Here is a 72,089-nt window from a genome sequence, read left to right on the forward strand (position 1 = left end):
GTACAACATGATAAGTATATCCTAGTAATTAATTATTTGACAAAGAAAAGAATGATATGGTAAGGAACTTACCCGATGCCAGGAGGAAAAGAGAAAGAAACACACATGAGATAAAACCACTCGGACTCCGTCAAGTCCTCCGGTGACAAAGCTGCCGACGGCCTTCTCGCTGGCTGATTTGACTCGCCGGCGGAAAGTGATTCGTAAAGTTCTCTAAGCTGTTGGCTTCTGTGAAGAGAAGCTTCCTCAGCGCTAACTTCCATTGGCTGCACTGTCTTTCTAGTCTTTATAGCCCCATTGTAATATCCATCTCTCCACACTAACGCCCTATGAAACAGTAAAATACATTTCCATATAATATATTGTATTAAGTACTTATCATGTTTTGAAATTGAAAGTGCAATAAAAATTTAGACTAGGGAAATAATCTGTATTCAATGATAGTGGCCGATTCCACCTTGAGTTCTCGAGTTCCCAATGTAAAATAAAAATAGAGTTAGATATATATTTTATCACAATCAACTGTCCTTCCTTAAAAAAATCTAAATTCCGAATCCTCCTTTTTGTTCATTAAGATGATTTTTGATATGAAAGAAAGACATACCCTTGTAAGGACTTAATTTGTTTTCCACCCGTATATTGAAAATGAAAAGTACGTGCGATACAAGTTAGACAAAAGGAACATCTTTTTATTTAATGACAGTGGCGGATTCAATCATGAGTTCAGTAGAATTTAGGTAAAAAATAAATATAAACAGAATTAGATATACATATTTCAAAATTCAGTATTCAACTCAGTATTTTCGATATCGCCACTATTCAACAAAATGATCGGAAGAAAAACGTACCCTTGTTGGGGACATAATTGCCAGAAAAGAGTATATGTCCATTGAACCGATTGCACTGCCTTCTGCAACATGGTTTTCATCTGGCTGTTAGGCGGTATCTCCGTCATTGTATATGCAAAGGATGTACACCATAGACAAAAAAATAGCTGACCAAAAAATTATCAGAGAGAAAGAGATAAAGATAATTTTTTGGAATTTGTAAAGAAGAAATGATTACTTGTTTGTTTGAAGAGGAGTAAGGGTTTGACGGTGGTTGATTTTGACTGGTTGGTGACTACCAGATGGTTAAGGGCTTAAAGTTCTGTGAATCATGACATGTTTTGTAATTAAGCATATATATATATTGCTATTTACTACTATTAGATTTTGTAACCATTGTAAGGTACGTTCCCTAGCGAGTCAGATTTAGTAAGAGACGAGACGAGACGAGACGAGGGTAGGAGGAATGAATGGGCGTTGGATTTTGAAGTGGTCCATTGGTTATTATACTATTATTAGAATGATATATTAAACTACTAGTAATTCTTTTTTACCCTAAGTTGCTTACTATATATAGCCTGTGTCAACATCTGCGCTGGGAAACTCACTTAATGTGAAGAGTAATCTTTCCTAAATCATTAAATACTTTCTTTTAAAAGGAATGAAGGAGATGTTGCGGAAGCCAAATGTATAGAGTGTGAATAAGTCACAATTACTATACCAAAATTTATGACAGCCACCAAATAATAAATAAGACAACAAAGCAACAATAAAGGGAACACCAGAATTTACGAGGTTCGGCTAATTTTGCCTACTCCTCGGACACAACCAATATTTTATTCCACTCCAAAAATACAAGTGAAATAATACTAAAGAGAGAAGATACAAATGCCTTAAACAGATGAGAAGGCAAATGAGAGGTGCGTTTAAAACCTAAACATTAAGCCTTCTTTTATAGGGGGAAAATCCCCCCAACTTTTGTTTTCCCACCGATGTGGGACAAACATTTTGTCAAATTCAACAAATCTCCACCTTGGCAAAATTCCACATCTTCAATTTTCTCTCAATAACAAATTTTGGTTGTGTCTTCATCTTCAATCTTCAGTGTTCAACAATGTTGATCAAATCCAAACAATGTTGAAACTTGATCGCAGTCACCACCTTTGTCAGCATATCAGCAGGATTCTCCGTAGTATGAATTTTCTTCACTGTGACTCCACCTTCTTCTATGATTTCTCGTACAAAATGATATCGAACATCAATATGCTTCGTCCTTGCATGATAAACTTGGTTCTTCGCTAATTGAATAGCACTTTGACTATCACAAAAAATTGTGATACCTTTTTGTTCAACACCAAGCTCCTTTAGCAATCCTTGAAGCCAAATTGCCTCTTTCACAGCCTCTGTAATAGCCATGTACTCTGCCTCTGTTGTAGACAAAGCAACTGTTGACTGCAAAGTAGACTTCCAACTAACTGGTGCCTTTGCAAAAGTAAACACATAACCAGTAGTTGATCTTCGTTTGTCCAGATCACCCGCAAAATCTGAGTCACAATATCCAACTACAGACTGATTGTCTTCCTGCTCAAAAACTAACCCGACATCTACAGTATTATGAACATACCGTAGAATCCACTTCACAGCTTGCCAATTCTCCTTCCCTGGATTGTGTATATATCTGCTAATAACTCCAACAGCTTGTGAAATGTCAGGCCTTGTGCAAACCATTGCATACATCAAGCTACCAACAGCATTTGCGTATGGTACCTTTGACATATACTTTCGTTCAACTTCATCCATTGGCGACATAGTAGTACTTAGCTTAAAATGGGAAGCAAGTGGAGTACTAACTGGCTTAGTCTTGTCATCTATGCCAAAACGTTGAAGTACTCTCTTCAAATATTCCTTTTGAGATAAACAGAGTTTCTTTGAACGTCTATCTCTAATTATCTCCATGCCAAGAATTTTCTTTGCCTCACCCAAATCCTTCATCTCGAACTCCTTCTTCAGTTGAATCTTCAACTTATCAATTTCTTCCAAATTTTTGGAAGCTATCAACATATCATCAACATATAGGAGAAGATATACAAATGAACCATCTTTAAGCTTGTGCAAATACACACAATGATCGTATTTGCTTCTCTTGTACCCTGCCGCAACATAAACTCGTCAAATCGCTTGTACCATTGTCTAGAAGATTGTTTCAATCCGTACAACGATTTTTCAAGTTTGCACACCATATTTTCTTTTCCAGCAACTTTGAATCCTTCTGGCTGAGTCATGTAGATTTCCTCCTCCAAGTTTCCATGTAAAAACGCAGTTTTTACATCCATCTGAACTAGTTCCAAATCCAATTGTGCTACTAAAGCCAACATAATTCTAATGGAGGAATGTTTTACAACTGGAGAAAACACTTCATTGTAATCAATTCCCTCCTTTTGAGCATATCCTTTGGCCACCAATCTTGCTTTGTAGTGAACATCTACTTGGTTAGGAAATCCTTCCTTCTTTGCAAATACCCATTTGCACCCAATTGCTTTCTTTCCCTTCGGGAGATTGGCCATTCTCCATGTATGATTCTGATGAAGGGACTGTATTTCATCATTCATGGCAATCCTCCACTTATCTTCTTCTGAACTTTGGACAACGTCTTTATAAGTAGTAGGAACATCATCAGCTACAATTGAGGTTGCACAAGCAACCGTCTCTATGAGACGAACATGTTTCGTTATTGTTCTTTTTGGCCTGCTGGTTGCTATTGATTCAAGTTGTTGTTGAGGTTCCTGAGTTGGAATCTCCTCTACTGGCTCTCCTTCTAGAGGATAATCTTCATTTGTTTCCTCCTCTGCTTCTTGTGTAGGAAAAATAAATTTTCCCTCAAACTCCACCTGCTTAGAAGCACCTTTATTTTGTTTGGTATCTTCTGTTACCTTATTTACCATAGCAGATTCATCAAAGGTAACATCCCTGCTGAATATTACTTTCTTTGTCATAGGACACCATAAGCGATATCCTTTGACTCCAGAAGTAATTCCCATAAAAATAGCCTTCTTTGCCCTTGGATCCAATTTTGACTCCGTCACATGATAATATGCAGTTGAGCCAAACACGTGCAAAGAGTTATAATCTACAGCAGGTTTTCCATACCATTTTTCAAATGGTGTCTTGCCATTAATAGCAGCAGATGGTAAGCGATTAATGAGGTGGCATGCATATGTAATTGCCTCAGCCCAAAATTCTTTGCCCAAGCCAGCATTGGACAACATACACCGTACCTTCTCCAGCAAGGTCCGGTTCATACGTTCTGCCACTCCATTTTGTTGTGGTGTATGTCTAACAGTGAAGTGTCGGACGATGCCATCATTTTCACATACCTTATTGAAATGATCATTTTTGTATTCACCTCCATTGTCTGTGCGAATACACTTGATCCTCCTGCCTGTCTGATTCTCCACCATCGTCTTCCATTTGAGAAAAATTCCCAACACTTCATCTTTGCTCTTCATTGTATACACCCATACTCTTCGGGAAAAATCATCAACAAAGGTTACAAAATAGTGCTTCCCACCCAATGAAGGTGTTTTGGAAGGACCCCAAACATCAGAGTGTACATAATCCAAAATGCCTTTAGTATTATGGATCGCTGTACCAAATTTAACCCTTGTCTGTTTCCCTTTGACACAATGCTCACAAAACTCCAAGTTGCAAGCCTTTACTCCTTTTAACAATCCTTGATCTGATAGAGTTTTCAAGGATTTTCCTCCAGCATGTCCCAAGCGCATGTGCCATAGCTTGGTTGCTTCTGCCTCTTTGTCGTCACTGGATGTCACTGTCGCTGTCCCAATAACTGTACTGCCACGATAGCGATACATATTATTATTCTTCCGATTAGCCTTCATTACCACTAGTGCACCGGAGCATACTCTCATCACTCCATTTTCTGCAATGATTTTGAACCCTTTTGATTCCAGGGCTCCCACAGAGATGAGATTCTTCTTCAAATCCGGTACATATCGAACATCTATCAATGTTCTGATCATTCCATCATGGTTCCTTAATCGTATTGAACCAATGCCATATGAGGTAAGAGGGCTGTTATCCGCTGTGTGGATGACTCCATATTCTCCTTTCTTGAAATTCCACAAACCAGTCCCTGTTGGGACACATATGATGGCTACAAGCCGAGTCCATCAACCATATGTCTGATGATGTTAATGACTCTGTTGTAACTAATGAGAAGTCTGAATCATCACAATCAGCTACATTTGAATCCATAATGGCCTTTCCATTATTATATTTGGCCTTATTCTTCAACTTCGGACAGTCTTTCTTCTAGTGCCCTTTTTCTCGACAAAAGGCACATTCATCTTTGTTGGGTCTGGATCTTGACTTGGATCTTCCCTTCTTTGTCCTCGTTTGATTTTGAGGACGACCCCTCACAAATAGTGCTTCTCCTTCTCCGCCCTTCTGTTTTTCTCGCTTTCTTTGTTAATAGCTGTACAAAGCCGAACAAACTTCTCTGAGAGAAACTTCGTCATTTCCATGGAGTAGAGTAGTTTCAAGGTGCTCGTACTCATCAGGAAGTGACGCCAACAACATCAAGGCCAAGTCACCATCATCATAAGTTGTATCCATATTTTGCAAATTTGTAACCAACTTATTGAAACTGGTGATATGTTCATTCATCGTGGTACCAGGAACATAGGTGAAGTGAAACAATCTCTTCTTCATGTACAATTTATTTTGACTGTTTTTCTTCAAAAATTTATCCTCCAGTGCTTTCCATAATCTACTTGCAGAAGTTTCCTTTGTGTATGGATATTTCTGCTCTCTAGCAAGGTAGGATCGAATGATACCGCAAGCAACACGGTTGAGAATCTTCCAATCTTCTTCTCCAATAACATCTGGTTTCTTTTCTTCAATGGCCAGATCTAGCCCTTGTTGAAAAAGGACATCTAGAACCTCGCCTTGCCACATCCCAAAATGCCCGGACCCGTCAAAAATTTCTACCGCAAATTTCGCATTTGACACAATTCTTGTCATAAGCGAAGATGCCAATGATGACGTATTGTTGACACTTGATGTAGATTCTTCTTGTTTATTATCTCCCATATTTGACACAAATATTATTTAATAGCTGACGACACAAATCAAGATTATTTCCTTTCTGATGTAGAAGATCAGACTAAGCTGCAACTACAGAGCATACTCAGACAGAACCTTGACACAGTTACCAAGATAAATCTTTTCTGATGTGGAAGATCAGACTATGCTGCAACCACAGAGCATACTTAGACAGTACCTTGGCTCTGATACCAATTGTTGCGGAAGCCAAATGTATAGAGTGTGAATAAGTCACAACTACTATACCAAAATTTATGACAACCACCAAATAATAAATAAGACAACAAAGCAACAATAAAGGGAACACCAGAATTTACGAGGTTCGGCTAATTTTGCCTACTCCTCGGACACAACCAATATTTTATTCCACTCCAAAAATACAAGTGAAATAATACTAAAGAGAGAAGATACAAATGCCTTAAACAGATGAGAAGGCAAATGAGAGGTGTGTTTAAAACCTAAACATTAAGCCTTCTTTTATAGGGGGAAAATCCCCCCAACTTTTGTTTTCCCACCGATGTGGGACAAACATTTTGTCAAATTCAACAGGACAGAACTCTCAGAGCACTTTTTTATTTTCATTTTTAATTTGGAAATCAGTTCTTTTTAAAATAAAAGTAAAAATAATTAGATACTACATAAAAATGCACTAGAAATATAGTAAAATAATTTATAATTAATAATATTTAAACATTTATACTCAAAGAAGCACTTTCGTTGTTTGATTCCACAAAATACAAAAATTTGTCATATAAAATAAAATAGATGGATGTTAAACATAAAACAACAGGTACTCCTAGTATATATATATATATATAGCGGTAAGCTTTGAGTCTTATTTTTTAAACATTAATAAGTTGCATGACTAATAATTATATAAAGATTTAATATTCAAATGAGCGAAAGTCATTTTACAGAATGTCGAATTTATGAAATTCATCTATTCACTTAGATTTAATTTACGGAAAAAGGCTAAAAATATCCGTATCTTTTGATAAATGGTTTATATTTGTCTTCCATTCATTTTTTGGTTGCATACTACGTTATCTTTTCGGTCTATAAATACCCGCACGATTAACGGAATATTATGTGACCCCTTTTTTAATATGCTGACATCATTTCATTGGAACACGTGGCGCCTTATTGTCTGTAGGGTATTTTAGCCCTTTTTCGCACTTTGTACCGAGGTGGGTAGAATTCAATCCGAATTGGGATGTCATGTGCCCCACTGAAATAATGCCAGCACATTAAAAAAGGGACCACACAATATTTTGCTAGTCGCGGAGAAATTTATAGACCGAAAGATAACGTTATATGTAATTTTGGACCAAAAGGTAGACGGAAGATAAATATAAATATTATTTTTAGACCTTTTCAGTCATACTCATCGCTCTGAAAGGTGCAAGGAAAGTATTTTTTTACCGAGGTGGGTTCCAAAGTTTCTTGGTGTAAGACTTTGGATTAGTACTAGATTTAGGTGCCTCATTATAAAGATGTTAAGATTTTCAATTTTTTTCTGCTAAATGAGAAAGAATAGTAAAAAGTAAAACAGCAAGGAGAATAATTCGTCACCAACTAAGTTGATATTGTTATGAATAGTTTGTATATTGGATACTACTTTGGATACTATATTGAATGCCCGTGAATAACTTAAAGATTAAATTTCCTACTTTATGTTCATCATCTTTACTTTTTATGTCTATAAAAGGCCATGTAATTGCAATGGAAAAATACACCAAAGTGAAAGAAGAAAACACTTCTCCCTTCTTTCTATCTCTTCTTATTTATATTTTACTGCATTACTTTTATTTTATAACACGTTATCAGCACGAAGCTCTAATTTTATTCTTAACTCCCGCTAAGTTGAGCCATATTTTATTAAGGTATGTATCATTATAATCATCTTATTTATGGCAGTACATATCATATGCTCACTGTTTGCAGATTACTTGTGTGCTTGGGCATCTTAAATAGTTTAAGTACATTGCAGTGATTAAATAACTACTTCCTTCTGTGCTCAACTCTTAGAGGACCTCAAAGTCATCAAACTAGCTATGCACTAATGTCATGGACTCCCTGGATCAAAACATATCTTTAAGGCATTTTGAAGAATTGTGAGAAATAAATTGACAAACAATCATTTTTTAATTACTTTATATTTATTGGAACATATAAATAATGTTAGTCACGTTCAATTCTATTAACACATATATATCAATAATATAAAGTGAAATGAAACAAGTATGTAATTTCTACTTTATGGCAAGAATAAAATGAAATAGTAGATTGTTAATATGATATAGCTCTATTTTCATTTCTTTTACCTTAATCGTTTTGTTTTCATTAATTGTTTATTATTATAATTATTTCTCTAACTTATTCATCTTTTATGATAGTTTTCACTATGTCAAATTTATCAAAACTTGAATTTGTGGCACTTGACATCACCGGAAGGAACTATTTATCATGGGTTCTTGATGCTGAAATTCACCTTGACGCTAAAGGTCTTGAAAATACTATTATACAAGGAAATGAAACATCAAATCAGGATAAAGCAAAGGCCATGATTTTCTTTCATCATCTACATGAAGGGTTAAAAATTGAATATTTAACCGTAAAAGATCCACTTGAATTATGGATTAATTTGAAGGATTGATATGACCACCTAAAACTTACGGTATTACCGAAAGCTCGGTATGAGTGGATACATTTAAGGTTGCAAGACTTTAAAACCGTAAGTGAGTATAATTCTGCTATCTTTAAAGTAAGTTCTCTATTAAAATTATGTGGAGATACTATCATAGATGAGGACTTATTGGAAAAAATATTTTCTACTTTTCACGCTTCAAATGTGGTGCTACAACAACAATACCGTGAAAAAGGTTTTAAGAAATATTCTGAGTTAATCACATGCCTACTTGTGGCTGAGCAGAATAATACTCTATTAATAAAAAATCATGAAGCTCCCAACTTTGATCGCTTTTTGGCTAAATAACGACCAAAATGCGACCAAAAGTGCCTGGTAGCTATATTGATGGTCTCTAAGCTAAATGGACCCATTTTTCCGGATATTGACTATAGAGACCAACTTTGGTCGCTTTATTAATTTAATAATATAAATTTGGCGACCAAAGTTGGTCTCTAAATAAAAAATACATTATTTATTTATTTATTATTAATCACTAAAAAGCGACCAACTTTGGTCTCTAAACCAAATATTATATTTTAAAATCTGGAAACTAGAGACCAATTTCGGTCGCTTTTGTATTCAATTATTTATTTATTTTATTAAACTAGCGACCAACTTTGGTCCCTAAATACATGGATTTAATTTATTTTTTAAATATTAGCGACCAACTTTGGCCGCTATATCACCAGAAATTTTATTTTTTTAATGAAATAGCGACCAAGTTTGGTCGCTTTTTGTAGAAATCTGGGTAAATAGCGACCAAAGTTGGTCGCTATTCTTCAGAAAATTATTTTTTTAAACATGAAAAGCGACCAAATAGAGACCAACTTTGGTCGCTTTTCTGTGTATTATTTTGGCAGAAACTGCCTGTTTTTGCAGCTACACCACCTGCGAGTCATACCAATTTCCTAAATAGGTATTTTATGCCAACAACAACAACAATAAAAAGCAATTAAAAGCAACAAAGAATAAAGTTCAATAGAACTAACACATTAAGCTAACAAAACTAAGTTAACGCTTATTACAAGTCCATTCGAACTAAAGAGAACTAACGCAATAGTAAATTGGTATGTAAATTAGTTCTAACACAATAGAACTAACACAATGTAAATTAGTTCTAACACAATAGAACTAACAAAATAGTATATAAAGTACTGAAGGAGTGTTCTTTCATCATCCTCGTCTGCAAGTTGGATTGCCTCGCTCGGTTCATTAGGTGGTTGACTGCGTATGAATTCCCCCACGTCAGATGTGAAGCGAATTGAACCTATATGAAAAATTATATTGAATTAGTATTTCAAAATTTATATAAAAGCAAATCAAAATATTTAATGAAAAGTAAAAAACTTACATTTATGTAGTCGAGGCTCGACCCTCCTTTCTGAATCAGTCTCTTTCTTCTTCTTTACAATACGAGTTTCATTGAATAGCTCATCTTGCTTCATTGGCATCATAAAGTTGTCTGGTGGCTTTGGTGATTATCCTCGTGGTACTATTACTCGAGATGAACTTTGATACAGAGAATAACTTGGATACGGTACATGACGGAGTGTGTCTTTGATCAATTGTTTATCTCATTAGCTACAATGATAATAAGAAGGCAACGACATGTGTTTCAAAAAAGTGATGGTGTAGGTAGGATTTAACATTTCCTAAGTAGATAAAAGAGGTTAAAACGTGGATCATAAGACTTTATGATGACAAAGATTATAGGAAGTTTTGTGCTCAACTTTCTTCCAAGTCTGATCCGTACAAGATTAATGTGATATTGGATGATATTTCTTCAGATTCAGACAATAATTTTACCGACAAAAGTATGGAAATGCTCTTAAAAAGAATTAAAGGTAAAACGTTTTTCTTGGTCGAGAAGGAAGCTGAAAAATATTTTACCTTTAATTCTTTTTAAGAGCATTTCTATACTTTTGTCAGTCAAATCATTATCTGAATCTGAACCAATATCACATTAAGCTTGTACGGATCAGACTCGAAAGAAAGTTGAGTACAAAACTTCCTATAATCTCTGTCATCATAGAGTCTTATGATCCCCATTTTATGGGAACTGCGACGACCAACGGAAAACCATCCGTCTTCATTAACCTTGTCACTCTCAATCAAACTTCTTTTCCTTACGGAAAATGAAGTACAAAATTCCTCTATAAGCTCTTCTTTTATCTACTTAGGAAATACTAAATTCCTACCTACACAATCACTATTTGAAACACATGCCATTGCCTTCTCATCATCATTGTCGCTAATGAGAATAACAATTAAAGGCACATTCTGCCAGGTACTTTATCTTAGTTATTCTTGGTGAAAGTTCCGTTGCATGTCTAATAACGTCATCAACCTCTTCTACAAAATCCTCCCGCAATCTAAAATTCCAAAACATAAACCAAAATTTCAATTCATATCCTAAAGGTTCAACTCATACCTAAAAGGTTCAATTTATATCCTAAAGGTTCAACTCATACATAAAAGCTTCAATTCATATCCACAAAAGTTCAAGTCATATCCTAAAGGTTCAACTCATACATAAAAGCTTCAATTTATATCCTAAAAGTTATATTCATATCCTACGAGTTTAAACTTAAACTAAAAGTTCAATTTATATCCTAAAAGCTTCAACTCATACCTAAAAGGTTCAATTCATATCCTAAAAATTCAACTCATATACTAAAAGGTTCAATTTATATCCACAAAAGTTCAATTCATATCCTAACAGTTCAACTCATACATAAAAGCTTCAATTTATATCCTAAAAGTTATATTCATATCCTACGAGTTTAAGCTTAAACTAAAAGTTCAATTTATATCCTAAAAGCTTCAACTCATACCTAAAAGGTTCAATTCATATCCTAAAAAATCAACTCATATCCTAAAAGGTTCAATTTATATCCACAAAAGTTCAAGTCATATCCTAGCGGTTCAACTCATACATAAAAGCTTCAATTTATATCCTAAAAGTTATATTCATATCCTACGAGTTTAAGTTCAATTTATATCCTAAAAGTTCAACTCATACCTAAAAGGTTCACTCCTAAAAATTCAACTCGTATCCTAAAAGGTTCAATTTATATCCTACAAGTTCAATTCACAAGAACAAAACCTAAAAACTATAAGTTATATTCGTATCCTACGAGTTTAAACTTAAACTAAAAGTTCAATTTATATCCTAAAAGTGGGCGACTCGTTGTACTCAAACAAGAGCCACGTAACGATTTGCTTAAGGCCTTAAACATTAACATTGTCTTGAACTTTAAGAGAAAATCCAAATATACTATCATGTGTCTATATTAAATATCTACCTATAAACTAATCAAGATTAAACTAAAAGTTAAATTTATACCCTAATATATATCTACCTATGAATCAAGTCTTTGACGTTAAATTAGTATCTATTGCTTACTAAAATATTGAATGAGAAATACTCAATAAAGCCTAGCCTAAATATTCAACCCATACCCTAAATCCTAGATTTCTATAAAATGTTAAATAATGATAAATACAATCTAAACCCTAGGTTTCTATAAAATACAATGTTAAATAATCAATTGAAACACTAATTCTAGGTTGAAACAATAAACAATTGATACACTAATTGAAACCCTAGGTTTGTAATTCTAACCTTGAATTTTTAGGAGGTGGAGAAGGAGAGACGCAACAGCGGCATAGGCGACGGCGACGGCATCAGCTGAGCGGTGGTCGTTGGTGGCGTGGGTGGGGCATGGTGGTGGGAGTTGGAAGGGGGGTGGAGTTTGAGTGTGAGAGAGAAAAGAGGGATTTTGGGAATTTTTTAGAAAGAATGGGAGGGGATCCCGGTTTTAAGAGTTATGTAATTAAAATAGCGACCAATCTAAGACTATTTTTGTCACGGCCCGGATTTCCCACCATCGGGTGTCGTGATGGCGCCTACTATCGGAGCTAGGCAAGCCAAATATTTAAAACACCTTTCCTGCTTTCTTTCAAACAATATAATAAACGAGACAAAATTTAAGCGGAAGACTTTAAATCTAAAGCAACTGAAAACCAAAAGTGCGGAAGTTTAATACACATCCCTACCCAAGGTCTGGTGTCACTAGCTCACGGACTACTACAGAATACTACAAACAATGTCTGAAAGGAAATACATCATGTTTGTCTGATACAAGATGAACAAACGAAAAACATGGAAAGGGACTTCGGCCTGCGAACGCCAGCTAGGCTACCTCGAGAGTCCCTGGACTGAAGATAGCTCCCAGAAGTCCTACTGCTGTGGTCCGTAAGCTGCTCCCTGATCTGTGCACAAAAATGCACATAGTGTAGCATCAGCACAACCGACCCCATGTGCTGGTAAGTGCCTGGCCTAACCCCGGCGAAGTAGTGACGAGGCTAGACAATACCTACCACAATTAACCTGTACAGATATATACAACAAGTGCAAGAAAATAATAACAAGATAATACAAAGTAAAACTGAGAGGGGACATGCTATCGGGGAGTAACAGATAAAAATGAAATATCGAAAATAAATGGAAGAAACTCCGGTTTCCATGATATATATATATATATATATATATATATAAGTGGACGGCGTGCCACACGATCCCATAATATCACATATAAGTGGACGGCGTGCCACACGATCCCATAATATCATATATAAGTGGACAGCGTGTCACACGATCCCAATTCATCTTTATCACAGTGCACAATATGTCACCGGCAACAGAGGCCAATAACCAAGTGGACGGCGTGCCACACGATCCATAATATCATATATAACTGGACGGCGTGCCACACGATCCCATAATATCATATATAAGTGGACGACGTGCCACACGATCCCATAATATAGTATATAAGTGGACGGCGTGCCACACGATCCCAATTCATCTTTATCACAGTGCACAATATGTCACCGGCAACAGAGGCCAATAACCAAGTGGACGGCGTGCCACACCATCCCATAATATCATATATAAGTGGACGGCGTGCCACACGATACCACAATATAGTATATAATATCTGACTTCATATAGTAGACCCCTTCAGGGGAGAATAACAACTCAATACCTTTAACCCGGCAAGGGTACATCTAACAGCCCAAAATATCCCGACAAGGGAGAATATATATATCAGTCTACGCATCCCGGCAAGGGAGTATTCACAACCCATTCTCCTTTTAAATCATTCTTCCTCAACCATTCACATTATATGAAACTTATCAAATAAACAAGGAGCTTGTGTCACATTATTCGAATTAAAAGCAATCAAGACTCACGGTCATGCTAGACTCCGGTGCATAGATAACCGTCACCATGCCTATACACCGTACTCCACATTAGCAAGTAGCAAATATCATCCTAATCCTATTCCCTCAGGCCAAAGTTAGAACAAACACTTACCTCGAATGCTCCAAGCTCAACTCACGCTTCTAGAATAGCTTTACCTCTTGATTCCACCACCAATCCGCTCAAATCTAGTCATAAGTTACTTAATCACATTAATAATTACTAAATGAATCATCCCCAATGCATGAATAGATTTTTCAAGGTTTTTCCCAAAAAGGTCAAAAATACCCCCGGACCCACGTGGTCGAAACTCGAGGTTTGGACCAAAACCCGGTTACCCATTCCCCCATGAATCCCAATATATGATTTGTTTTGAAATCGGACCCCAAATTGAGGTCCAACTTCTCAATTTGTAGAAAACCTAGGTTCTACCCAAAACACCCAATTTCACCCCTGAAAATCTTTGATTTGAGGTTGAAATTATGTTAAAAGATGTTAAGGGGTAAAGAAATTAAGTTAGAAATCACTTACCAATCATTTTGGAGAAGAAAAGTTGTTTGGAAAATCGCCTCTTAGGTTTTGGGTTTTTGAAAAGTGAAAAATGACTGAGATTTCTGAACTTGTATACCTTTCTGAGGACCTGGTACGGACCGCACAAAAATGTGTTGTGGTCGCGCCGAGTGGGAGAAAAATTGGGGCTTTTCTGAACCCTTCCAGCGCGAACCACACTGTTTTGGTGCGCGGCCGCGCTGGTTAACCTGAAACCTTAGCCCTCAGACTCAGCCACGCGGACCGCACAGAAAGGCATCGCGGCCGCGCGGCTCTAGCGCGGACCGCGCGGAAATGACCGCGGCTGCGCTGGTGTTTGCAACACCTGAACCTGCATTTTCTTAAGTCCAAGACCTCCCGGGCCCCATTCAAAACTCACCCGAGCCCTCGGGGCTCCAAACCAAACATGCACACAACCTTAAAAACATCTTACGGACTTACTCGTGCGATCAAATCGCCAAAATAACATCATATACATAGGATCAAGCCTCAAACACATGATTTTCTTTCTTCAACTTCCATAACTCAAATTCTCCATTTTTTTGTCCGAAACACGTCATATGACGTCCGTTTTTAGCCAAACTTTTCAGATAGTGCTTAACACATATTTAAGACTTGTACCGGGCGTCGGAACCAAAATACAAGCCCGATACCTATATTTTCTAACTCCTTTTCATTTCAAATTTCATATCAAATTTCAGAAAAACAATTTCTTTCAAAAATTCATTTCTCGGGCTTGGGACCCCAGAATTTGATTCCGGGCACACACCCAAGTCCCATATTTTCCTACGGTCCAAATCACAGGTCTGGGTCCGTTTACCCAAAATGTTGACTGCAGTCAACATTATGCATATTAATACCAAAATTCATCAAATTTTTCACAAAATTCACATATTCTAACATAAAAACTTTCTGGCTACGCGCCCGAACTGCGCATGCAAATCGAGGCGACTAAAAGCGAGGTTTTTTTCAAGGCCTCGAGAGCACGGAACAAGGAAGAATTACGGTGATGACCCTTGGGTCATCACATTCTCCACCTCTAAAACAACTGTTCGTCCTCGAACGGACAAAAGGAAGAAGTACCTGAGTCGGGAAGTAAATGAGGATAACGACTCCGCATATCGGACTCAGACTCCCAGGTCGCTGCCTCAGGAGGCTGACCTCTCCACTGAACAAGCACCGAAGGAAAACTCTTCGACCTCAACTGTCGAACCTGCCAGTCTAGAATAGCCACCGGCTCCTCCTCATATGACAGATCCTTTTCCAATTGGACAGTGCTGAAATCTAACACGTGCGATGGATCTCCGCGATACTTCCGGAGCATAGATACATGAAACACGGGATGCACAACTGACAAGCTAGGTGGCAAGGCAAGTCTATAAGCCACCTCTCCCACATGATCAAGAATCTCAAATGGACCGATGAACCTAGGGCTGAGCTTGCCCTTCTTCCCAAATCTCATCACGCCCTTCATAGGCGATACACGGAGCAATACCCGCTCACCAACCATGAAAGCAACATCTCTGACCTTGCGGTCTGCATAACTCTTCTGTCTGGACTGAGCTGTACGAAGTCTATCCTGAATAATCCTGACCTTGTCCAAGGCCTCCTGAACCAGATCCGTACCCAATAATCGAGCCTCTCCCGGCTCAAACCATCCAACTGGAGACCGACATCGCCTACCATACAACGCTTCATACAGAGCCATCTGAATGCTGGACTGGTAGCTGTTGTTGTAGGCGAACTCTACTAAAGGCAAAAACTGGTCCCACGAGCCTCCAAAATCAATGACACAGGCTCGGAGCATGTCCTCAAGAATCTGAATAGTTCTCTCGGACTGACCGTCCGTCTGAGGATGAAATGCTGTACTCAACTCAACCTGGGTGCCCAACTCTCGCTGAACCGCTCTCCAGAAATGCGAGGTAAACTGCGTACCTCGATCCGAAATGATAGATAGCGGCACCCCATGAAGGCGAACAATCTCCCTAATATAAATCTCGGCTAACCTTTCGGACGAATAGGTGGCTGCAACAGAAACAAAATGCACTGACTTGGTCAGCCTATCAATAATGACCCAAACTGCATCAAACTTTTTCCGAGTCATCGGAAGTCCAGTAACGAAATCCATCGTAATCCTCTCCCACTTCCACTCGGGAAGTGCAATCCTCTGAAATAGACCACTAGGTCTTTGATGCTCGTACATAACCTGCTGACAATTCAAATACCGAGCCACATGCACAACGATGTCTTTCTTCATCTTACGCCACCAATAGTGCTGCCTCAGATCCTGATACATCTTCGCGGCGCCCGGGTGAATAAAATACCGAGAACTGTGGGCCTCCCCTAAGATCAACTCTCGAATCCCATCAACATTGGGCACACAAACTCGCCCCTGCAATCTCAATACACCATCATCATCTAAGGTTACTTTCTTGGCACCTCCACGCTGCACCGTGTCTCTCAAGACACACAAATGGGAATCCTCAAACTGCCGCTCGCGGATACGCTCTAATAGTGAGGAACGAGCAACCATGCAAGCCAACACTCTGCTAGGCTCAGAAATATCCAACCTCACAAGACGATTGGCCAAGGCCTGAACATCCAAAGCAAGCGATCTCTGGTTGACTGGAATATAAGCAAGACTACCTATGTTGGCGGACTTCCTGCTCAATGCATCGGCCATTACATTGGCCTTCCCCGGGTGGTATAAGATAGTAACATCATAATCCTTTAGCAACTCTAACCACCTCCTCTGCCTCAAATTCAACTCTTTCTGCTTGAACAGATACTGAAGACTCTTGTGATCAATGTAAACCTCACACGTCACGCCATATAAGTAATGCCTCCAGATCTTCAAGGCATGAACAATGGCTGCCAACTCGAGATCATGAACTAGATAATTCTTCTCGTGGATCTTCAACTACCACATAGGCAATGACTTTGCCTTCCTCCGTCAACACTACACCAAGCCCAATACGAGACGCGTCACAATAGACCGTATATGGCCCTGAACCTGTGGGCAAAACCAATACCGGTGACATAGTCAAAGCCGTCTTGAGCTTCTGAAAGCTCGCCTCACACTCGTCTGACCACCTGAACTGGGCACCCTTCTGGGTCAATCTGGTCATAGGGGCTGCAATGGACGAAAACCCCTCTACAAACCAACGGTAGTAACCTGCTAACCCCTGGAAACTCCGAATATCCGTAGCTGAAGCTGGTCGAGGCCAGTTCTTAACTGCCTCCATCTTCTTCGGGTCTACCTGAATACCTGCTGCTGATACGACATGACCCAGGAATGCGACCGAACTCAACCAAAACTCGCACTTTAAGAACTTAGCAGACAACTGACTATCCCTCAAGGTCTGAAGAACCACGCTGAGGTGTTGCTCATGCTCCTCCTAATTGCGGGAGTATATCAAAATATCATCAATGAAGACTATCATGAACGAGTCCAAGTAAGGCCTGAACACTCGGTTCATCAAATCCATAAAGGCTGCTGGGGCATTGGTCAACCCAAATGACATAACCAAGAACTCATAATGCCCATACCGAGTACGAAATGTTGTCTTAGGGACATCAGACGCCCTAATCCTCAGCTGATGATAACCAGATCTCAAATCTATCTTCGAGAACACCCTCGCACCCTGAAGCTGGTCGAATAAATCATCAATCCTCGGCAGTGGATACTTATTCTTAATTGTAACCTTGTTCAATTGCCGGTAATCGATGCACATTCTCATCGAACCATCCTTTTTCTTAACAGACAACACCGGCGCACCGCAAGAAGAAACACTGGGTCTAATGAAACCTTTCTCAAGCAAATCCTGCAGCTGTTCCTTTAACTCTTTCAACTCCAGCGGGGCCATACGATATGGCGGGATAGAAATGGGCTGAATGCCTGGGGCCAAGTCAATACAAAAGTCGACATCCCTGTCGGGTGGCATACCCGGCAAGTCTGAAGGGAAGACCTCAGGAAACTCCCGAACAACGGGCACATAATCAATAGAAGGGGCCTCCGCGCTAGAATCGCAAACATACGCCAAGTAGGCCAAACATCCCCTCTCGACCATACGCCGAGCTTTCACATACGAGATAACACTGTGGGTACAATGACCAGAAGTCCCTCTCCACTCTAAACGGGGTAAATCCGGTAAGGATAAGGTCACGGTCTTGTCATGGCAATCCAAGATAGCATGGTACGGGGATAACCAATCCATCCCCAATATAACATCGAAGTCGACCATGTCCAAAAGCAACAAATCAACACGGGTCTCAAGACCCCCAAACACTACGATACAAGAACAATGAACTTGGTCGACCACAATAGAATCACCCACCGGTGTTGACACATAAACAGGAATACTCAACGAGTCACTAGGCATAACCAAATAGGGTGCAAAATAGGACGACACATATGAATACGTAGATCCGGGATCAAATAGCACAGAAGCATCCCTATCAAAGACCAGAATGGTACCTGTAATCACAACATCTGATGACTCAGCCTCTGGCCTGGCTGGCAAAGCATAACAACGGGGTTGGGCCCCACCTCCCTGAATCATATCCCTGGGACGATCACTGCTGGCTGACCCCTACCTCTAGCGGTCCAAGCTCCACCTCTAAGACCTCTACCTCCACCTCTATGTCCAATACTCCCGCCTCTAGCCGGCTGGGCAGGTTGTGGGGCAACTGGTGCCTGGATCATCGGGCGAGGACCTTGCTGCTGTGAGCTGCTAGAAGCTCGAGGGCAATATCTGGCAATGTGACTCACATCGCCGCAAGTATAGCAAGCCCTCGGCTACTGAGAATAACGAAGTGGTGATGCACTGATAGGTGCTGAGGGTGAACTGAAGAGCTGTTGGTCAGAATACTGCGGCCGAGAACCACGACCACCTGGTGTACCATGAGAAGCTTGGAGAGCTGACTGAAAGGGCCTCGAAGGATAGCCTCTACCATAAGAGTCCCTACCTCCAGACGAGATACCACTGAATCTAACAAAATGACGGGGCCTCTTATTAGACCCATGACCACCTCCCTGAGCAAGTGCCATCTCTATACGGCGGGCACCATCTGCCGCCTCCTGAAATGAAATCTTACTACCGGCACTCATGGCCATCTGAACACGGATCGGCTGAATCAACCCATCAACAAACCTTCGCACCCTCTCTCTTTCGGTGGGGAGTATCACAATGACATGCCGAGCGAGATCTATGAACCGGATCTCATACTGGGTAACTTACATAGAACCCTGCTGGAGACGCTCGAACTGCCTGCGAAGGGCATCCCGCTGAGTAACTGGGAGAAACTTCCCCAGAAATAACTCTGAAAACTGATCCCAGGTCAATGATGGCGACCCTGCTGGCCTGGCTAAACAGAAATCTCTCCACCAAGTCTTGGCGGATCCTGCTAGACGAAAAGTGGCGAAGTCGACCTCATTGGTCTCCAGAATACCCATAGTCCGAAGAACCTCGTGACAGCTGCATATGAAATCTTGAGCATCCTCTGAGGGAGTGCCAATATATGTGGTAGTGAAGAGATTAGTGAAACGATCAATCCTCCACAAAGCATCCGCAGACATAGCCGCACCATCTGACTGGGCTGCCACAGCTGGCTGAACTGCCACGGCTGGCTGAACTGCTGGAACCTGAGCCTGAGGAGCTACCAGCTCTGGAGTACGAGTATCGGGAGTCTGAACTCCTCCCCCAGCCTGAGATGTGGCTGGAGCTACGGGAAGCAAACCCGCTCTAGAAATGCCCTCCATAAAGCCTACTAATCGGACCAAAGCGTCCTGAAGCACTGGAGTGGCTATGAAACCTTCTGGGACATGAGCTGGGCCCACTGGAACAGCTGGGGCCGGAACCTCCTCCTCAAAATCGACCTGAGGCTCCGTCGCTGGAAATGCTGCTCGGGGCTGAGCTCTGCCCCGGCCTCGGCCTCTGGCACGGCCTCGGCCTCGCCCTCTGCCCCTAATAGGGGCTGCTGCTGGGGGCTCAGGTTGTTGCGCGGTAGAAGAGGAAGCACGTGTCCTCACCATCTGCGAAAGAACAGAGTAGAAAGGCAATCAGTACTTGAGAAACAGAATCACACAACAAGAATGAACAAGGTGAAGTTTTCCTAACTCAGTAGCCTCTGCGGGATAAATATAGACGTCTCCGTACCGATCCCTCAGACTCTACCGAGCTTGTCCGTGAGTTGTGAGACCTAAGTAACCTAGTGCTCTGATACCAACTTGTCACGACCCGGATTTCCCACCATCGGGTGTCGTGATGGCGCCTACTATCGGAGCTAGGCAAGCCAAATATTTAAAACACCTTTCCTGCTTTCTTTCAAACAATATAATAAACGAGACAAAATTTAAGCGGAAGACTTTAAATCTAAAGCAACTGAAAACCAAAAGTGCGGAAGTTTAATACACATCACTACCCAAGATCTGGTGTCACTAGCTCACGGACTACTACAGAATACTACAAACAATGTGTGAAAGGAAATACATCATGTTTGTCTGATACAAGATGAACAAACGAAAAACAGGGAAAGGGACTTCGGCATACGAACGCCAACTAGGCTACCTCGAGAGTCCCTGGACTAAAGATAGCTCCCATAAGTCCTACTGCTGCGGTCCGTAAGCTGCTCCCTGATCTGTGCACAAAAATGCACAGAGTGTAGCATCAGCACAACCGACCCCATGTGCTGGTAAGTGCATGGCCTAACTCCGGCGAAGTAGTGATGAGGCTAGATAGTACCTACCACAATTAACCTGTACAGATATATACAACAAGTGCAAGAAAACAATAACAAGATAATACAAAGTAAAACTGGGAGGGGACATGTTATCGGGGAGTAACAGATAAAAATGAAATATCGAAAATAAACATAAGAAACTCCGGTTTCCATGATATATATATATATATATATAGTGGACGGCGTGCCACACGATCCCATAATATCATATATAAGTGGACGGCGTGCCACACGATCCCATAATATCATATATAAGTGGACGGCGTGCCACACGATCCCAATTCATCTTTATCACAGTGCACAATATGTCACCGGCAACAGAGGCCAATAACCAAGTGGACGGCGTGCCACACGATCCCATAATATCATATATAAGTGGACGGCGTGCCACATGATCCTATAATATCATATATAAGTGGACGGCGTGCCACACGATCCCATAATATAGTATATAAGTGGACGGCGTGCCACACGATCCCAATTCATCTTTATCACAGTGCACAATATGTCACCGGCAACAGAGGCCAATAACCAAGTGGACGGCGTGCTACACGATCCCATAATATCATATATAAGTGGACGACGTGCCACACGATCCCACAATATAGTATATAATATCTGACTTCATATAGTAGACCCCTTCAGGGGAGAATAACAACTCAATACCTTTAACCCGACAAGGGTACAGATAACAGCCCAAAATATCCCGACAAGGGAGAATATATATATCAGTCTACGCATCCCGGCAAGGGATTATTCACAACACATTCTCCTTTTAAATCATTCTTCCTCAACCATTCACATCATATGAAACTTATCAAATAAACAAGGAGCTTGTGTCACATTATTCGAATTAAAAGCAATCAAGACTCACGGTCATCCTAGACTCCGGTGCATAGATAACCGTCACCATGCCTATACACCGTACTCCACATTAGCAAGTAGCAAATATCATCCTAATCCTATTCCCTCAGGCCAATGTTAGAACAAACACTTACCTCGAATGCTCCAAGCTCAACTCACGCTTCTAGAATAGCTTTACCTCTTGATTCCACCACCAATCCGCTCAAATCTAGTCATAAGTTACTTAATCACATTAATAATTACTAAACAAATCATCCCCAATGCATGAAAATAGATTTTTTAAGGTTTTTTCCAAAAAGGTCAAAAATACCCCCGGACCCACGTGGTCGAAAATCGAGGTTCAGACCAAAACCCGGTTACCCATTCCCCCATGAACCCAATATATGATTTGTTTTGAAATCGGACCCCAAATTGAGGTCCAACTTTTCAATTTGTAGAAAACCTAGGTTCTACCCAAAATACCCAATTTCACCCCTGAAAATCTTTGATTTGAGGTTGAAATTATGTTAAAAGATGTTAAGGGATAAAGAAATTAAGTTAGAAACCACTTACCAATCGTTTTGGAGAAGAAAAGTTGTTTGGAAAATCGCCTCTTAGGTTTTGGGTTTTTGAAAAGTGAAAAATGACTGAGATTTCCGAACTTGTATACATTTCTGAGGACCTGGCGCGGACCGCACAAAAATATGTTGCGACCGCGCCGAGTGGGAGAAAAATTGGGGCTTTTCTGAACCCTTCCAGCGCGGACCGCACTATTTTGGTGCGCGGCCATGCTGGTTAACCTGAAACCCTAGCCCTCAGACTCAGCCACGCGGACCGCAAAGAAAGGCATCGCTGCCGCGCGGCTCCAACGCAGACCGTGCGGAAATGACCGCGGCCGCGCTGGTGTCTGCAACACCTGAACCTGTAGTTTCTTAAGTCCAAGACCTCCCGGACCCCATTCAAAACTCACCCGAGCCCTCGGGGCTCCAAACCAAACATGCACACAACCTTAAAAACATCTTACGGACTTACTCGTGTGATCAAATTGCCAAAATAACATCATATACATAGGATCAAGCCTCAAACACATGATTTTCTTTCTTTAACTTCCATAACTCAAATTCTCCATTTTTTTGTCCGAAACACGTCATATGACATCCGTTTTTAGCCAAACTTTACAGATAGTGCTTAACACATATTTAAGACTTGTACCGGGCGTCAGAACCAAAATATGAGCTCGATACCTATATTTTCTAACTCCTTTTCATTTCAAATTTCATATCAAATTTCAGAAAAATAACTTTCAAAAATTCATTTCTCGGGCTTGGGACCCCAGAATTTGATTCCGGGCACACGCCCAAGTCCCATATTTTCCTACGGACCCTCCGGGACCTTCGAATCACAGGTCCGGGTCCGTTTTCCCAAAATGTTGACCGAAGTCAACATTATGCATATTAATACCAAAATTCATCAAATTTTTTCACAAAATTCACATATTCTAACATAAAAACTTTCCGGCTACGCGCCCGAACTGCGCATGCAAATCGGGGCGACTAAAAGCGAGGTTTTTTTCAAGGCCTCGTGAGCACGGAACAAGGAAGAATTGCGGTGATGACCCCTTGGGTCGTCACAACGACCAACTTTGGTCGCTATATTCTGACCGTTTGACCAAAATAGCGACCAAAGTTGGTCGCTATTTCAATATATATATATATATATATATATATATATATATATATATATATATATATATATATATATATATATATATATATATATATATATATATATATATATATATATATATATATATATATATATATATATATATATATATATATATATATATATATATATATATATATATATATATATATATATATATATATATATATATATATATATATATATATATATATATATTATACTTAGTGCATAGTATAGCGTAAGTATGTATATTATATATATATAAGCTATATTCGATACGGTATTACCTAATACACTTATACTTAGTGCATAGTATAGCGTAAGTACATATATTATATATATATATAAGCTGTATTCGATACGGTATTACCTAGTACACTTATACTTAGTGCATAATATAGCGTAAGTATATATATTGTATATATATATAAGCTGTATTCGATACGGTATTACCTCATACACTTATACTTAGTGCATAGTATAGCGTAAGTACATATATATTATATATATATATATAAGCTGTATTCGATACGGTATTACCTCATACACTTATACTTAGTGCATAGTATAGCGTAAGTACATATATTATATATATATAAGCTATATTCGATACGGTATTACCTCATACACTTATACTTAGTGCATAGTATAGCGTAAGTACATATATTGTATATATAGACACACACGCCCGCTTCGTAGTACTATTCATCCCTTGTATTACAAAATTATTAACGACTTACATTTATATTATTTACATAGTAAACACAAAAGTGATTTTTAAATTTGACCATATAGAGACCAACTTTGGTCGCTAACTTTAAATGAATTTAATTTAGCGACCAAAGTTGGTCACTAAATGTACATGAATTTAAATTAGAGACAAAATTTGGTCACTAAAATTTAATCAGATTTATTTATATTTTATATAAGCTGTATTCGATATGGTATTACTTCATACACTTATACTTAGTGCATAGTATAGCGTAAGTACATATATTGTATATATATAAGCTATATTTGATACGGTATTACCTCATACACTTATACTTAGTGCATAGTATAGCGTAAGTATATATATTGTATATATATAAGCTGTATTCGATACGGTATTACCTCATACACTTATACTTAGTGCATAGTATAGCGTAAGTACATATATTGTATATATATAAGCTATATTCGATACGGTATTACCTCATACACTTATACTTAGTGCATAGTATAGCGTAAGTACATATATTATATATATATATATATATATAAGCTATATTCGATACGGTATTACCTAATACACTTATACTTAGTGCATAGTATAGCGTAAGTATATATATTGTATATATATAAGCTGTATTCGATACGGTATTACCTAATACACTTATAGTTAGTGCATAGTATAGCGTAAGTACATATTATATATATATATAAGCTGTATTATATATAAGCTGTATTCGATACGGTATTACCTCATGCACTTATTCGGTATTACCTCATACACTTATACTTAGTGCATAGTATAGCGTATGTACATATATTATATATATATAAGCTATATTCGATACGGTATTATCTCATACACTTATACTTAGTGCATAGTATAGCGTAAGTACATATATTATATATATAAGCTGTATTCGATACGGTATTACCTCATACACTTATACTTAGTGCATATTATAGCGTAAGTACATATATATATATATATATATATATATATATATATATATATATAAGTTGTATTCGATACGGTATTACCTAATACACTTATAGTTAGTGCATAGTATAGCGTAAGTACATATATATTATATATATATAAGCTGTATTCGATACGGTATTACCTCATACACTTATACTTAGTGCATAGTATAGCGTAAGTATATATATTATATATATATAAGTTGTATTCGATACGGTATTACCTAATACACTTATAGTTAGTGCATAGTATAGCGTAAGTATATATATTATATATATAAGCTTGTATTCGATACGGTATTACCTCATACACTTATACTTAGTGTATAGTATAGCGTAAGTACATATATTATATATATATAAGCTATATTCGATACGGTATTACCTCATACACTTATACTTAGTGCATAGTATAGCGTAAGTACATATATTGTATATATAGACACACACGCCCGCTTCGTAGTACTATTCATCCCTTGTATTACAAAATTATTAACGACTTACATTTATATTATTTACATAGTAAACACAAAAGTGATTTTTAAATTTGACCATATAGAGACCAACTTTGGTCGCTAACTTTAAATGAATTTAATTTAGCGACCAAAGTTGGTCACTAAATGTACATGAATTTAAATTAGAGACCAAATTTGGTCACTAAAATTTAATCAGATTTATTTATATTTTATATAATATTTAAATTAATAATAAAAATTGTTAAACGTTAGAACTGGGTCCCACATTGGCGACCAACTTTGGTCGCTAAATTTTGAATTATATTTATTTATATTTTATAAATTTTTTACATAAATATATATTTATTAAAATATTATAACTGGGTCCCACTTTAGCGACCAAAGTTGGTCGCTATCTTCTTATCCTTCAGTTAGCGACCAACTTTGGTCGCAAGTTTTAAATTATATATATTTATATTTTATAAGTTTTATAAAATAATAATAAAATTATTAAAAAAAATAGTGTGGGTCCCGCTTTTGCGACCAACATTGGTCGCTAAGCTCAGTGTATCTTTGACCAAGCAAGTCTGACCAGTCCAGTCAACAGTTTGACTAAATTTGCATCCAAATAGCGACCAACTATGGTCGCTAAATTATTTCAAATATTTGTTTTATTATTTTCGGTAGTTTGGCGACCAACTTTGGTCGCTTTTCTTAACAGACCAAATTTGGTCGCCAATATTTGGTCGCTTTTTGGCCGAATTCTAGTAGTGTGAGCAGAATAATACTCTATTAAGGAAAAATCATGAAGCTCGTCCCACTGGGTCAGCTCCATTTCCGGAATTGAATGCTGTAGCAACATATGTTAAGTTTGAAAGAAAACAAAATAATTACTGTGGTCGTGGACATGGTCGTAAACATGGACGTGGCAGGGGGCGAAACAATTATCGTCATTATGGTGGAAATAAATTGGAGAACGATAAGGGTTCTCAAATTAATCATTCAAAAGGTAAAGCTAGTATGTGTCACCGATGTGGAATGAGAGGTCATTGGGCACGCATTTGTCGTACGCCAGAACATTTTGTCAAACTTTATCAAGCCTCCCTCAAGAAAAAAGAAAATAATATGGAGGCACACTTTACCTTTCAAAATAATGATGATGAAACAGGTCCCTCAAATAAATATGATTCTAAGGCACATCTTGCATATAAAGATGATGATTTTGAAGGCCTAACAAATATTACTCATTTAGAAGTTGGAGACTTCTTTGAGGATATTAACTGAAGAACTAATCATCTTACTGGGGAATGAAGCTATAAAAGTTGTTATTTTTATGTTTGCAACTAGTTTATTTTTCTTGAGTGTATTTTCCTAATGCATCATGTGTTGCTAGTTTCTACATTCCTAATGTATTTCTTAATATTTTTTTCGCTTGTCTTTCATATTTCTTATGATGTATTATTTGTTTTTTTATGAAGAATATGAAAATTTCCCAGTCTTCAGTTGGCCTCAATATTAATAAAGATGATATATGTCTTCTGGATAGTGCTACAATACACACTATTTTAAAAGATAAGAGATATTTTTCTTATTTGGTAATGAAAGAAGCGAATGTTAATACAATATCCGATAGTACAAGATTAATTGAAGGTTCTGGAAGAGCCAATTTATTACTACCAGGAGGAACAAATTTGGCTATTGATGAAGCACTGTATTGTAGTCAATCTCAAAGAAAATTATTAAGTTTCAAATATATTCGCCAAAATGGCTATCATATTGAGACTACAAATGATGAAAAGATTGAATATCTTTATATTACTACAATAACGTCTGGTAAGAAATATGTGCTTGAAATGTTACCTACTCTTTCCTCCGGCTTATACTACACAAGTATTAACAGGATTGAAACACATACCATAGTAAACGAGAAGTTTACTAATCAAGATAATTTTATTATTTGGCATGACCGGTTGGGCCATCCTGGTTCTAATATGATGCGTAAAATAATTGAGAATTCACGTGGACATGCAATGAAGAATCAGAAGATTCTTCAATTTAAGGAATTATCTTGTGCTACATGTTCTCAAGGAAAATTAATTATTAGACCATCAACTATTAAAGTTAGGATGGAATCCCCTGCATTTCTGGAATGTATATAGGGTGATATATGTGGGCCCATTCACCCTCCATGTGGACCATTCAAATATTATATGGTTTTGGTAGATGCATCTACAAGATGGTCACATGTGTGCTTATTATCAACTCGCAATATGGCATTTGCGAGATTGTTGGCTCAAATAATAAAGCTAAGAGCACAATTTCCAGATTATGCAATTAAGACAATTCGTCTTGATAATGCTGGTGAGTTTACATCCCAAGCCTTTAATGATTATTGTATTTCAACTGGGATAACAATTGAGCATCCGGTTGCTCATGTTCATACACAAAATGGTCTAGCAGAATCATTGATCAAACGCCTCCAATTAATTGCTAGACCAATGCTTATGAGAACAAAACTTCCCATTTCAGTATGGGGTCATGCTATTTTGCACGCAGCAGCACTTGTACGGATAAGGCCCACAAGTTATCATAAAGTCTCCCCATTGCAATTGGCTTTTGGTCAGGAGCCAAATATTTCCCATCTTAGGATCTTTGGTTGTGCGATATATGTTCCAATTGCTCCACCACAACGCACGAAGTTGGGTCCTCAAAGAAGGTTGGGGATATATGTTGGATATGAATCTCCTTCTATTATAAAATATCTGGAGCCGATGACTCGAGATTTATTTACGGCAAGATTTTCTGATTGCCATTTTGATGAATCAGTATATCCAACATTAGGGGGAGAAAATAAGCAGATGAAAAAGAAGATAGATTGGAATGCATTATCACTGTCTTATTTAGATTCTTGAACAAATCAATATGAACAAGAGGTTCAAAAGATATTCATTTACAAAATATTGCAAATCAATTGCCAGATGCATTCACTGACCTACCAAGGGTGACTAAGTCACATATTCCAGCTGCTAATGCTCCAATTCGAGTTGATATCCCGGCAGGATAATTAATTAAAGAAAATGAGTCTAAGTCATGCTTGAAACGTGGTAGACCAATCGGTTCTAAAGATAAAAATCCTCGAAGAAGAAAAAGAGCAAGTGATCAAAGTGGACATAACACAGAGGTAGTGGCTCAAGAAGAGCCCCAAGGCGTAACAAATGATAAGACCTTAGGAAACATCCAGGTACCTGAAAATAATGAAAATGAAGAGATATCAATAAGTTATGTCTCAACCGGGAAAAGATGGAACCGAAATAATATTGTTATCGATAACATTTTTGCTTATAATGTTGCTATTAAAATAATACAACAAGATGAGGATCTTGAACCAAAATCTGTCAATGAATGTAGACAGAGAAATAATTGGCCAAAATGGAAAGACGCTATCCAGGCAGAGTTAACTTCACTTGAAAAACGTGAAGTCTTCGGACCCATAGTTCGAACACCCGAAGGCATAAAGCCAGTAGGGTATAAATGGGTTTTTGTGCGAAAACGAAATGATAAAAATGAAGTCGTTAGACATAAAGCGCGACTTGTGGCACTAGGGTTTTCCCGAAGGCCTGAAATTGATTATATGGAGACATATTCTCCTGTAGTGAATGTTATCACCTTCAGGTATCTCATAAATATGGCAGTGCAAGAAAAACTTGATATGCATCTAATGGATGTTGTTATAGCCTATTTGTATGGATCATTAGACAACGAAATTTTTATGAAAGTACCTGAGGGATTTAAAGTGCCAGAAGCATATAAAAGTTTTCGAGAAACTTGTTCAATAAAGCTTCAGAAATATTTATACGCATTGAAACAATCAGGTCGTATATGGTACAATCGCCTGAGTGAATACCTGTTGAAAGAAGGGTACAAGAATGATCCAATTTGTCCTTGTGTCTTTATAAAAAGGTCTGGATCTGAATTTGTTATAATCGCCGTGTATGTTGATGATTTAAATATCATTGGAACTCCTGGGGAGCTTCCAAAAATAGTAGACTGTTTGAAGAAAGAATTTGAAATGAAAGATCTTGGAAAGACAAAATTTTGTCTTGGTCTACAAATTGAGTATATGAAAGATGGAATATTTGTCCATCAATCAACATACACCGAAAAGATTTTAAAGCGATTCTATATGGATAAAGCACATCCATTGAGTACCCCGATGGTTTTGAGATCACTTGATATAAAGATAGATCCATTCCGACCTCATGAAAATGATGAAGAGCTTCTTGGTGCCGAAGTACCATATCTTAGTGCAATTGGGGCATTAATGTATCTTGCCAATAATTCCCGACCAGATATAGCTTTCTCAGTAAGCTTATTGGCAAGATTTAGTACTTCGCCAACACAAAGACACTGGAATGGTATTAAACATATATTCAGATACCTCCAAGGGACCATTGATATGAGTTTATTTTATTCAAATAAATCCAAGCCATCATTGATTGGTTATGCATATGCAAGATATTTGTCTGATCCATACAAAGGTCGATCTCAGACAGGCTATTTATTTACAAGTGGAGGTACAACCATATCATGGTGTTCGACAAAACAAACTATGGTTGCCACTTCTTCAAATCATACAGAGATAATAGCCATTCACGAAGCAAGTCGAGAATGCGTTTGGTTAAGATCTATAACTCAACACATTCAGCAAACATGCGGTCTTTCTTCGAAAGAGAATATTCCAACAATATTGTATGAAGACAATGCTGCATGCATAGCTCAATTGAAAGGAGGATATATCAAAGGAGATAGAACAAAACTCATTTCACCGAAATTCTTTTTCACTCATGATCTTCAGAAGAATGGTGAAATAGATGTACAACAAGTTCGTTCAAGTGATAATTTGGCTGATCTGTTCACTAAGGCGTTACCAACCTCAATATTTGAAAAGCTGATATATAAGATTGGAATGCGTCGTCTTCGAGACATTAAGTGATTTTTCATCAGGGGGAGTAACTACACGCTGCACTCTTTTCCTTAACCAAGGTTTTGTCCCACTGGGTTTTTCTGGTAAGGTTTTTAATGAGGCAGCAAGCAATGCATATTATAAATAACTATGTACATTCCAATATTTGTTTTTGTAAGTTTTTAATGAGGCACATTATGTTACATGGACATCCAAGGGAGAGTGTTATGAATAGTTTGTATATTGGATACTACTTTGGATACTACATTGGATGCCCATGTTGTGAATAACTTAAAGATTAAATTTCCTACTTTATGTCCATTATCTTTACTTTTTATGCCTATAAAAGGTCATGTAATTGTAATGGAAAAATACACCAAAGTGAAAGAAGAAACACTTCTCCCTTCTTTCTATCTCTTCTTATTTACATTTTACTGCATTACTTTTATTTTATAACAAATATTTTCTTTTTCAGCTATTATTCCTCAAGAAACATATCTATTGTGTTTAAATAGTGACTCATACTTTAATGATGTCACTTGGTTTTATAGTCTTTTATATATTTATTGTTAGTTTTGTCACACCCCTTCTTACCCCTTCAAAAGATAATGTGTTGTTATGGATTGTGGGTTAAAGAGATTTTCCAATTAAAGTGACAAATTTAAAATAGGGATTATTTTATTTACAGAGTCGTCACTTGAAAATTGATTTTTGCCGGTGTTCCAAGTCACCTTTTATTTGAATCCCTATTCAAAGGAAGGTTTGACTCTATTATTATTGGTCTGCGAAAATAAAGTCCGAGTAAGAAATTCTGTTGACTGGGGAGAAGGTGTAAGGCATTCCCCGAGTCCCGTGGTTCTAGCACGGTCTCTTTATTGACTACATTTGGCTTATATTTTTTTTATAACGTGTGTTTTATTGGTTCTCATCTTTTACCTATGTCCGCTTTTATTGCTTGATTAAATTTATGAAAAGGTTATCTTGAAATAAGTCATGCGTGTGAATACTTATTTTGTTACATATCACAATTATGCCACGGAGACCATACATATAGCCATGATGTTTAATTATTTAAAGCGCACCTAAATAAACTAGCGCACTTGAATTATTTTTCTAAAACTAATTTAAGATTGTTGTAAGGCCAAGAGTTATGGAATTGTTTGTGGAAGAAGTGTATGATTTTAGATATTTGAATAAATAAGCTATCATATACCAATACCCTACATTCCAACAATTGAAGCCTAAACTTATTAATGTCCAAATCTTCCAAACTTTAAGGCAAATTTGAATACTATATTTTCAGAAACATGATTAAGCATATAGCATTTAAGGATTGATTTACATTATTATTTATAAAGTTTAAAGATAAATAAATAAAATCACATAAAACAGGATATAAAGAACATAGGGATGAATAAACCTTTTAGTGCAAGATTTTCAATTAGATGAGCCTCCAAGAGTAGGTACAACAACTCAGACGAACGCCGAACAAGCATAAGCGAAAAAGAACATCAAAGCTAGTGAACGGAGCTCCAATGGAATCCTCGACCTCGACTATTGACACAACTCTTTGGCATGTAAAAGGGATGATTTGAAGTATTTTTACTAGATTTTGGGGTGGTAAATTACTGATTCTTTTTCGAAAGAATGACACGAGTAGAAATTCCCCGTAGCATAGAAGAAAAAATATTTTGTTTCTCTCAATTCTCTCCTCTCTTTTCTCTTCTTTTTTTCTTTCTTCTCAGATTTTTTCTTCTATTTATAGAAAAAAAATTCAAAAATTTTCAGATTTTTTTTAATTTTATATTATTTTTTTTAAATTTTTTAATTAAAAGAAATCCCACTTACATTTTGCTTTTATTTTTTTAAAAAATTAATCCCCACCTTTCCTTACTTTTATTTTAAAATTTAAACTTTAATTACTTTTATTTTTTTTATTATCCACTCATTTTACTTTTTCTTTAAAAAACTATCCACTTTCTTTTGCTTTTCTTTTAAATATTCTACTTTCTTTACTTTTAATTTTTTTTTGATTTTCAGATACCTTTATATTTATTTTTTAATTCCAACTTTATTTTACTTTTAAAATTTTTCACAAAAATTTACTTTTATTTTTTTTAATTTTCCACTTTCTTTTACTTTTTTAAAAAAAAGAGAATTCCACCTACTTTTAATTTTATTTTTTTTAATTTTTTTTAATTCCATACTTCTCTTTTTCTTATTTTTTTAATCTATCCCAATTTTTTTTTTAATATTTTCGGATTTTTTTATTATTTTAAAATAAAATAATATTAATAGTAATAATTCACCTTTTAAAATTTTGTATTGTTACCCTATAATAAAAAGTGTAACAAATCTAAAGCTGCTGAAATTCGGAAGGTCAACGGGTAGAAAAAGCTTCTGAAATTCTCTTTGGGAAGCTGCTGTCTTTTTTTTTACAGCATCATGTACAGTACTCCGTGTACAGTACAACGTACAGTACCCCGTGAATAGTACCGTGTACAGTACCCCGAATACAGTACAGTGTATAGTACCCCCGAATAGTACCGTGAACAGTACCCCCGTGAACAGTACCCGAAATTTTTCTGGACAGAACATTAAGTTCTGTTTTCCATTTTTAGCGAATTGGAGCTCAAGAAGAGGCGATTTTTGGGAGATTTTCAGAGAAAACAACATGGTAAGTATTCTTAACTTAATTTTGGTTAGATTACCCGAATCTATTACTAGTTTTGGCATTTAATTGGTGATTTTAATTGGGAAAATCTTGAAAATCCTCTTGGTTTAATTTGACGATTTGAGGGTCGAGTTGATGTCGGATTTTAGTAAAATTAGTATGGTTGGACTCGTGGTTGGATGAAGTTTCATATTCCGTAATTTTTGTTGGGTTCCGAGACGTGGGCCCTACAGGCGAATTTTTAGTGCAATTTCGAATTTTTAATGGAAAATGTAGAATTTCATATAGAATTAATTCCTATAATTTTTATTGACTGAATCGAATTGTTTATGACTAGATTTGGGAATTTCGGGCACGAATTCGCGAGGAAAAAACTTGTTGGAATTTTGAATTCGTTGCAAAGCGAGGTAAGTGTTTGGTCTAACCTAAGCTTGAGGGAATAATAGTTGTGTCTTATTTGCTACATGTTAATTGTGGAGTACGACGTATAGGCATGGTGACGAGTACCTATATGTTGGTGTCAAGCATGCCCGTGAGTCTTATATTATAATTGTTATGACTCCGTTGTGGTTTATTGTGCTTCATATGTTATTATTATTATTGTTCCCTTGCCCGGATGTTTGTTTGATATTATTGCTCCCTTGCCGAGATGTTTGTTTGATATTATTGTCTCCCTTTCCGGGATGTTATTGTTTTGATGTTGTTTCCCTTGCCGTTTATTTGATTGTTGTACTATTGTCCCCTTACCGGGATTTTATTGTGATTTCATTTATTTCCTTGCCCTTATTTCTTGTGATTATTGTTTGGGTGAGGAAGATTGTAAAAGCACGAAGGGTGATGTCGTGTATGGTTTTGTGAGGAAGAGTGTAAAGCACGAAGGGTGATGCCGTGCCGCACGATGTATAATTCCGTGCCGATTATATTGATTTTATGGTGAGGAAGAGTGTAAAGCACGAAGGGTGATATCGTGTAGTTTATATTGATTCTTATACTAAGGACGAGAGTAAAAGCACGAAGGGTGATGCCGTGTACTTGTCCTTGATTTTTCCTGATTCTAATTGAGTTATGTTGTCCTGTACGTTTATTTACTGATTTTCCGTTATTACTTGATTTTATTTCGATGTTATAGATTCTCTTACCCTATTTGCCTTGTGTTTGTTGCTTGGGTGAGGAAGAGTGTAAAACACGAAGGGTGATGCCGTGTATTGTTTTGGTGAGAGAGTGTTAAAGCACGAAGGGTGATGCCGTGTATTGTTTTGATGAGAGAGTGTTAAAGCATGAAGGGTGATGTCGTGCACTTTCTGTTTGCTGTTTTTACTTGTTATTAACAATTCAAGTGTATTAACTGCTTGGATTCCTTTACTGTTGTGATCCTTTGTGTTGGAATCCATAGTGTTTACAATACCTCAACTTATTTTTTTAATATGTTCAATACTTCAAATTTCAAGAATTATTACATTTAACTCAATTGATTTCTCAACTAAAGTTTCCTTAAACCATTTGAGGTTGTACTTTACTTAAAAAGGAATTTCTACTATGTTTTGATTTATTAATTTCTCGTATTAAAGGTAATGATTCCTTCGATATTGTACTTTCATTGAAAATGGTATTTTCTTTATCAAATGATTTCAATTTTTTTTTTATCTTTTCTTGTTGATTTCCTAATTGGGTTGGAAGTTGTACTCTACTTTATGTTAAGCGAATGAGGCTCCTTGAACACTCTTAATTGTATTGGGTTATGGAACCTATGAGCTGAGTAACATGAGAATATTGTTGTGCAATGTGAGACAGAAATATGTGGGCACAAGGTGCCGGGGAAAATATTATGGTTTTATTTAATGGCACGTGAGTTGTCTGTGCGGTTGTGACATAAATATGGGCACGAGGTGCCGTGAAAATATGAAAGTGGGCTGAGACCTATATTATTTATGATTATGAAATGAGGTGTCACAAGGTGACCTTTACTCGAAAGAATTATATTCGAAAGATGCTTATCTGAAAGATATTTATTTGAAGGATATATATTCGAAATATATTTATTGAAAGGCATATTATCTTAGAGATTATTACTTGAAGGATTTATAGGCGAAAGATTTATATTTGAAGGACTTGATTAATTGATTGCACTTGTATTTATTATTTGTTGAGAAACATTTATGGTGTTTTTGTTGCCTGCTATTTATATCACTGGTTGATCATTGTTGCCATTATTGTTATCTTCTTCCTATTATTTTTGTACGCTATTTTGCACAGGTTTATTTGGTAGTCTGGTCCTAGCCTCGTCACTACTTCGCCGAGGTTAGGCTAGGCACTTACCAGCACATGAGGTCGGTTGTGATGATAGTACACTTCTATACATTTTTTGTGTACAGACCTAGGTATTTGATCGATAGTAGATACTCGTTGCGGTGGAGACTCAAGGTAAACTTGTTACAGCGTTCGCAGTCCTCAGAGTCACCTTCAGTTGTACTTATTTCCATTTGTTCCCTTTGTTTCGGAACAGTGATGTATTTATTTTGTATAACTACTCTTAGAAAGGCTTGTGACTTGTACCACCGGTTTTGGGAATTATAAATTGTTAAGAGTTATTGAATTTAAAGTTGGCAAATATCAATGTTATTTCAGTTAATGTTAGGCTTACCTAGTTTAGAGACTAGGTTCCATCACGACTCCTTCGGAGGGATTTTTGGGTCGTGACAAGTTGGCATCAGAGCTCTTGGTTCATAGGTGCTACAAGTCATAATTGAGTTTAGTAGAGTCTTGCGGATCGGCACGGAGATGTCTGTACTTATCTCCGAGAGGCTACAGAACTAGTAGGAAAAATTTCCACTTCATTCATTCCTTATCGTGCGACATTTATTCAACTTGAAGCATATATCTTATGTTCTTTTGCATCCACTAATGTATGGAATTGCACACTATGCCAATGGTTTGTGATACCGTACAAGGTTATAAGAGAGCCAGAGCTGCTCAACCATTGTTACCATGTGTCGTTCAGAATCGAAGATATGGAAGCGCAAAGAGATCTTTCGGTTGTGTGCATGGGGGTGCATCAGATTCTGACATTTGGTTAATAAGTACAATCTTAAGAAGGTTTAATTGGTTGCCTAATCATCACATGTGGATGTAGATCTAAAAATAGTTGGTCGTATTAGAGATTATGTGTTTCGTATGGGATTTCTATTTAGCGAGTGGTATTTACTAGTAAGCCGAGACACTGGAAGAGGTGAGTTTAACTGTCACGAGGATGACATGCGCCAAATAAATAGCTTGAGGTGTCTTATGACCGGTGTCGTACGAGCGATAAAGGTTAGTATTGTGAATCATCAGAATGTTTATATGGCTTCGTGCTAAGTGAGGGGAGTTTACTATCAACTCTCAAATTATGGGGTCATGTGTTATATTAGTTTTGGCTTGAGCTGTATATATGTGGTATTGAAAGGTTTGTCGAAACTTGTATATGATTAAGAGCTGATATTTGAAAGGAATGATGATGGGACTTTTGGTATTCCCACGTCCTTAATAATTCTACATTTCAGTATCAGCAGGGACATGGAAACAATTTTAGAATACTCATAGTGCTCCAGTTAATCAGGGCACTTACGTGGGGCAATCATCTTTTAATGTACCAGTGGCATGGAATTTTTTGCAATGGTTATTTATGTTATCCAGTACAGACTTAGTATGAGCAGTCGAACTGCGGATGGGTTGTTATGAAAATGGTGATACTAGGAACATCTTGAGAAATTATCCTAGACTTGGGAGAGACATATTTCGTCAAAGCACTCAGGCTACGTGCCCCATTGCAGTTACTACTCTACTTACATGACCAACCATAGGTAGATGTCAGGATATTAGAGGTGAAGGTGAGACTCCTAGAGGTGGAGACCCAGTCCGTTGATATATTTTCTATGGTATGGCTGAGGTTGCTACACCAGACGGTATTGTTATAAGTACGGTCTCGAATTATTATAAAGTCAAAATTTCCTTAACTTGATTCGGTTTTGAGCATCGAGGAAAGTTCTCCTATTGTGCTCCACTTATGAGTGAGCTTCCTAATTCTTAAATCTACATATGTGAATACTTCTGTTAGGAGATTGTATGGAGATAACTATGTCTATCATTATGTGTTGGTCACCAAAATAGTTGTGAGGCAAAAAGTGACTCTTGTTAATCAATTTGATGAGTTTGATTTAATTTCTAAATAATTGATTTCCATTGTAAATTATATGCCCTACCGGTAAGAGGGATTATTGTATGTTGTGATTTTGTTTAACCGAAATTATTTGAAAGAAGGAAGAAATGAAATGGAAAATTTTAGTTGGCACAATGTGCAAAATACTTGTGATTCAGAGTTGAGGATGAGATCCTCATATTTTTATATGATATAAAATATTTAAACCGGGCTACAAGCTGCGGTGGATGTTATATAAGGACGAGGTCCTGGTGGTGAAATTTTATGTGATTAAATTTTCCTTTTGTGAAATTAAAATTTGTGTTGTAGCACTTGTAGGGAGTCATGCCTATTAGGCTTATTTGAAAATTCTTATATGAATATTTCTGTGCATAATTTGCCAAAATTGTATTGTAACTATTGAGTTTTAGCCTACAAGGTGAGAGCCCAGGTGGCATTAAATTGTGACTCGTTACTTCGGGTAAGTAATTATAAGATCCCCATGCCTTGTTGTTAGTAATCTGGAGGTTTGAAACGAAATTTTGTTAACATGAGGTTAATTGATGATATTGTAATCTATTATGAACAACCATTAAGACCAGAGATATGGTTATCGTCATACATATGATGCGTTTTATGTCAAGATATCATTGTGATAATGACGGGCTTGTAATGGGGAGATTAATGTTATTGATATATACTTTGTGGTGTGTTGTTGGGTTGTGGACATGTTGTTAGGAGTTGTTTTGGTGTTACTCTGACAGGTGGATAGGCCCAATTACAGGGGAGACTCTGCCGAAATTTCTGAAAAATTTGGGAGTTAGAAAAATTTGAGATATTGAGATGTGCAAAGAAAGAGATAAGTTACATTTTGTGTTTGATGACGGACTCTACTTCTCATTTAAGGACGAATGACCCTAAGTGGGGGAGAATGTAATACCCTGTATTTGATGGGTGCATAGGCACAAGTTGCTATAGCCAGTCGGGACTAATATCGTGTGTTGACGTAAAAATCGGACCTTTCTAGAAATGATTGGAGTGTAAGAAATTTGGTCTTGAAGTTTACGAATATGGATAAAGGAAATGATCTCAATTGAAATGGTGTTGTCGGACTTATGTCGAATGCGATAATGTGGGATCAACCGCGAATAATTATGTAAAAGTAAAATCATCAATTTGGTAACTTGAGAATAATTCTTAGTACGTTCGAGGACGAACGTTTGTTTTAGAGGTGGAGAATGTGATGACCCAAAATGTCATCTTTAAATTAAATAATCATCTCGGTATTTTTAAGACCTTGAAAAGCAGTATCAATAATTCCTCGACTTGCATGCACAGTCCATATAATTTTCCAGAAGGTTTTTATGTGAAAAGTGGATTAAATTGTGAACTAGAGCTTTAAAACTCAATTGAGTTGACTTCGGTCAACATTTTGAGCAAACGAATCCGGATAAAAGTTTTGACCATTCTGGTAGTTCCGTATCGTAAATTGGGACTTGGTCATATGCCCGAAAGCGAATTTGGAGGTCCCTAGATCAAATTATCATTATTTAACGGAATCTAGAAATCTAAGGTTAAAGATTTCTTAGGTTTGACCGGAGAGTTGACTTTTTAATATCGGGGTCGGAATCTCATTCTAAAAATTTTCATAGCTTTGTTATGTCATTTATGACTTGTGTGCAAAATTTGAAGTCAATCGGACTTGATTTGATAGGTTTTTGCATCGACTATAGAAGTTGGACGTTCTTAGTTTCATTAGGCTTGAATGGGGATGTGATTCACGTTTTTAGCATTATTTGATGCGATTTGAGGTTTCGACTAAGTCTGTATCATATTTTAGGATTTGTTGGTGTATTTTGTTGAAGTCCTGAGGGCCTCGGGTGGATTTCGGAAGGTCAACGGGTAGAAAAAGTTGCTGAAATTCTCTTTGGGAAGCTGCTGTCTTTTTTTTACAGCATCATGTACAGTACCCCGTGAACAGTACCGTGAACAGTACCCCGTGTACAGTGTACAGTACCCCGTGAATAGTACGGTGTACAGTACCCCCGAACAGTACCATGTACAGTACCCCATGAACAGTATCGTGAACAGTATCCCGTGAACAGTCGTGAACAGTGTGAACGCGTGAACAGTACCGGAATTTTTCTAGACAGAACATTAAGTTCTGAAAATGGGACAAAGTCCCATTTTCCATTTTTAGCGAATTGGAGCTCGGGAAGAGGCGATTTTCGGGAGATTTTCAGAGAAAACAATAGGGTAAGTGTTCTTAACTTAATTTTGGTTAGATTACCCAAATCTATTACTAGTTTTGACATTTAATTGGTGATTTTAATTGGGAAAATCTTGAAAACCCTCTTGGTTTAATTTGAAGATTTGAGGGTCGAGTTGATGTCGGATTTTAGTAAAATTGGTATGGTTGGACTCGTGGTTGGATGAGGTTTCATATTCCGTAATTTTTGTTGGGTTCCGAGACGTGGGCCCCACAGGAGAATTTTTAGTGCAATTTCGATTTTTAATGGAAAATGTAGAATTTTATATAGAATTAATTCCTATAATTGTTATTGACTGAATCGAATTGTTTATGACTAGATTTGGGAATTTCGGGCACGAATTCGTGAGGCAAAGACTTGTTGGAATTTTGAATTGGTTGCAAAGCGAGGTAAGTGTTTGGTCTAACCTTAGCTTGAGGGAATAGGAGTTGTGTCTTATTTGCTACATGTTAATTGTGGAGTACGACGTATAGGCATGGTGACGAGTATCTATATGTTGGTGTCAAGCATGCCCGTGAGTCTTATATTATAATTGTTATGACTCCGTTGTGGTTTATTGCGCTTCATATGTTATTATTATTATTGTTCCCTTGCCGGGATGTTTGTTTGATATTATTGTTCCCTTGCCGAGATGTTTGTTTGATATTATTGTCTCACTTGCCGGGATGTTATTGTTTTGATGTTGTTTCCATTGCCGTTTATTTGATTATTGTACTATTGTCCCCTTACCGGAATTTTATTGTGATTTCATTTATTTCCTTGCCCTTATTTCTTGTGATTGTTGTTTGGGTGAGGAAGAGTGTTAAAGCACGAAGGGTGATGCCGTGTATGATTTTGTGAGGAAGAGTGTAAAGCACGAAGGGTGATGCCATGCCGCACGATGTACAATTCCGTACCGATTATATTGATTTTATGGTGAGGATGAGAGTAAAAGCACGAAGGGTGATATCGTGTAGTTTATATTGATTCTTATAGTGAGGACGAGAGTAAAAGCACGAAGGGTGATGCCGTGCACTTGTCCTTGATTTTTCCTGATTCTAATTGAGTTATGTTGTCCTGTACGTTTATTTACTGATTTTCCGTTATTACTTGATTTTATTTCGATGTTATAGATTCCCTTACCCTATTTGCCTTGTGTTTGTTGCTTGGGTGAGGAAGAGTGTAAAGCACGAAGGGTGATGCCGTGTATTGTTTTGGTGAGAGAGTGTTAAAACACGAAGGGTGATGCTGTGTATTGTTTTGATGAGAGAGTGTTAAAGCATGAAGGGTGATGTCGTGCACTTTTTGTTTACTGTTTTTACTTGTTATTAACAATTCAAGTGTATTAACTGCTTGGATCCCTTTACTGTTGTGATCCTTTGTGTTGGAATCCATAGTGTTTACAATACCTCGCCTTATTTTATTAATATGTTCAATACTTCAAATTTCAAGAATTATTACATTTAACTCAATTGATTTCTCAACTAAAGTTTCCTTAAACCGTTTGAGGTTGTACTTTACTTAAAAAGGAATTTCTACTATGTTTTGATTTATTAATTTCTCGTATTAAAGGTAATGATTCCTTCGATATTGTACTTTCATTGAAAATGGTATTTTCTTTATCAAATGATTTCATTTTTTTTATCTTTTCTTGTTGATTTCCTAATTGGGTTGGAAGTTGTACTCTACTTTATGTTAAGCGAATGAGGCTCCTTGAACACTCTTAATTGTATTGGGTTATGGAATCTATGAGCTGAGTAACATGAGAATATTGTTGTGCAATGTGAGATAAAAAATGTGAGAGTTTTCAAGCAATGATAAGGTGAACCATGTGACTAATTTTTGAATATATCTTTATTCAAAAGTGAAGAAATAAGGATAAGAGAAAAGAGAAAGGGTGCAACCGAGTCTTGGTTTTGGACAACCTACATATCCCGGGTTATAGGGAATCAGGTCGTGTGTAGTTCAAGAAAAATGATGGAATGATGAGTTGAGGAGTCGAGTGGGGTTCCGTCGAGGCTTCGGTCCGCGATCCTGTTATTATATCAAAAATCAAAAAGAAACTAAACAAGCCAATCAACTATGAGTTACAAGATTCCTATCTATGAGCCTTCTAAAACTCGATTTTAAGTCTTGACTGGTTCTTTAAGCAGACTCTAATCTGAACCTTGATGCTCGATAGCTATAGATGCTTGTTCATTGTTCTATATCTTCTTCTAATCAAAACAGTAAAATGCAATGCTCATGTCTTCAGTCATGTCTTGAACAATCCACATTATTTCATCAGCTTCTCCATTTGGATACTTCTTTTGGTCATCTCAAACCCTGTGCCTTGAGGTAAGACCTGCTCAGACACAAAACAAACAAATGAGCGAAATTTTTCTGCCCCAGTTTTTACTAGAAAAATTTCGTGAGTCATTGTAATAGAATTCTAAACTACTTTATTAAAAGCAATAAAGTGTCGGGATTGGTATACCCTAGGAAAACATGATTCTTTGGGAATGGTGTACCCTGATTGCCTAAACGGTGTCTCAACTAAGGATTGTTGTACCTTATATTGGAAAACATGGATAGAGAATGGTGTACCCCGTATTATCAAAGATACCACGAAGTGGTGTACCCTGCACTTAAGATCAGATCAATTAGGGATTGGTGTACCCTACGTTGGAAACACAGCCATGGATTGGTGTACCCTATACTGTTAAGGAGACTAGGGAGTGGTGTACCCTATATTTAAGCTCGACTCAACTAGGGAGTGGGGAATCCTATGCTGGAAAACACAGCTAGGGATTGGTATACACTATACTGGTAAGGAGGCTAGGGAGTGGTGACCCTATATTTGAAATAAAATCAACTAGGGAATGGAGACCCTATGTTGGAGAAGGATACTAGGGAGTAGATACCCTAGCTAGGGATTGGTGTACCATATACTGGTAAGGAGACTAGGGAGTGGTGTACCCTATATTTAAGCTCGACTCAACTAGGGAGTGGGGAATCCTATGTTGGAAAACACAGCTAGGGATTGGTGTACCCTATACTGGTAAGAAGGCTAGGGAGTGGTGACCCTATATCTGAAATAAAATCAACTAGGGAATGGAGACCCTATGTTGGAGAAGGAGACTAGGAAGTAGATACCCTATGTCTAAAATAAAATCAACTAGGGAGTGAGACCCTATGTTGGAAAATACAGCTAGGGATTGGTGTACCCTATATTGGCAAGGAAATGTAACTAGTTGGTACCCTGTATTACGGAAAAAGAATATAACCAAAGGTTGACACCCTGTATTACGGAAAAAATGTTGAATCCCTTAGATTGAAAAAGTTCTACCTGCATTAAACTAACGAAAAGCAAGCCTGAGCGAAGAGTACTTCTACCCGGAAATATGAGCTGGATCCCCCTAGGTGAAAAGGTTCTACCTGGGTTAAGCTATGAATACTAAGCTTGGGCGAACAAGACTTCTACCTGGAAATAGGAGCTTGATTCCCGCTAGGCGAAAAGGTTCTACCTGGGTAAAGTTGCGTAAAAACAAAGCCTGGGCGAAAAGTATTTCTTCCCGAAAATATGAGCTGGATCCTCTTAGGCGAAAGGTTCTACCTGGGTTAAGCTGTGAAAACTAAGCATGGGCGAAAAGTACTTCTACCCAGAAATAGGAGCTGGATCCCCCTAGGCAAAAAGGTTCTACCTGGTTTAAGTTGCGTAAAAACAACCTAAGTGAAGAATACTTCTACCCGGAACTAGGAGCTAGATTCCCCTAGGCGAAAAGGCTCTACCTGGGTTAAGCTATGAAAACTAAGCCTCGGTGAAAAGTAATTTTACCCGGAACTATGAGCTGGATCCCCTTAGGCGAAAAAGTTCTACCAGGGTTAAGTTGCATAAAAAATAACCTTAGAGAAGAGTACTTCTACCCGGAACAATGGAGCTGGATCCCCCTAGGCAAAAAGGTTCTACCTGGGTTAAGCTGCGTAAAAACAACCTGAGCGAAGAGTACTTCTACCCGGAACTATGAGCTGGATCCCCCTAGGCGAAAAAGTTCTACCTGGGTTAAGCTACGTAAAAATAACCTGAGCGAAGAGTACTTCTACCCGGAACTATGAGCTGGATTACCCTAGGCGAAAAGGTTCTACCTGGGTTAATCTGCGTAAAAACAAACCTGAGCGAAGAGTACTTCTACCAGGAACTATGAGCTGGATCCCCCTAGGCAAAAAGGTTTTACCTGGGTTAAGCTGCGTAAAAACAACCTAAGCGAATAGTACTTCTACCCGGAAATATGAGCTGGATCCCCTAAGGCTAAAAAGTTATACCTGAGTTAAGCTGCGTAAAAACAACCTGAGCGAAGAGCTATCCGAAACTATGAGCTGGATCCCCCTAGGCGAAAAGGTTCTACCTGGGTTATGCTGCGTAAAAACAACTTGAGCGAAGAGTACTTCTACCTAGAAATATGAGCTGGATTCCCTTAGGTGAAAAGGTTCTACCTGGGTTAATCTGCGTAAAAATAACATGAGCGAAGAGTACTTCTACCCGAAACTATGAGCTGGATTACCCTAGGCAAAAAGGTTCTACCTGGGTTAAGCTGCATAAAAATAACCTGAGCGAAGAGTACTTCTACCCGGAACTATGAGCTGGATCCCCCTAGGCGAAAAGGTTCTACCTGGGTTAAGTTGCGTAAAATAGGAGGTGTGAACAATAGTGATGTATGCCGAAAGTAAAAGAAAAAATGGAGATTTTAAGGAGCTTACGTTTGGTGACATTTGTTCTTTTATAATCACCATTCTGCATGCTTTGTTCCTGCTTCAAACAAAGAAAAATTTGTGAGTTTTCAAAGTAGTGGTTGGTTTGTGACCTTGATGCCCAGAGTAGTTTGATTCACGGCCACTGCTATCGAAGAACCGATTCTGTCTACGTGGCACCGAGATGCTTGACCGCTCTGTATTATTTTCTGGAGACCTTGGCTTTCCAAACTTTTGTCGAGATGGTTGGCCACTTGGGACTCAACCTTTTCAACTTTATTTGCCTTTATAGGCACTTCAATTTGATTTTCTCCTTCCAAGAGTTTTGATTTCGAAGCATCGGCCGCCATGGCCAGTCGAGGCCGACTTATGCCCCTTGACGAGGCTGGGTGCCTTTTTGCATATTAGCTTGTATCAAATGAGAACCCTGTAAATCAGTCTTACCATCCTTTCTCTGTCTTAGTTTCGGAACAGAGTTAAACCGAAATGGATTCAAAGAAAACAAACAATGGAATGAAGAATGAGTTTAAAACAAGAAGTGTCCCTTTCGGGGAAAGGAAAGAAGGACTTATCTAGAGTACATGAGGACTTCAATGAACATGACATAACTTTTAGACTGGATGCCTGATCTGTGTAAACCATCTGACTCTCAGAAATTCATCACAACTTTTGCCTCAAAATCGAGAAACCTAGCCAGGACTCTATCAATGCCGATGGTTGTGAGAATCCTCTTTTCGATCAAGCCTGCCCTTTGCGGGTCTTCATGAGCTAACCTCTCTCATTTCTCTACTCACCATCGCCTTATAGTGCTCTTTGCGAGTTATCACTAACAAGACTCTCTCATTTTGATTTCTTTACTTACTATTGCCTCACGGTGCCCGTGTGGATTTTCACCATTAAGACTCTCTCATTTTACTTCTTTGCTTACTGTTGCCTCACGGTGCCCGTGTGGATTTTCACCATTAAGACTCTCTCATTTTACTTCTTTGCTTACTGTCGCCTCACGGTGCCCGTATGGGTTTTCACCAATAAGACTCTCTCATTTTGTTTCTCTCATTTGATTGCATCAGATCCAAATAGCTATATCCTCCAATTTTGGACATCTTTACCGATTGATCGGAAGGACTTGAACAAGATTTGAGGTAAAAATAGTTTGGACTGAATTACAACTTTGGAACCTTTCAGGCGAACATCGCCGAACCATTATAACATCTGCCCCAGTTTCACTTTTGGGGGAATTTGGATTTTTATTTTGGTGTGACTGAACCCCAAAGAGAGGCTGTCTTCGTATCCTTTCGGGATCAAGTCGAACGTAGTTCAGGAAATTTGTTTTTGATTTTTTCTTTTGTTTTTCTGTTTTGTTTTGTTTTGTTTTGTTTTCTCTTTCTTTTTCCATTCCTTTTCCTCTTTTCTTTTTTTTTCATTTTTCATTTCTTTTTCTTCTTTTTTTTTTCTTAATTTGTTTTCCATTTTTTTCAATAACACTTTCAGGTTCCAAAGAGGGTAATCAAAGAAGAGTAACCGACTCAAATGGGTTTGCAAAGGGTTAAGTATTTGGATAGTGAGAAAGAAAGACTTCTTTATCCCAACCGGAGAACATTAATGCTATATAGAGGATCCAACATAGTACCTTTGACTGCATTTGCATTAACAGTTGTTTCAAGGACATTTTTTTCGATGTATCCTAAATATAACGCTCATTTTGGCAAGACTCTTGTTATAATATATGGACCTTTTCCAATTTTAGAGCAAACATTTCTTCAGCTTCTTCATGATGCGGGAGGATACACCTCAGCATGAGTTGCCCTACTTCAAATTTTTTGAAACACACTTTCTTGTTATAGGCATGAGCCATTCTCTGTCGGTACAACTGCTTGTGGCAGACCACAACTAACAATTTTTTAGCCATTCAAATCAACCATTTTAACCGGATTTTGACACAATCTTGATCCTTGATCTCGGTTTCAACAAAGATCCAAAAAGAGGAAATTTCAACTCCTGCTGGTATCATGACTTCAATGCCATAAACCAATCACATAAGGGCAGTTTCATTTGGACTTTGTTTAGGCTTACTATTCCAATTCTCTGTATATTTCATTACAAGCGTTATCTTCAATACATTCTACTTCGTGATTCATTATTTCGGGGTCTGATAACATTTTAGGATCTGGGCATGAAGTTGTCAAGCATGTCATGTCATTAAAATTTGCATTAATAGAACTCAAAAGAGAATAAGAAAAGTGACAAGATTAAGAAAAGAGACATTCCTAGACAATGAAATATTAATTTTATTTGATTTTTTTAATTTTAAAGATAGAAGGGTTTATGTCAGAAAGTAAGACAATAAAGTAAAACATCTGGATCATACCCTAAGATAATCCGGACGCAGAAAGGATAGCAAGACTGGCTACCGAGACTCCCGTCTGATGGGGAACTTTCAGGCTTGACGACCTTTTTTTGGCTTTTCTTCTGTCCTAGCAATGGCTGCAATGGCCTGTAGTGCCAGATCAAATTCTTCATCTTTACAAATCATTCCGACTATTGGCCCGATGTTATGTGCAGGCAATAGATTGTTCATCACATCAAGAGTTTCTTTATCCTGAAAAACAATTCTTTCAGCTTCAATCAAATCTTCAACTACCCTTTTGAGGGTCCAACGGTCCTCTGTACTATGTCCCACTGCTCCAGAGTGGTATTCACATCTAGCATCAGCTCAGTGCAACGGGGGACTCGGGGTTCGGCCGGTTCGGGGTCACTAGCTGCAATAGATCTACCCTGATTAGCTTTTGGAATAAGCTTGAATAAGATTCACCAATAGGGGTGAACTGATTCTTTCTGAAAGGCTCTCGTGGGCGAGGATTATATTGGGGATCATTTGGTTGAGGATTATATGGAGCTCGGTAAGGATGGGCATTTCTGGAAAGTGGAGCTCGATTTTGCGGATAATGTTATGGCCGTGATTAGGGTTGCACGTTCATTACCGCATAGGGAGGTGGTGCCACGGGATAAGCAACATCTTGAAAGGGATAATAGTATGGTGGGACCATAGGAGGCACATATGATTGGCTGAATGACCTACGGGCCCCCTCAAGCTTGAAACCATTCTAGTTCCCTCTTCAACCCAATTTTTGTTCATCAAACCCTCTGAACCATTCTGAACATCTGGTGGTGTAGATTTATAAGCAGTATGACTCAAGATTCGACCCGTTTTTAGCCCACTTTCTACAATCTCTCCAATTTTGATAGCCTCAACGAACGGCTTACCCATAACGAACATCATGTTCTGGAAGTACTCCGCCTCTTGGGCCTGTAGAAAGATCATGACCATTTCAATTTCATCCATTGGAGGCTTTACCCTAGTAGCTTGCTCACGCTATTTGACAACTTATTCGCGGAAGCTTTCCGCGGTTTTCTTTTTCAAATTGGACAAAGAGTTTCTGTCAGGAGTGATGTCCACATTATACTGGAACTGGCAGATAAAATCTCGGGCCATATCATCCCACATGTGCCAATGAGTAATTTCCTGATCCATATACCATTCAGAAGCGATTCCGGTGAGGCTTTCCCCAAAATAGGCCGTTAACAGCTCCTCTTTTCCACTAGCGCCTCTCAACTGGTTACAATATCGTTTCAAGTGAGTGACCGGGTCTCCGTGCCAGTCGTACTTTACAAATTTTGGCACTTGAAACCAGCTGGAAAGTGGACATGGGAAACATGCAGAGGTCAGAGTATGTGACACTCTTTTGACCGTTCAGACCTTGCATGTTTTTCAGGCTTTGTTCCAGGCTCTTCATCTTCTGAGCCATTTCTTCTTGCTCGGGATTTTTAACAACCTTTTCTTGCTCCATCGAGAGATCATATTGTGGAGGTTAAGTGAAAGAGTATGGGGTCACATATATTATTTCTGATTGAAGCCATGAACCTTGAAAGGTGAACATTGGAGGCTCAATATACAATCGTAGTAAATTTGGTTGTGCTCCGGTGCAGACTGGTGCTGTAGAGAACAATATTGGAGGTGCCTAGGAAACTGGCGCCTGGGGGCGAACCACAGAAGGCATGCCAGGATCATTGAAAGGCATTGGAGGGTGCCCGCATGGGATGAGCGGGTTGGGCACAGGGCCATTGGTAACCTCACTTGACCTGGGGATCAACTCAAGGAACCCAGGGATTGCACTTGGCGGTTCCCTACCATTAGAGTATGCGTCCCACATTTCCATTATGCGGAGACGCAACATCTTATTCTCTTCAGCAGCTGTTGATTCTAGCTGTAGAATAGTCGATGCTGGGCTATCCTCGGGACCGATGATTGATAGATTGCTTGCGGAGGCCATCTATGCTTTTGGATCTTGTGAAGGAGGGGAGGCTAGACTACCAACAAAACCAACTACCAAAACCTGGCTCTAATTTGCACACCCAACAACCTTGTTAGTTTTGAGATGCTTAACAGATAGAAAATCACATATTGGGATGCGATGCACCTAAGCAGTTAAACGTTTCTACTATGTGTTTGAACGAGTTGCATGTTTCATCTTGGCCTTAATTATCCCCCCCCCTTTTTTTTCAATCTGCACCTCTTTTCTTCATTTTTGCTTCTCTCTAATCACTATTGATTTTTGTTTTGTTTATGTCGCTCTTCTATTTTGGCACTCTCTTTTTCTCTTTTTTTTTCACTCTTTTATTTTATGTAACTCTCGTTTTCTTTTCTTTTTACACTTTTTTTTTCACTCAATTTTCTTTCTCTTTTTTTTTTCCAGTTTATTTTTCACTCAATTAATCCTATGGCTATGATCGAATCTGATGGGGATTGCCTACGTATCATGACGCCGCATGAATCAGATCTTGCGTAGTTCGGGAAAATCAGAAATAAAGTAAACAAATTAACTCTCGTTTTTTACTCATATACAAATAACTCCAAAGAAAGCTCCTAACAAGGAAAATATTTTGGATTTTGTTTTTTTATAGAAAGAAAGGCTTCAAAAGAAAGAATTTTTTTTTGGATTTAATTTTTTTATTGAATTCTTGAAAGAAAGACTTCGAAAAAAAGATATTTTTCTTTTTTAAAATTTTTATTTTGATTATTTATTATTTTTTGAAATTTTTGAAAGAAAGACTTCTAAAGAAGAAATAAAATATTTTTGAATTTTTGAAAATTTTTCCTTTCAATTATGAAAGAAAAAAATATTTTGGAATTCAATCCTTTTATTGGAATTTTTGAAAGAAGTTTTTATTTATTTATTTATTTTAGAAAGAAATTATTATTTTTTTTGGATTTGTTTTTCATTTTTTAAGGAAAGATTTCTAAGAAGGAATTTAGGAAAAGGAGAATATGTTCGGATTTTTCTTTCTTCTTCTTCTTCTTCTTTTCTTTTATTTTGGAAAATTGGGGGTCGGAATCGATGAGGTTTGCTTACGTATCTCATATCCGGTGAGAATCCGGCCTGCGTAGTTTGGTCAAACTGGGTATTTTTCTCTTTTGATTTTTATGAAAATTAATCTTTACACCTCACACCAGACTACTACAAAAATCTTTTTTTTTAAAAGGGTTTATTTGCGCTAAACTAGGAGAAAGACCCCTTTTTACCCTTCCAAAAGATAATGTGTTGTTATGGATTGTGGGTTAAAGAACTTTTCCAATTAAAGTGACAAATTTGAAACAGGATTATTTTATTTACAGAGTCGCCACTTGGAATTGATTTTTGCCGGTGTTCCAAGTCACCTTTTATTTGAATCCATATTCAAAGGAAGATTTGACTCTATTATTATTGGTCTGCGAAAACAAAGTCCGAGTAAGGAATTCTGTTGACCGGGGAGAAGGTGTAAGGCATTTTCCGAGTCCCGTGGTTCTAGCACGGTCACTTTATTGACTACATTTGGCTTATATTTTTTTTATAACGTGTGTTTTATTGGTTCTCATCTTTTACCTATGTCCGCTTTTATTGATTGATTAAATTTATTAAAAGATTATCTTGAAATAAGTCACGCGTGTGAATACTTATTTTGTTACATATCACAATTATGCCACGGAGACCATACGTATAGCCATGATGTTTAATTATTTAAAGTGCACCTAAATAAACTAGCGCACTTGAATTATTTTCCTAAAACTAATTTAAGATTGTTGTAAGGCCAAGAGTTTTGGAATTGTTTGTGGAAGAAGTGTATGATTTTAGATATTTGAATAAATAAGCTATCATATACCAATACCCTACATCCCAACAATTGAAGCCTAAACTTATTAATGTCCAAATCTTCCAAACTTTAAGGCAAATTTGAATACTATATTTTCAGAAACATGATTAAACATATAGCATTTAAGGATTGATTTACATTATTATTAATAAAGTTTAAAGATAAATAAATAAAATCATATAAAATAGGATATAAAGAACATAGGGAAGAATAAACCTTTTAGTGCAAGATTTTCAATTAGATGAGCCTCCAAGAGTAGGTACAATAACTCAGACGAACGCCGAACAAGCATAAGCGAAAAAGAACATCAAAGCTAGTGAACGGAGCTCCAATGGAATCCTCGACCTCGACTATTGACACAACTCTTTGGCATGTAAAAATGATGTTTTGAAGTATTTTTAGTGGATTTTGGGGTGGTAAATTGCTGATTCTTTTTTGAAAGAATGACACGAGTAGAAATTCCCTGTAGCGTAGAAGAAGAAATATTTTGTTTCTCTCAATTCTCTCCTCTCTTTTCTCTTCTTTTTTTTTTCTTCTCAGATTTTCTCTTCTATTTATAGCAAAAAATTTCGAAATTTCTCAGTTTTTTTTTAATTTTATATTTTTTTTATTTTTAATTAAAAGAAATCCCACTTACATTTTGCTTTTCTTTTTTTTTTTTAGAAAACAAAATAAATCCCCACCTTTCCTTACTTTTATTTTAAAATTTCAACTTTAGTTACTTTTATTTTTCTGTTATTATCCATTCATTTTATTTTTTCTTAAAAAAACAATCCACTTTCTTTTGCTTTTCTTTTAAAAATTCTACTTTCTTTTACTTTTAATTTTTTTTAATTTTAAGCTACCTTTATATTTATTTTTTAATTCCAACTTTCTTTCACTTTTTATTTTTTAAAATTTTCACAAAACTTTACTTTTATTTATTTTAATTTACCACTTTCTTTTATTTAAAAAAAAAAGAGAATTCCACCTACTTTTACTTTTATTTTTTTTATTTTTTCAATTCCATACTTCCCTTTTTCTTATTTCTTTTAATCTCTCCCGAAAAAAATTTAATATTTTCGATTTTTTTATTAAAATAAAAATAAAAATAAAATAATATTAATAGTAATAATTCACCTTTTAAATTTTGTATTTTTACCTTATAATAAAAAGTGTAACAAAGCTAAAAATTGTAGGTTAAAACCCCTAAAATATTTACATAGAAGAAGTGATAAAAAATTAAATATTATCAAAAATTAGGTGCTCATAAGTTTTATGTATTTTTTGTAAGATATCTTCATTTTTACATATAAGAGATATGAAAATATTACACAAGAGATTTGGAAAGGTCATTTTCTTCTATTCAAATTATAAATAGTCAGTCAAGGGGACCTTATTGCGGCTTTTTCTATTCATATCAGCTGTGATGATCATACCATGGCAGAGGCTAAAGCAGCAGAGTTTGGAGGGAAATGGTGCAGTCAGGGTACACTAATTTCTCTATCGAACTGGACTCAAAGATCATAGTGGATATGCTCACAGATGGAAATCCTAACAACATGAAGATCAAAAAGGTTATAGACAGAGCCTCCCTCATCATTAAACAAACTAGAGCTACGGTCAGGCACTGTTTCAGAGAGGGGAATCAGGTTGCGGATTGTCTTGCTAAATTGGCTACAACCACAAATCAGAGAAGGTTGTATCACTCACTCCAAGAATTGCCTAGCAATGCAAAAGGACTCTTTCTCCTTGATAAATGGCAACTTCCCAGTATAAGGACAAAGTATGAAAAATCTAATTTCTTTGTTAGTTAATGTTGTTCATAGATCTAAGGAAGGAGGGTGTATATATATGAACCTCCTGTCCTTCTTTTGGGGTGATTGCATTACCATTGTTGTATTTTTGTGAGGTCAGGTCTAGCTCCCCTCTTGCACTTTTTTGAATACATCACAACCTAGACGTCTCTCTGGGCAACTTTATTAAAAATAAATAAATATAAGTAGTCAGAGGAGACCATTTCTTCTTGAAAAAACGCACCGATCAGATTGTAAATATGTCAATGATACTATGGCTCAAGTTTTCTTTCAACAATCTTAACTTTTTTTCTTAACAAAAATGGGTTTCACGATATGAAAGGGAAAAAAAGGATTAGATTCTCATCTTGTGGATTTAACTATGGAATTTTCACTTCCTATAGCAAAGGTTGATATCTTATTTATTTTAAATAAATACCTTTTTAAAAAATCATATTCTATAGATACCTTTTGATTTTTATAGCCAAATATCTCTTCATGGTTACTTCATACTCTTAAGCCATAAAATACTCTTTATATTATTTCTCTCTCTCATTTTTCAGATTTTTCTCCACCCCCTCTCTCTCTCTCTCTCAACGCTAGTATTTCTCCATGGTTATCTCCTCTCTCTCTCTCCGCCTCTTTCTCCATGTTTTAATGTCTAAAATGGCGAGTTATCTAGGTTGGTGAGCATCCGTACAAGGAGATTATATTGGTGGTGATCTATGTCCCAAGCACTTGGGTATAAAGAACTGGATCTATGGTATGTTCAATTCTTAGAATATCTTGAAGGATCTGAGACCCCACCTTAATTTCCAATTTGAATGTCAGTTCCAGGTTTGGAACTGTCCATAGGACTGGTTCAGTTATCACTACTGCTGGTTCCCGTGACTATCTATTCATTTAATTTATGCGAAGAGACCACGCACATGGGTACACGTACAAAAAGCTATGCAAAAGCCATGAAAGAAGGGTTTTGATTTGCGTATCGACGGTTGCTTCTGCTCAGGAAGTGACCTCGGCTCGGGCATCATCGCCAGACCAAGGCGGTGCATTTACCGGCTACCGGTGAACGGCGGATTCGCCGAAAATTAGAGTTTGTTCTTGAACAAAGACGACGGAGTTTGGGGCTGAGCAACTTGATTTTCTTTTAATATATTTCAATGTATTTTCATGTATTTCATTGTATTCATTGTCTTTTTTTTCCCATTGTAATTCAATGTATCTCGTTATATTCCATGTATTTCATTGTATTCACTGTCTTTTTTTTCATTGTATTTCAATGTATCCCGTTGTATTATATGTATTTCATTGTATTCACTGTCTCGCTATATGCCATGAATGTATTCCTATGTTTTTTTAATTAATATAATTTTTGTATTTAGATGTATTATATCATTTCTCTGAAGATTGCTATGTTTTTGGGGTATTTTTCGGTTGAGAATCTTTTTTATAACTGAAAATACAAAATTTGTGTGTTATAATTGAGTTTGTTGAGTTATATTAGGAGTCTATTATGTTAAGTGATTCACTTTCCGTTTTAAAAACAGTGTAATCCCCTATTTCACGTCGTGAATACAGTCGAATACAATAATCTATCCAACTGTAATCCCATGTTTCACTCCATGAATACGGTCGAATACACTCGAATACAACAACTGATTAGCTGGACTTCCCTGATTCACGCCTATTTTTGCTACTATATTCATGAATACAATAGTAGCTTAAATACATCAAATACATCTTATAACCATACAAAAGGTATCTATAATCCGTAATATAACAAATAGTATCTATAGATGACTAATTACTAGTAAAAAATAATGCTTTATGAAAATTTCTCTTTTAACCATCTGCCCATTATGGAATATGGACATTAAATCGCTTATTGGGCCTTGGTTCGGACTAAGATGGTCACGGATCATAATACTGGACCTAGTTCTATGTTGGGTTTAAAACTGATAAAAGAAACTCCAGCCCAATTATAAATTTTCGTGTCAATTTTAGTTGTGTATTGGTAAAAATGTACTTAACACGCAGCAAGCACAGAAGTCAACACGTGGCAAGTATTTCCCGGTCAGCATAAGTCAGCCGGAAACAATTAGATCGAAGGTTGAAGACCAAGAAACTATACCCGAAGACGCCCTTCCCATACCGGACAACACAGATACAGACGATCTCCCTGGATGGTCTAAAGTAGTTGTAGACAATAAATTTGCGTCGAGAAAATAAAATCAAGATCGAAAAATATTGCAATAATTGTAGTATTTGATTTCAAATAATTGAGTGTTACAATCTCTATGATTCCTCTGATTCTACTTTTCTAGTATAAATTCAAGGGCATTCGAGCTTGATCTTGAATTTGGATTTGATTTATCCGTCGTGAACACTTTGATTGTTATCACGAATTTTATCACGAACAAGTAGCCTTGATCTTGAACGCCTTGTATTTGATTTGACTTCGTTCTTGATCTTGAATACTTGAATTGTTCTTCGTTCTTGAATTTGAACTTGATTGCTTGAAGCTTGAAACTTGTAGAGAAATTTGCGGCGTTTGATCCACGAGCTCTCTCTTGCTTCTTGTTATAACTCCTGGTGTCTTTTCTGAGTTATGAAGACCCCTATTTATAGTTGTGGGAGGGAAGAGTTATGATAAGAACAAACTCTTTCCGACCAATCAAATTGAAGTGTGACAAAGCCGCATTTGATTGGCCAGAACATGTCACTTGCACACGTGACACGATTTCATTGGACTTTTACTGTGACTTGGCATGCCTTGTCATTTTAACACGTGACACAATCCTATTCGCTCTTCCGTTTGACTTGGCGCGTCACGTCATTTGACACGTGACACTGGCTATCTTGAGCCTAATGAAGTGAGCTCATCACTTTAGCCCAATTAAATGGGCTAACCCAATGGATTAAGACTCATTTATTTAATCTATATATATTGGACCTATATAATTAATTTATTTATATATTAGCCCATAATATTTATTTGGACCAATATATCTTGAATTTAAAATATAGTTCAAATTATTTTATGGATTTAATTTAAGTAAAATTTATATGCCTACAAATGCCTCCTACTTCAAGGTTTGTCGAGGTATAAATTTTAAAGACTAGATTTGAAGTATTTAACGAAAGACAACATATCCTTTGTTTTCTTTTCCATGTAAGTTCTTAAGTCTATATGACTACATTTGAGTACGTGGATATGTTGTAATTGTCAAATACCCATTTGACAATTACACCTATTCACGTTTCGGTAGAAATCCAATTCCTATGGGATTTCCTTTTTCTACTTAACATAGAACTTCTATAATTACACCTATTCACGAAGCACCGCATGTGATTCTAATTAACTAGGATACCCAATTCCTTTTGGATTACAAGACTTACTGCTCCCACATCGACAAAACCACTTAATTTATTGGCTTGAGAAATCTATAAATAGCCATATTCTCATGTGTTTTGACCATCGATCAACTGGCATCTTCAAGCTGCTCTTGAGTTTGTTTCTTTAACGACTGGAAAGTACTGGTACTTGAGGTAATTTCTTTTCTCTTCTTTTGCGTTATCTTTGGTTGTTCTTTTTTTCTCTCTTTTATTTTTGTAGGCCCAGAAAGAAAAGTCGACGAGTGCTAAGTTGACGAGCAACTCCATGACGTCCCATCGAAGGATAAATCCACAACAACTTATAGACGGTTAAATTTGCAACAACTTATAAACGGACAAATCTCCATTACCATATAGACGGACACACCAACATCAGCATATAGATGGACGCATCCACATCAACATATAGATGGACATATCCGCATCAACATATAGATGGACACATCCACCTTAATATATAGACGGACAAACCCGCATCAATATATAGTCGGACAAACCCACATCAACATATAGACGGGCAAATCCATATCATCATAAAGACGGACATATCCACCTCAATATATAGACGGACACATCCATATCAATATATAAACGAATATAAAAGGACAAATTCTCAACAGCATATAGAAGGATCAGCCCGCAATAGCATATAGGAGGACAAATCCATGGCAACCTATAGACGGACAAATCCTCAACAACATATAAAAGTATCAAATCCATGACAACTTATAGAAGGATCAAATCCATGAAGAGGCCAACTTAAGGTGCAAAGGGACTTATATTTCTACCTTAAGATTGGAAAATTATAGTTCATTTTAAGGACAAACTCACGAAGAGGCCGATTTAAGGTGCAAAGGGACTTATATGTCCACCTTAATATTGGAAAGTTATAAAGCTTCAACTCGAAAACTTCATGGACTTGATGACGTCGACTTGAATACTCGGAAAACTTTGAAGATTCGGCGGACTTTGCAGACTTCAACTTGAAGACCGACAAACTTGAAGATTCGGCGGACTTTGATGTTTCAATCTGAAAAATTTGAGGGCTAAAATACTTCCACTTGAAGACCAACGAGTTTGAGGACCTCAACTTGAAGACTTCAACTTGGAGACCTGGAGGGCTTAGATATCTCAACTTGAAGGGTGGCGAACGTGAAGACTTCAACTTGAAGGCCGACGGACTTGAAGATTTCAACTTGGAGACTTCAAGGGCTTAAACAACTCAACTTGAATTCTGGTGAACTTAAGGACTTCAACTTGAAAGTCGATGGACTTGGAGGGCTTGAATACTTCAACTTAGAGACTAGCAGATTTGCAGACTTTAACTTCCAAAAATTTGAAAGTTTGGCGAACATGAAGGCATAATGAATCATCAGGCTTCATTGCAAATACTTGGTAGCCTCCTAAAAGACTATAATCATTCCATTGAAGACACCAATTTACCCAAATGAGATCAAAGTTCAACATGAGGATGACGTTTCAGCTTGATTTTACATTCCTTCATACTTCATTCGAACAACAATTGGGGCAATATGTATCTTTTGAACTTATGAGACTAAACCTAGAATGAAACTCTAAGATGCCTACGTACCTCGGTGAAGAGGATCAAGTCATACCGTATTTCAGACTGGGTAAATTTTTTTTATGTCCTAACTTTTGCCTAGGCTGCCTCTTACGAAGTTTTCAACCTAGCGGACTCTTTTTTTTTTGCAGGGGTCGTACAAAATTTAGACTCATACGGGCTAGGAATGTAGAAACATGCAGTTTAGGCTCGTGATTCAAGGAGCATTGCAACTTCAAGGATAATACTTTTTTAAAAACTTGCCATTTATAGGGCCGATTCTCATGCCATCTACATCAACCAACTTGTAAGCCCCACTTGAGTAAGCTTCTTGTACGACATATGGCCCATCCCATTTTGAAGTGAACTTCCCTACAAGTTTATGGGAAGTAATTATGGGTCTTCGTACGACACTTGATCTCCTACTTGAAAGGATCTCGGGCGAACTCTTTTATTGAAGGCGCAAGACAATTGAGCTTGATAATATTCAAGACTCTGTTGAGCTTCCAACCTCTTCTCATCAAGAGCCTCCAACTCTGCTAATCAAAGTCGAGCATTTTCTTCATCAGTGATCCCTTCTTGGATAGCTAATCATAATGAAGGTATTTGACGCTCGAGTGGCATGACGACTTCGACTCCATAGACAAGTGAATAAGGGGTCGCTTGCGTTGGCGTGCGGTGAGTTGTCCTATATGCCCATAAAGCTTCTTCCATACGGTCATTCCAATATCGTTTGGATTTGGAGATGACTTTCTTTAACAAGTTGCATAGAGTCTTGTTGAATGCCTCAGCTAGACCATTGGCGGCAACATTGTACATCGAAGAGTTACGTTGCTTGAAGCCAAAGAGATCACAAATCTTGTTCATCAGCCTATTATCAAATGGCTTTCCATTATCTGTTATTATGTAACGAGGAATGCCAAAGCGATAGATAATGTTTACTCGGATGAAACTTGCAACATTTTCCTTCTTTACTTCCTTAAGAGCAACAACTTCGGCCCATTTTGAGAAGTAGTCAGTTGCAGCCAAGATGTATAGGTGCCCACCAGAGGACTTTAGTAGTGGTCCAACAACATCCAATCCCCAAGCGTCAAACTGCCAGGATGCAACAATCGGGTGTAACACTTCAGGAAGTTGATGAATAAAATTTGCATGGAATTGACAAGCCTTGCAACTTCGAGCATAGTCCAAGCAATCTTTTACCATTGTTGGCCAATAGTATACCATCCTTTTTATATGGAAGTGGAGCTTTGGTCCAGACTGGTGTGACCCACATACCCCAGAATGCGCTTCTTGCAAAGCTTGGAGTGCTTCATCTTCCCTTAAACATCGCAAGAGTACTCCCTCGAATGATCTTCTGTATAGGGCATCTTTGTAGTAAAGGAAGCGAGGTGCACGGTGACGGATTTCAGTTCTTCTCCGTGGATTTTTTGGAAGTATCCCATAGAACAAGTAGTTGATAATGGATTGTCTCCATTCTTTTTTATCGACTTCAGAAACAACGACAAGATGCTTGAGTTCATTTTCTTCACTTTCAGCCTCATCTGGCAGTGGTACTACCCATTTTTGGCAGACAGTAACTTGCGCTTGATCATGCAGGGTTAAAGATGAAGCTAGGGTGGCTAAAACATCCGCCTTCTAATTTTCTTTCCTTGGCACATGCTGAATAGTCAGATCACTGAGCCACCCCATTAACTTTTTAGTGTATTCATGATATGGGCGTAGTTTAGGCTTCTTGACCTCATAACTACCTAAAAGCTGATTGACCACTAACTAAGAGTCACCAAAAACTTGCAATTGCAACCGCTTCATTTCGATAGCCAAGTATTAGTGCTAGATACTCAGCAATATTGTTAGAGCAGAGTTGTGTCAACGTAAAAGAGTAGGGCATAACTTCACCTTGAGAAGTGAGAAATACTACACCAGCACCAGCTCCTCTGCGATGTGCAGCACCATCAAAGTACATCTTCCATGGAGGCTGAACTTTGATGACCATGGCGTCCTCATCAAGTAGTTCGTATGTTAGCTCCCAATCATCAAGTATAGGGTGATATGCCAAGAAGTCCGCTAACGCTTGTCCTTTTATAGCCTTTTGAGGGATGTACACGATTTCAAATTGTTGAAATTGGAGGTACCACCTTGCAGTCGATCACTAAGGACAGGTTTTGACATCACGAACTTGATCGGATTTGCTCTAGAAACCAAACGAACGATATGAGCTTGAAAGTAGTGCTTCAACTTTTCGATTGAGAAGACTAGCGCCAAACATAACTTTTCAATTGGCGAATAATTCTGTTCATTTGGTATCATCATCCTATTCAAGTATTAAAGGGAGTTTTCTTTCCCTTCACTATTTTCTTGGGCCAGTAGCACTCCAGCAGACCTTTCTTACTGAAATGTATAGTATCAACGACTTTCCAAGTATAGGGCTGCCAAAACTGGAGGCTTCATCAAGTAGGATTTAATGCTCTCAAAGACATTGCTACATGCTTGGTCCCATTTGAAAGGGTCACCTTTCTTCATAAGGCGACTGAATGGTTGGCACCTCCCAACTAGTTTTGAGATGAATCTCCTAAGGTAGGCCAACGTTCCCTGCAAACTTTTCAATTCGTGAATGTCCTGAGGCTCAGGCATTTTAAAGATTGCATCTACTTTGGCTTGATCAATTTCAATCCCACGATGTCGAGCAATGAAACCAAGGAATTTTCCGAAAGTAACTGCAAAGGCGCATTTCAATGGGTTCATCCTAAGTTGGTACCTCCAGAGCAACTCAAACACCATTCTCAAGTCTTTCAAGTGGTCTTCATTCTCTCTTGACTTTACCACCAAGTCGTCAACATAACATTCGACATTCTTGTGGAGAAAGTTGTCAAAAATATTCTGCATAGCCCTTTGGTAAGTATCACCAGCATTTTTCAAGCCAAAAGGCATTACCTTGTAGCAATAAATACCCTTGGGGGTACGGAATGCAGTAAGCTCTTCATCTTTTGGCGCCATGAAAATTTGGTTATAGCCTGATGCATCGTCCATAAATGACATTGCCTCATACCAGTAGTAGCATCGATCATCAGTTCTAGAATGGGAAGCGGGAAGTCATCTTTCTAACATGCATTGTTAAGATCCCTAAAGTCAACACACACTCGAATCTGGCCATTTTTCTTCCTTACAGGGACAATACTTGAAACCCATATTGGGTATTTAACTTCACAAATAAAGCCAGCTTCGATGAGTTTGTTAACTTCGGTTTCAATCAACGGAACCAAGTCCGGCCTAAAATGCCTTTGAGCTTGTTTAACAGGGCAATCACTATTTTTTACTGTAAGGTGATGGACTGATACTTTCGGGTCCAAACCAGGCATCTCTTTGTAACTCTAAGCGAAGACATCCCTGAACTCCTTGAGTAACTCAACATAAGTGCTCTCTTCATCAGCTTCTAGTAAAGCACTTAGGTAGGTGGGTCTTGGTTCCTTATCGATGCCAAGGTTAACTTCTTTTAAGGCATCAACCGTCGTCTTCACTCCTTCTTCAAGTTAGGGTGGAACGTCTTTCACATCTTCATCTTCTTGAGGGTCCCCATCGTTGAAGGATATGTGATAACATGGTGAAACATCCTCCAATTGTGCACTATCCTCCATTGAAGATGGAACACCATTCTCGCCTTGTATAATAACATGATACGAAGAACCCACACTTTCTTCATCTTAGTCACACTCCTTAGTATAGACCACAGTATATGGCTTTACCTTCAGTACTTTTTACATGAAACTACAAGTTTTGTTTGTTGTCTCATTCTAGAAGGAACCAAGCTTTGGAAATCCTTAGAGATCTTCTGGATTTTGGGCGAAACGAGTGTTATTATGCTTTGAAAATTTCTCTAGAACTTGTTCCCCTTCTTTAATGGACCCAATCTTTCAAACGTGGAGGTCCTCACAGGTGATTTTCCAAGTAGATCAAAGACAAAAGGCTTGTTGGAAGCGACTGATTCGTCTTCAATAGTGATATAATTGCTACTCGACCTTCTTATGGAGATGCGCACTGGTGACGGTTGCTTGTATCCCAAACCTTCACGTGGTTGCCTCGTTGCAGCTTCTGATGGGAGGTTCCCTAACTTTGGCGGCTCATTGGGATTGTATCCAACTTTTTCAAATAGCTTGTAAGCATTAGGGTTAAAACCTTCATCTGTTCGCTTTGTAGGGAGTGCCCCATTCTGTAAACGATTTTGGGCTACAAACCCTGCAAGCGTCTTCGAGGACAACTTTACTACCTCAATTCGTTTTATCAGAAGATTTAGCTACTTTAGCATGTTAGTTTGGAGATTAGATGATTCGCCGTCGTCTTTCTTCTTTTTAAGGACATATTGGAGTACGAGACTTACTTTCTTTCTATAAGACGCAATACCCCTTTTATGAGATTTATTCACGTTGGCGTGTACCTCCTCAGTAACAGCTTTGGCTTTACCAATAGTCACCTCAACTCTTTTAGTTATGGGCTCGTCATTCTTGCTTTTTATGCCATCATCAACTTTTATCTCCTCCACAATGCGGTTCTTCAAGTAGAACTTTGCATCGGCGAAGTGTGACTCTGCCTCGGTGAATGGCTCATCATCAGCAACTATCTTCTTCTCGACTTCACCCTTGTAGTATTTTAGACATTGATGGTAGGTAGATGGAACTACTTTATTCTCATGTATCCAAAGCCTTCCAAGCAAGACGTTGCAAGAAGTCTTTGCATCGATCACATATAGCCATGCACTTGATTGCATATCTTCAATGGTGATTTCCAGCCTGATCGCGCCTATGGCTCTTTTCCCCCCTTGGTTGAATCCCTGGATCATCACACGACTTTCTGAGAGTTCGTTCATGGGAATAACAAGTTCTTTCATAGTGCAAATTGGCAAAATGTTCACTGAGGATCCTCCGTCAACCAAAATTCGATTTACCCTTTCATCACGCATATAGCCAACCAGGTACAATGGGCGGTTATAAAGAGTGTCACCTAGCATAAGATCATCATTTGTGAATGTGACTTTTTCCTCACAAGCATTAACTTCTTGAGGAGTGGACTCGATGAGTTTTTCCGAAGATGGTTCCAATGGTAGGTTATCACTCTTTTCTCCCCATTTGTCAAAATGGCAACAAGAGGCATCGATACCCTCATGGGAAATCTTCGTGCGAAACCAACTTGGTAAAAACTCCTCCAAGGTCACTGGATTTCGTGGCTTTTGAGAATGTTGCATCTCCACTTTTGCTTTCTTCAAATACCTAACTGGATTCTTTTTCATTGGTATTTTTACCATCATCTTCCTTGTTGGTTGTTCTATTGATTCTTTTCATGGGCTCCTTTTGTGGAGCCTACGACGAGTCACTAATGTCCAACCTTCATCATCATTAGGTTGATCGTCTTCAACTTTGTTGTTCACCAGTAATTCTTCATTTTTGATTCCTTTTAAACTGCAAAACTCATCTAGACTGAATGAGCCAAAGGTGATAGAGACTTTGTTTGTGCTTGATTTCTCATCTTCAAGCACGATCTTCTTTTCACAGGCCAAGTCCATAACTTTGTCCTTGAAGACAAAGCACTTCTCCAGAGGGTGGCTTACAAGTCGGTGATAGTTGCAGTAATTTGGGTCATTCGTTTTCCCAACTTCATTTGGTCGCTTCATCTCCGAAAGCTCAATGAGATTTAACTCGAGGAGTTCTTCGAAAATGGCTGGCACATAAGAATCTAGGAATGAGTACTCTTTCTCCTGCGTTTCTTTTAGAGTCAACTTTCCACTTGTCTTATCTTGAAAAGAAGTCGATTTCATACTCTGCTTCTTGATCACCTTCGTCGCGAACTTTATAGGTGACATGTTGACATTCATAGCTTCATTGCTTTCAGACTTGGGTACCAACTTGCCCTACTTCCTGACTTCTTGCTTGTAATTTCTTTTGCAAGGTTCATAGATGGACAACTTTTCATTTCCAAGGGAGGCCATGCTCAATTCCATGTCATGGGCACGAGTTGCAAGTTCTTCAAATGCGCCAGGCTTGATACCTTGCAAGATGTAGCGCAATACCCAATGCATGCCTTGGATGCACATCTCTATGCCTGAAGCTTCACTAAGACTGTCTTTGCAGTTGAAGCTTGCATTCTCCAACGATTGATAAAGTCGATAACTGGTCCCCCCTTTCGTTGACGAGTATTTGTAAGTTCTATCATACTCACAGTACGTCTCATATTATAAAAGCAATTGAGGAACTCTTGCTCTAGTTGATCCCAACTATCGATAGATCCAGCCTCGAGGTCCGTGTACCAGTCAAAAGCATTTCCTTTTAGTGAGCAGACGAACTACTTGATGAGGTAATCTCCATAAGTCCCAACATTGTTGCATGTCTCCACGAAGTGCGTAACATGTTGCTTTGGGTTACCTTTACCATCAAACTATTGAAACTTTGGAGGTTGATAGCCAGCATGCATCTTCAACATATCGACCCTTACAGTGTACGGCTTTGTATATGTAAGGGAGGATTTGGCAGCAACTTCATATTTGTTTTTAATAATTCCTTCAATGAACTCCTTTAGTTGATCGATTGGAATCATCCCTTCAGATGAGACAGGGATAGCCTTAGTGGATGCTGTTTGTCTTGGGGGAGAGTCACTCTCTAGAACTTTTGGGAGCTTGCTGAGTGCATGGGTGAATTCTTCTTTCATCAAGATTCCCACCCTGTCTGTTAGCTTGTCAATTCCAGCCTCTTGATTTTGCATGCATTTGGTCAAACCAGTGATTGCTTCCGTTAAGTTTGCCAACTGCTCCTCCATAGATGAAGTGTTTGTCACCATGGCTTGCATGAATGTCGTGGGCGACGAAGAATACCATGGATTTTCACACAGATTGATCCTTGCTTGGCTCACTCTATATGGTGTAAGTGGGGAGGATCCATCACTTGAAGCATCATCATCTTCCTTCACAGTAGAGTGCTTGGATCCGGAGAGGTCAAGCAAAGCAAAAGTTTTCTTGATCTTTTCAGCAACATCGCTTCCTCTTTCAGGTGCATTTGTGGAAGATCTTGCTCCATTTGAGGATGAAGATCCGAAAACAGGTGTTGACGCGGATGACACTTAGGGTAATTGTTGTCCTGAAGAGCTCGCTTTATTCCTCATAACTTGTCTGAAGCTTCCAAAGGTAACATCGAGGATACTTTTCATATCAGCATAGAACCTAGAATTAGCAGCCTTGGTGGAAGTTGAACCGGAGTTGATTTTCCTTGAAGCCATTTCAATATTCTTGGACTTTGGTTATTGAAAAGTTGAGATGAGAGGTAGATATTGTCCCACTGGGTGTGCTAGAATTTGTAGACAATAAATTTGCATCGAGAAAATAAAGTCAAGACCGAAAAATATTACAACAATCGTAGTATTTGATTTCAAATAATTGAGTGTTACAATCTCTATGATTCCTCTAATTCTGCTTTTCTAGCATAAATTCAAGGGCCTTCGAGCTTGATCTTGAATTTGGATTTGATTTATCCGTCGTGAACACTTTGATTGTTACCACGAATTTTATCACGAACAAGTAGCCTTGATCTTGAACGCCTTGTATTTGATTTGACTTCGTTTTTGATCTTGAATACTTGAATTGTTCTTCGTTCTTGAACTTGAACTTGATTGCTTGAAGCTTGAAACTTGTAGAGAAATTTGCGGCGTTTGATCCACGAGCTCTCTCTTGCTTCTTGTTATAACTCCTGGTGTCTTTTCTGAGTTATGAAAACCCCTATTTATAGTTGTGAGAGGGAAGAGTTATGATAAGAACAAACTCATTCCGACCAATCAAATTGAATTGTGACATAGCCGCATTTGATTGGTGAGAACATGTCACTTGCACACATGGCGCGATTTCATTGGCCTTTTACTGTGACTTGGCATGCCTTGTCATTTTAACACGTGGCATAATCTTATTGGCTCTTCCATTTGACTTGGTGCGCCACGTCACTGGGCTTCTAGGAAGATGATATTTTGGGTCTAATGAAGTGGGCTCATCACTTTAGCCCAATTAAATGGGCTAGCCCAATGGATTAAGACTTATTTATTTAATCCATATATATTGGACCTATATAATTAATTCATTTATATATTAGCCCATAATATTTATTTGGACCAATATATCTTGAATTTAAAATATAGTCCAAATTATTTTATGAATTTAATTTAAGTAAAATTTATATGCCTACAGTAGTGTCACTATTAGAAATCCAAAAAATTCCGACCAAACCATACCGATCAACGTTAGTCGGTCAACAAAAGAGACCAAATAACCGTCCAAAACGGACGCAAAATGTGACAACCCGGCCAGTCGTCTCATGAGTTACTGCTCCGTTTCCCCCATTTCTGCTTCTTTATGCTTCGTTATCTGTGTTTTATAGTATCGGGTTGGTCGGATCGAGTCCAAAATGATTTCGGTAAGGTTTGTCTTTTTTAAGGGAGTTTAAGTTGGAAAAGTCAACCGGATGTTGACTTATGTGTTAGAGGGCTCGGATGTGAGTTCCAGTGGTTCAGTTAGATTCGGGAGGCGATTTGTTGCTTAGCAGTGCGATCAGAATGAATTTTGGATGTCCGTAGTAGATTTAGGCTTGAATTGGCGAAGTTGATATTTTAGCGACTTCCGGTTGATAGGCGAGATTTTGATATAGGGTCGGAATGGAATTTTGAGAGTTGTAGTAGCTCCATCGTGTCATTTGGGATGAATGTATAAATTTTCAGGTCATTCAGACGTGGTTTGGTTGGGTTTTTGATGAAAAACGGAATTCCGAAGATTTTAGAAACTTAGGCTTGAATCCGAGGTATTTTAATTGATTTGATGTTGTTTGAAGTGTTTTGATGATTGGAACAAGTTTGTATAAGGTATGAGGTTATGTTTGTAGTTTTGGTTGAGGTTCCGGGGGCCTCTGGGTGATTTCAGAAGGTTAACGGGAAGGTTTGAGACTTGTGAAAGTGCAAAACTTTGCTGCTTCTGGTGTTTTCACACCTGCGGTTTAGGGGACCGCAGGTGCGGCACCACACGTGTGGGAGAGGAGACGCAGAAGTGATTTTTCAAGGGATTCATCAGGAGCCGCAAATGTGGTTGATGGGCCGCATCTGCGAAGCCACAGGTGCGGAAGACGAACCGCAAAAGCGGAGTGTTGAGATTTTTCCAGGAACTGCAGATGCGGTGTGGGACCGCACCTGCGGAGTCGCAGGTGCTGATGGACTATCGCAGATGTGATTTTGAGACTTTAAGTGATTTCCGCAGAAGCGGAGGCATGACCGCAAATGCGGTACCGCAGAAGCGGTTGGAGAGTCGCAGATGCGAAAATGTCTGGGCAAAATGTATAAGTTATTCCATTTCGCGAAATTGAGTTATTTCACCATTTTTGGATTTCGGCTTGGAGCTTTTTGGGTGATTTGGAAGAGGGATTTCAAGGGAACTTCGTAAGGTAAGGATTTTTGGACCTAAAACACATTTCTATGGTAGTATTTCATGGATTAAGACTGTAATTAAGGGAATTAAATGGGCTAAAAATGGAGGATTAGGGCTTGAGTTTAAGAGGCCTTAAATTGAGGATTTGAGGGGTCATTTGGACTCCGATTTTAGTGTTCTTGATATGCATAGACTCGTGGGGAGATTGATGTAAAAATTTCTTAATTTTGAGACATGGGTCCGGGGGTCGGGTTTTGGTTATTTCGGGATTTTTGGTATTCGCTTGGGCTTCGTTCCCTTAGCATATTTTGACACCGTGATTCTAATTTTGACTAGATTCAACACGAGTGGAGGCCGATTCGAGGGGCAAAGGCATCGCGGAGTAGTTTTTTCACCGGTTTGAGGTAAGTAACCATTGTAAATCTGGAACTGAGGGTACAAAACCCCGGTAATTGACTTGTTTTGATAAAAGCGGTGGCGTACATGCTAGGTGACGAGCGTGTGGGCGCGCACCGGTAGAGATTGTGACTTTGTTCGTCCCCTAGCGACTATAAGCCGCGTATTTGATTTTGAAATATTATGTTATCCCGTACTTTGGATATTTATATTGTATTATGGGCTGTATGCCATGTTTGGGGCCTTGTGCCAACCTGTAGCAACCCTTAGGGGCATTTTGACTAATTTCCTCACTTTACTTGCTAGAAGCAAACCCTCAGTCATGTTTTACCTGCTTAAATGTTTAAAACTAGTTTTATTACTCTACCTTTAATTGTGAGGACTGTTTGGGCCGAGTTCCCTAATTTCCATTGTTGTGCCTGAGAGGCTGCGAGGTTAAAGTCTGAGAGAGGTTGAGAACCCAATTGTAAGGATATTTATATATGTGAGTTATGGATCGGGCTGCATGCCGCATCAATACTTATATGAATCGAGCTGCATGTTGCAGCAATACATATATGGAACGGGCTGCACACCGCAGCGATATACATATATTGGATCGGGATGCACACCACAACGATATGACGCTTGGGATGTAGGAGCCCTTCCGGAGTCTGTACACCCCCAGTGAGCGTAATATAAATTATGGATCGGGATGCACGCCACAGTGGTTACTATGATTTCTATTATTATGAGATACTAAAGAGCCGAGTGCTGAGAGTGAGTACTGTGTGACGAGAGTCGAGTCACGAGTGACTGAGAGGCTGCCCTAGGGGCCATATTCTGAGTGATTCCTTGCCCGAGAGGCCTTGTTATGATGTTTTCACTAATTTCACTCTTCTTTTAAATTAGCCTCTATTTTATATACCGCTAAGTATTTGATTCCAAATGTTTAAACTGGAAATGTGATTTTATAATGAAAACTGATTTTAAACTGTAAAGATGACCTGATATTCTGTTGATTATCCAGTTATGTATTTTTGACCTGCTCTTCACTTCTTTCAGTCCTTATTTACTCTAGTTACTTACTGAGTTGGCTTACTCACGTTACTCCCTGCACCTTGTGTGCAGATCCAGGTGCCCGAGTGGTCGAGTGATGGCTTTCAGCTATTTTAATATTTAACGGAGACTTCGAGGTAGCTGCATGGCGTCCGCAGCCCTGTTCTCTCCCTTTTATCTGATTATCTTTTCGCATTTCCTATACTATTGATGTATTAGGTATTCAGACTTGTATTAGAGGCTCTAGACTCGTGACACCAGATTGTTGGGGCTGTGTAGTTATTATTATTTTGACCTTCCACTTATTTCTGTTGTTTAATGCTTATAATGACTTCAGTATTTAAAACTTGTGTTCGAAAATGCTTAAATGTTAAAGGAAAATGGGTCGTGGTTAGTTGATTAGTTGGCTTGACTAGTAATGTGATAGGTGCCATCACAACCTGTATTTGGGGTCGTGACAAGTTGGTATCAGAGCCTAGGTTACATAGGTCTCATGAGTCATGAGCTGGTTTAGTAGAATCTCGCGGATCGGTACGGAGACGTCTGTATTTATCCTCGAGAGGCTACAGAACCTTTAGGTAAAACTTCATTTTCTTGAAATTCTTGTCGTGCGAACTTGTTGATCCGAGTACTAAACTTCTCTTATTCCATTCTCTTACAGATGGTGAGGACACGTGCTACCGGGCAGGGCAGACGACCCAGTACCACCAACTGGGGCCGCCATAGGCCAAGGTCGTGGCAGGGGAAGAGCAGCTAGAGCAGCATTGACAGATCCACCAACTACCCCAGTTCTGGATCAGGTCCTAATTTTGGACGCTAAAACAACACTAGCCCAGGCACCAATTGTGCCTATTGTGATTCTAGGCCTTTAAGAGGCTTTAGCTCAGATCTTATCAGTGTGTACCGGTTTGGCTCAGGCGATCTTAGTTACTACGGCCGCAGCTACTTCTTAGGCAGGGGGAGGCACCCAGACTCCCATTGCTCGCACACCTGAGTAGGTTGTGTAGGGACTCCAGACACTGGGGGCACCTCCAGCCCAGCCGGTGGCACCAGCTCAGGAGTTTGTGGTACCAGTTATGTCGGATGATGAGCAGCATCGACTAGAGAGGTTTGGTAGACTCCAGCCTTTGACATTCAGCGGTGCAGAGGGCGAGGATGCCCATGGTTTCTTGGATAAGTGCCAGAGGATGCTTCGTACAACAGGGATTGTTGAGACCAGTGGTGTGGCATTTACTACCTTTCAGTTTGCTGGGACTGCCTTCACTTGGTGGGAGGCGTATAAGAGGCGTAGGCCTGTTGGTGCAGTGCCCCTTACTTGGCAGCAGTTCTCTGTTCTCTTCCTGGAAAAGTACATACCACACTCGCACCGAGAGAAGCTGCGCAATCAGTTTGAGTAGTTGCGTCAGAGGGAGATGACGGTAGCATAGTATGAGATGCGCTTCTCTAAGTTAGACCGTCATGCAGTTTGGATGGTTCCCACAGACCGAGAGAGTGTTAGGAGGTTTGTTGATGGCCTCACGTACCAACTTTAGATTCTCATGACTAGGGAGAGGGTGACAGGTGCTACCTTTGAGGAGGTTATTGATATCGCCCGTGAGTTTGAGATGGTTCGCCGGCAGGAGCGAGAGGAGAGGGTGGCCAAGAGGCCTCGGGGATCTGGTAGCTTTAGCTGTGCTCCTTCAAGGGGTCAGTTCCAGTAAGGTAGAGGCCGTTCATTCAGGCAGGCTCATTCAGCTCGCCCAGTTTACCGTGGAGCATCATCAGGTCATGGCTTTCATAGTTCTCATTAGGGCCACTCATAATTTAGTGCCCTTCCAGCTCAAAGCTCGTCTCATGCCCCATCAGTCTAGAGCTCTTCCACGCCAGGTCCTTCTACTGGTCATTCCGATGCTAGGGGTTCCCTTCAGTCTCCATCTCCAGCACGGGGGAGTTGTTATAAGTGTGGAGAGTTTGGACATATGAGGAGGAAGTGTCCACGTCTTCATGATAGTCAGTCTCGATAGAGGGGTCAGGCCTTGACTTCTGCTCCAGTTACTTCATCACTCGCCCAGCCAGCTAGGGGTGGAGGTCAGGCTGGTAGGGGCTGCCCTAGAGGGGGAGGTCGATCAAGTGGGGGCCAGGCTCGTTTCTATGCCTTTTTGGGTAGATCATATGTTGCTTCTTCAGATGCCTTGATTTCAGGTATTGTTTCAGTCTGCCACAGAGATGCCTCTATATTATTTGATCCTTGTTCCACCTTTTTTTATGTGTCATCATACTTTGCCTATTATCTGGATACGCCCCGTGAGTCTCTTGTTTCACCTGTTCATGTATCTAATCCGATGGGCGATAGTGTTGTTGTAGACCATGTGTATTGGTCGTGTGTGGTGACTATTAGGGGTCTGGAGACCCGAGTGGATCTTTTACTATTTATGTATGGTGGATTTCGATATCATTTTGGGCATGGATCAACTATCTTCGTATCGTGCTATTCTGGACTGTCATGCTAAGACAGTCACATTGGCTATACCGGGTGTGCCATGGATTGAGTGACGAGGCTTGATCGATTATGTTCCTAGTAGAGTGATCTCTTTCTTGAAGGCCCATCGTATGGTTGGGAAGGGTTGTCTTTTATATCTAGCGTTTGTGAGGGATGTCAGAGCTGAGGCTCCCAGTATTGATTCTGTTCCAGTTGTGAGGGATTTCCCGATGTGTTTCCTGCCACCAGACAGGGATATCGATTTTAGTATTGATCTGGTGCCGGGCACTTAGCCCATTTTTATTATGCCGTATCGTGTGGCACCAGCGGAGTTGAAGGAGTTAAAGGAGCAACTTCAGGAACTCCTTGATAAGGGGTTTATTCGGCCTGGTGTGTCACCTTGGGGTGCGCCGATTCTATTTGTGAAGAAAAAGGATGGCACAATGAGGATGTGCATTGATTATAGGCAATTGAACAAGGTAACAATTAAGAACAAGTACCCTTTGCCTCACATTGATGATTTATTCGACCACCTTCAGGGAGCGAGAGTGCTCTCCAAGATTGATCTCCGTTCAGGCTATCACCAGTTGAAGATCAGGGATTCAAATATTCTTAAGATGGCTTTCAGGAACCGTTATGGTCATTATTAGTTCTTGGTGATGTCTTTTGGGCTGACAATGCCCCAGCAGTGTTCATGCATTTGATGAACAGCGTGTTCTGGCCTTATCTTGATTTGTTTATCATAGTCTTCGTTGATGATATTCTGGTGTATTCGCGTAGTCAGGAGGAGCACGCGGAGCATTTGAGAGTTGTATTGCAGAGATTGAGGAAGGAGAAACTTTATGCAAAATTCTCCAAGTGTGAGTTTTGGATCGGTTCAGTGGCTTTCTTGGGGAACGTGTTGTCCAGTGAGGGTATTTAGGTTGATCCAAAGAAGATAGAGGCGGTTCAGAGTTGGCCCAGACCGTCCTCAGCCACAGAGATTCACAACTTTCTTGGCTTGGCAGTCTATTATCGCTAGTTTGTTCAGGGATTCTCATCCATCGCATCGCCCTTGACCAAGTTGACTCAAAAGGGTGTTTCATTTGTATGGTCGGACGAGTGTGAGGAGAGCTTTCAGAAGCTCAAGACAACTTTGACCACAGCTCCAGTG

General features: G+C 38.4%; 1 protein-coding gene and 1 long non-coding RNA gene across 2 annotated transcripts in view; one reads left to right on the forward strand and one right to left on the reverse strand.

The window, feature by feature from the left end:
* LOC107771685 (basic helix-loop-helix protein A-like) overlaps positions 1-955 on the reverse strand; it is a 7,527-nt gene extending 6,572 nt beyond the window's left edge. Inside the window, 2 exon segments of the mRNA NM_001325113.1 lie at positions 73-327; positions 849-955. Of these exon segments, the coding sequence (NP_001312042.1) occupies positions 73-327; positions 849-955 (362 nt within the window).
* Positions 956-39,903: 38,948 nt separating this feature from the next.
* Positions 39,904-52,821, forward strand: LOC142175683 (uncharacterized). The gene is made up of 3 exons (XR_012704766.1): positions 39,904-39,963; positions 40,297-40,366; positions 52,277-52,821. It is a non-coding gene; the product is annotated as an uncharacterized LOC142175683 (long non-coding RNA).
* The last annotated feature ends 19,268 nt before the right edge of the window (positions 52,822-72,089 follow it).

Source organism: Nicotiana tabacum, chromosome 22 (assembly GCF_000715075.1).
Source record: "Nicotiana tabacum cultivar K326 chromosome 22, ASM71507v2, whole genome shotgun sequence".
NCBI lineage: Eukaryota > Viridiplantae > Streptophyta > Magnoliopsida > Solanales > Solanaceae > Nicotiana > Nicotiana tabacum.